At 39.4% G+C, this 58,590-nt stretch overlaps 1 protein-coding gene across 1 annotated transcript; it reads right to left on the bottom strand.

The window, feature by feature from the left end:
- Nucleotides 1-12,891: 12,891 nt before the first annotated feature.
- Nucleotides 12,892-47,841, bottom strand: MTDH (metadherin). Its single transcript, XM_068932973.1, has 13 exons — nucleotides 47,231-47,841; nucleotides 40,881-40,985; nucleotides 36,234-36,315; nucleotides 35,607-35,786; nucleotides 33,944-34,012; nucleotides 29,519-29,770; nucleotides 26,810-26,896; nucleotides 24,728-24,826; nucleotides 23,567-23,694; nucleotides 22,913-23,029; nucleotides 20,397-20,516; nucleotides 16,368-16,524; nucleotides 12,892-14,702 (listed from the first exon to the last, which is right to left on the bottom strand). Exons 1-13 carry the CDS (start codon nucleotides 47,645-47,647, stop codon nucleotides 14,632-14,634), a joined length of 1,884 nt encoding a protein of 627 aa, XP_068789074.1. The 5' UTR covers nucleotides 47,648-47,841; the 3' UTR covers nucleotides 12,892-14,631.
- Between the last annotated feature and the right edge of the window lie 10,749 nt (nucleotides 47,842-58,590).

Consider the following 58,590-nt stretch of genomic DNA (forward strand, 5'->3'; position numbering starts at 1 on the left):
TGGCCCTGCTGTCGTTGATACTGCTGTTACAGGTCAGAATTCTATCTCCAAATGTATAGATCATGTGTTTTTCAGAATCCGTACACATCTGATGAACAAACACCAGCTTCGGACCTCCATCCACTGCAATGTCTTCACTTAGTAACATCCATGTGTATGTACGTAAGGAGAAATTAACTGATTTTCTCCTTTTGCTCAATGTTTTCCATCAATGAATTTAATCTGGATAACCTAGGAAGAAAAAGGAAGGAAAAAATTAAAAGGTAAATGCTAACTATTTCAGTGTAGTTTCCTGTATAATTATTAATTTCTATTCAAAGGCCTGACAAGAAAGATCAGGAAAGACCAGGGTTTATGACACACTCCTGATTTATTACTGACTCTAGAAGTTCAGACAGCTAAAACCAGTGAAGTATAAATCATAGGCAAAATTTAGGGAAATAACCAAGTCCAATCTACTTTCATTTCTGTGCAATACTAAATCCTTTGCAGATATGAGACCTGGTCCCTGCCTTGAAGCATTTGTAGTCTTCAGCTCTACTCGGTAACTGGCAGTGCACAGGCACAAGTGATATGAGCGTATAGTGGCCTCCCCCCCCCACCCCTCCAACCAGGGGTGGGACCCAGCAACTGATCCCAGCTCAGTCCCCTTGCTGTAGGGCCAAAGACTTAACTGCAAATTGAATTAAAACAAAAATATACAAGGCAGTAAAAGTGCTGGTGATCGCAATCCAGACTACAGCATGAGGTTTACTGTGCTCCAACACGCAGTGATCTAGCTTCTTTATGGGCAAATAGACTTTGACAAAGCATTTGACTGCTAGTTAAGCACATCGCTTCCTCTACAAAACCTCATTCAATGGGACAATTTGATCTGCCTTGGCTTCTGAGCAAATCCTTTTGAAGGAGGGTTGGCTGGCAGGACATCAGCATCAGGCTGCAAGATAGCAGTTGCATCATTTCCTTCCAGGCCTGACGAAGACTGCGCTCAGCCCCCGTTGCCATGTGCTTCTTTGCTAACAGTGAGCTGAATAGGCCTTGAACAGCCCCTGTTTAGCAGAAGGAAAAACAGTTACTTGGTACTGTAAAAACCTTTGATGGCCTTACAAGTATGCTGTCAGGTACGTGTCAAGTGAGAAATTCAACAGAAATGAAGTGCCTGCAAATATACAAAACTCAGTGTTTACTGATTTGCTTCCGAGCTTGTGTATTTCCACAGCTACAGACCCATAACCACAATCTTTGTATTTCAAGCCTCTGTGCCATTCACTCGCTCTTAACCAACAAACACTCTCTAGAGATAACTGTGAATCTATCATATCTAGTCTTACACCCAAAAGCAACCAGAATGGTGGAAAATGAGATTAAAATGTACCATTGGTCACTTCTGAACTGGATGAGACCTGAGTTTTGTCAAGACTCCTAGGGATGTGGGAGACAATCTGCATTACAGATCAAAACTTGAACAGAACCATTCTTGCTGCCTTGCTCAGAAAGGGATGTATATAAATTTAAGTGGGCAGACAATATAAAATAGGAAATTACTTCAGTCATGCTGAGAAAACATACAGCCCTTTAATTCTAGTGGCATACGTGATATAGTCAGAGAATTTTCCAAGTGAACATTTGAAATTTAAACATTGTACAGGGTCAAAACCCTTTTATAACCTTGCTCAACCACAGGGAGCTGTAGACAGCAGGATGCACCCGGAAGAGAAATGCAGATTCAGAGTTCCTGCCTGACCTTGCTTGCCACAACTCAGTTGCAAATCACTTGCACTCATTTCATACGGCAGCATGTTTCCCTCAGGACACCCAGACAGCTACGCTAGCCAGTTCCCAACCCTGTCTATGTTAGAGGCTGTTACAAAAATCCGGAATACTCCTGAATTTCTTGCCGCTGCTCAATTCTTCTGCATGTTCCCCGTTTGTCTTCTTGCTTCAGGGGACAACTTCTCCCTCCTGCCAGCTGATGCTTTCATCTGTTGGACATTTCCCTGTGCCCATTAGAACTGGTTGCTAGTACTCCTCCTCGTAACCCTTAAAATGTCTTTCTGAACAAGATTGCTTAAAAAGGACAGCTGCCTTGGAAGCTGCCATGTCCTTCCTACCTTCTGTCCAGACTCGCAGTCCACAAAGATGGTGGCGTATAGTTCAATTGGCCTTGAATAATTCAATTACATTCTTGCCCAGCATTGCCTACAGCAGATCTACAAAAGGGCCGTTCAAGGGTAGGCCCCCAGAACCACATCTTCTGCTCAGTGGGATTAGCCATGTGCTCCAGAGTGAGCAAAGCTTGTTAATCATGTTGTACTTGGCCAGGTTAAGACAAGATGAGAAATGGGTTAAACGGAGTCCAGAAACCAAGGTTTAAGTATTGCCCTTGGGCCCAGTGTGGTGACAACATCGAGAAATTGAACACCCTTTCAGTAGATTAACTGTAAGAGTCCAAGTTCTTGCTTGGTCTAGTTCAAAAACTGTGTTTCAGGATGACTGTGAACCATTCAGATATTCATGGCCACAGAAATAGTTAATGTAAGGAGGTTTTAAAAAAAAACCCCATATTTTCTAAAAACTATAACCTTCCAATAAATGCCTGCAGTATCTCTCTGTCACAGAGAGCAACTAACAAGCAGTAAAATAGGACTGCTGCCACAATTCAAAATGGATTCAAAAGGTCATTCATTCTCCTGCCTAGTATAAAGAAATTCAAGGTGAGAGCAGTATTTTTCTCCAACACGTTATCACTCAGAATACATTTTAGAAGCATATGAGAAAGCCATTACAATGATACAGGTTGGTTCATAAGTGCTTACACAGTGTTAGTCAAATTCACGTTTCAATACTGAACAGTAACAATTACCAGTCTCTTCTTTTTATTAAGCTTTCTTTTGACCTTTGAAAAAATTGTTGGGAGAGATGTCTGGACCTTCTTAGCTCACTTTTAGGGCATTTTGTCATGATTGGCTTTGTAGAAGAGAGCGGTTCTAATCTCTTCAAGCATCAGAAAAAGCTGATACACTCACGTATTCTTTCATGGTGGCAATGACAATTTTTCAAAGGTCAAAATAGAGCTTTCTTAAAAAAAAAAAAAAAGAAGAAACTTTTAACTGCCCATTGTTTGGAGCTGAAACAAGGATCATTTATGTAATCCTGTTTTAAAAGCACAGATTTTAAAATCCATATCATTAACAGATTTTGATTTGTTGCCTTTAGAAATAAGAAAAGCCAAAATTTAAAATGTTCTCCAGGAAAAAGCTCACCTTACTGTCTCCTGCCTTTTCTCCTATTCTGACTTGAATGACTCTTCCTTTTACGGTGAAGATATAGGAATCGCAACAAGGCTGGTGAATTCTGCAGTGAACCATGAACCAGCTCTTTCTTCTCGCCTTCCCACTCATACTAGCTTCACAGATTAATTTTAACTTTTTGGATAAGAACACCACCTCTGTGCTACATTCACTAGAAACCTCAAAAATAGGCTAAGCAATTATCTAGTTATTTGTCTGGCAGCAGCTTTGCCATTTGGGACTGCATGTCTCACTCACGTCTAGATCTAGCCAGCTTTGTAAAAGCCTTTCAAAATGCAGATGTCAGATATTACAATACTTATTTAATCAATGGACTCATAGATAGTATTGTATCCCACATTCCTCTTCACTATTCAAATTCAAACATCCCAAGATTTACGCTTGGCTTTTTAATGTAGTGATGCAATGGAAGGTCATGCTTCATTTTTTTTGGCCTTTATAACATCTAAATTATCTTCAGACAATATTTCATGAGACTATAGTTCCTAGTTCCCTAGATGTTTAACATTAAGGAATATAGATCTCTTCTAATGCAGGTACTTCACTGTACACATGTACACTCAATTTTAGAGAATCACAGGGAACATGATTCTTTCACAGGACTCCTTCAAACTTCAAATCTTACTGAATCAGACCTCAGAAGTGCGTTATTTCAGATTGCTAGGCTTGGATATTTATCCCTAATCTCCACCCCAATCTGTTAAAAACTTGGAGAGTATTTCATCATCCTCTTGCAATATATGTAGAGGAGAGATAACCCATAACTGTCACATCACATCCCACAAACCTCAGAGACCAGGAGCAGTTCATCGGTGAGAGATGACAAGAGCTCATCCAGGGAATCCATCCCTCCATCTCCCAGAAAGGGAGAGTTAGGCCAGGAAGACAGACCTACAGGCGATCCTGTCCTGACGGCTGCTAATTTACTGCTTCTTGCACCCTGTAGCTGTTAGCCCATAGGTTGACCAGCCCAGTAAAAACCTGATCTATCTCCGATAAAAAACAGAATTAAATATTTTCAACAGTAGCCTGCCTTTTCTATAACTTTAAGAGGTTAACAGTATAACATGCTAACACTGTTGCTAGCAATTTTTTGTTCATGTTTAAAAAATAAATATAATCTTATACTTACCTTTCATCAAGATAAAATCATAAAACTACATGTAACAATCAGCAGGAAAGCTGTCGGCTAGCACAGGACCCTTTGGTGAACTTGGTAAAGCGAGCGTTAATTCCCTAAACAAAAGGTGCAGTGAGCTGAACCCTGCTGCAATTGCAGAGCGCCACATGCATAATACTTAGTTCAGAAGGCTACTGCAAACTGGAGAAACTTGAGATGTGGCCTGAATGGACATAGTATTAAAGTGACTGCTACAGATGTGTACATTTTATCCATAATGCTATTGTGTAACTAATTATAAAACATGAAATGCAGCGCGTTAGGATGAGGCAGATTGTGATATATCAGACTGCAGCTGTTGGATAAATAGGTTGTTCTGTAGCCAGCAATGTCTCACTGCTTGCCAGATTGTTTGAACAAAGGAAATCTAGCAACAGTTTTTAATACTGTGTTGAGTTTGTGGTCGGAGAGGTGACAAGTCTTTGGCTGACGGGAGAGGCAGATCTTTGACAAAGCATTTGGGCAGAGCAGTGTATGTTGTCTTTCTGGACTTCAGCAAGGCTTTTGACACCGTCTCCCATCACAACCTCCTAGGTAAGCTCAGGAAGTGTGGGCTAGATGAGTGGACGGCGAGGTGGATTGAGAACTGGCTAGATGGCAGAGCTCAGAGGGCTGTGGTGAACGGCGCAGAGTCAAGTTGGAGGCCTGTGGCTAGTGGTGTCCCCCAGGGGTCAGTCCTGGGCCCAGTCTTGTTCAATATATTCATCAATGACCTGGAGGAAGGGACAGAGTGCACCCTCAGCAAGTTTGCTGATGATACTACACTGGGGGGAGAGGCTAACACACCAGAAGACTGTGCTGCCATTCAGAGGGACCTGGACAGGCTGGAGAGGTGGGCGGAGAGGAACCTCATGAAGTTCAGCAAAGGCAAGTGCAAGGTCCTGCACCTAGGCAGGAATAATCCCATGCACCAGTACAGGCTGGGGGTTGACCTGCTGGAAAGCAGCTCTGCCGAGAAGGACCTGGGAGTGCTGGTGGACAACAAGTTAAACATGAGCCAGCAGTGTGCCCTTGCGGCCAAGAAGGCCAATGTTATCCTGGGGTGCATGAGGAAGAGTGTTGCCAGCAGGTGGAGGGAGGTGATCCTGCCCCTCTCCTCAGCCCTGGGGAGGCCTCCCCTGGAGTGCTGTGTCCAGTTCTGGGCTCTCCAGTACAAGAGAGACATGGCACTCCTGGAGAGAGTCCAGCGGAGGGCTACCAAGATGATTAGAGGGCTGGAGCATCTCTCCTGTGAGGAATGACTGCAAGAGCTGGGCCTGTTCAGCCTGGAGAAGAGAAGATTGAGAGGGGATCTCATCAACGTGTACAAGTATCTGAAGGGGGAGTGTCAAGAGGATGAGGCCAGCCTCTTCTCCGTGGTGCCCAGTGACAGGACAAGAGGCAATGGGCACAAACTGAACCACAGGAAGTTCCATCTGAACCTGAGAAAAAACTTCTTTCCTGTGAGGGTGACAGAGCACTGGAACAGGTTGCCCAGAGAGGTGGTGGAGTCTCCTTTGCTGGAGATATTCAAAACCCGTCTGGATGTGATCCTGGGCAATATGCTCTAGGTGACCCTGCTTGAGCAGGGAGGTTGGACTAGATGATCTCCAGAGGTCCCTTCCAACCTCAACGATTCTGTGATTCTGTGATCTTCTAAGAAAAACTAATACACATCAAATAATACTTACTTCTTCCTAGTTCCATTAGTTAGTTAATTTTTAATTTATAACTTCATTTAAGTATGGCTCAACAGTGTGAATTTAGCCACATTTGATTCCCTTTTTCATTGTGTGATAATGGGTGTCTTTTTTTTTCTCCTTCTTTTAAGGACTTTCTTTTTTTAAATAGAAAAATCTAGATGTTCCTAATCAGGTTTGCTTGCCAAGCATGTTCTGTTAGGCTTTCTTTTACTTATATCCAGAAGAAGCCATCACCATTTCTTTTAATACATCTCTCAATCTAGTGATAAATTATCTTCTACTATCCTATTGAGAACAAACATCAAGTTTTTTTTTTGTTTAAGTATAGTCAGTGTGTATTAATGCAAAGTATCTGCCATCACTCTCTCTCATTACTGCCTGAAACTTATACAGCATACACTTCCCAGCTTGTTTTTTTTACACATTAGCTGGGTTTTAAGCGGTAACTCATCACTTTGTCTTGGTGGCCTTCTTCGGCTTTTCCCCAAGCAAGCTTGGTTAGTTTGCCCAGTAACCCACATGCAACTGGAAACCTGAGCTCTGAACTAGCTTTAAACCTACTAGCAGGATCACAGTCATTACTTTGAATGATCTCTGGAATTATTCCTCTTTTCTGCTCTCTTCCAAGATTGCTGAAGTTGTGAGTAAGCTTCAGATCACGCAGTATAATTCCTCTCATCATTGTCCACTGCAAACAAAGGTTTACCACAGACCTTTATGGCACTTTCCAATCTCACATACATTATTTTTTCTATGAAGGAATAGTGCTCGACTTTCTCTTAGTCTCACATTCTTTCCAAATTAATCCATCTACTACTTGGAACGCAGTCACCAATGGAGATTACTTGCTTGCCGGGCAAGCCAGAAGAGCCTGACATGGTAGTTGTTGGCTTCATACTGTAAAAACGCCCACTGGATTTGCCCCCTTCTGTTCTGAATCTGCAGGGAAAGCCCCCTTGACAGTTGACTTACTGAGTATCTGACAGCAATTCAAACACTGCCAGCCAATATTTGCATTTTTTCTGCAGCCCATGCAGAAGTGAACTGCATGTACTCCAGTGCAATACTTTCACATGTTACAGGACATAGCGTGTCCTTTATGAAATGTAGAGATACAAATCCATCTGTGATGTAACTTCAAGGGTAAACCAAACACTTCTTCCTGGTGCTGATAGCACAGAAAGTTTAAGCAGAAGTTTACTACATCTTATAAATCCTTTGTGTGCATCAGGAAAGGCAGCCAGATTAAAAGCTACATGAGATGGGACCACCAGTAGGGGTGATGGTGAGGGAGGGGGTGAGACTGAAGCTCTCTAATATCAAGTATTTTGTATCATCTCTTCTGAGGAGAGATTGACTGGGGCTGCCAATATTCTTCTAATGATAGAAACCAGAGATACTCTTGGCTTCTCTTTGTCATAGGCTCCTAAAAAAAATTCAAAGTGTCCTCTTAGAATCCCTCATGCCAGAAATAAGATTGATAGTTTAAATAATATGCCTGATCTTTCATCTTTCACTTTGTACAGCAAATGGCGTCATAAATACTAATATAATTCTACTGAAATAGCATTATTTGGCAACTGATCCCCAGCTGCAGTATAAACATCACTTCAAAAGCATGTCTCCCACACACAGTTTTCTGTTTTGTGTCTCAATATAGGTTATCAATACAAAGTATATTACTGTATTGCCACCATAAAACATTTCCTAGGCATGCATCAAATACCTGAACATGTTTGATTATAGTCTCAAGCAGCTTTGGGAAATACCAGTTGAGCCCACACTAGAGAGATCTCCCAGCTCACATCGGTATTCACTAATAATAGTACTCATTTCACTTGGAACAGTGCTGTGCCACTAGTTTGCCAGAAATAAAGGACGTGACTTGTAGCTAGGTACTCGTCCTCCAGTTAACCTGCCAAAGCATAGTCTTCAAAGTGGACTGCTCATGAAATATTTGGAATGATCAAGTCTAAAGAGGTTAGAGTTAAAGCTTCAAAATTTGTCTTGTTCTCAATACAGCAGCAAGACGAAGTAGCGGTGAAACACTATGTGAAGGAAGCACAACATGATGCTCTCGAGAAACGTTAGTATTATATTAACTACCTAGAAAACAAAATCTGTTCCAGTAAGATGTTCTCTGGCAGGACAGAATCATGTATGCCAGCAGCGTACTAGCATAAAATCAGGATTTTTAATGACAGAATTGTTAATACAAAGTGAAACACCTGCAAATTTCATATGTTAATCATTATACTGCATGATAAACATGCTACCTGGAAGTGAACAGGCAAAAAACTGCTTTCTGATATGACACACTACTTCTGACCCCAATTTCCCCATAGCCTAGTATTCAGATGATTTAGCTACTGAAATCCCAAACACATGGTAATCATTATGTATGAAAAACTTGTTCCTTTCAGTCATGGATATTCCAGACTTTGGAAGCCTTCAATTACAGATCCCTGTTAGAGTCTACAAAGTATTGTCTATATTTGAGGTAGTACAAGCGTTAAGTGTTTTAATCATTGCAAAAAACCAGTAGCTAAGTTTGCTATTCTGCATGTCTACTAATAAGTTGCAGTAAAGAAACACACCTAAAACACTAGAAAGAAATCCACTGTTAACAGTTAGATGGCATGATCTGAGTGACTTTGAACAGAACCTCTAAAGGACACAAACATAAAATACCACAGTATTGATTTTCAAGCTCAGTTCTGCCAAGTGCTGAGCATTCTGACACCACTCCAGAAAGCACTTAGATATCTTTCCTCTCATTCATGCAAATAGGCTAACCGAAGCCAAGGTACAAGATCCTTAGCCTTACCCCTTTTACGGCACAGAAGAGACAAGATGAAAATAGAGGGACCTTAAACCCCAGTGTCAGCCTAGAGAAAACAGACGAGTCCACTTCCAAAAAATCCCATGTGAGCAGTGGCATGCAGTATGATGCCGAATGCTGGCTGACAGCCTCCTCTTACCAGCTTTTCAAGCAGAATTTGTAGACCTTGCTCAGTTCTGTTCTCTGCTGCTCCATTACTAGCAGTAGCACAGCTGTCCAGACATACTGCCTACACATTCCCTTTCTGTACATGAATGGCAGCAATCTCAAAGGTAAGCATATATATATATATGCATATATTTTAAATAACTCAGGTAGAGTGTACCAGGTAAGATTTCCTTTTTATATCACATGATCTATATGCAACACTTAAGTGAGGTAACAGCAATAATACAGAATTTTGGACAAGATTTTCACATCTTTTCATAGGTGTACATTGTGCAAGGTCATTAGAATAAAAAACCCACAGTTCAATTTTGTGATGATTGCAAACTATATTCAAAATTGTTAAATCCTTAAGTTGAATCTCAGGAAGTTCTCTCTTGCTTATTAGAAGTCAATTTTTTCCTAATTACCACATTACTTCAGAGCAGACAGATCTTTGAACCTATATGCCTGGAATCTGCAACAAAGAATTCCAGTGAGAAGGGAAAAAATATATATATTTCAAGTCTCTGATGAAAATTTTAGGAAGTTAAGAAATCATCCAGACATAAATGTAATAACAAAAAAGGGAATAGATCTACCTTGGGGTGGGGGCAGGGGTAAGGGAGAGTCATGTTAAAGACATCTGCCAAAGTCTTGTACTTGGAGTGAGACCAACCTTATTCCTACTCTATACAAACCACAGACATGATTTACAAATGATTACAGTCACAGAAGAAGTACCGAGCACCCAACTCAAGTAAGAGAGCATTGCTGAACTATCTTCCTAACCTTAGCTTTATTTAACAGCTACACTGACACTTTCTGCAGGAGACTCCAAGAAAGCAGCACAGGTGTAGACAGGGGTGACTGGCACTGTTGGTGAAGCACATGGGAGAAAGTTGTTCTAAAAGAGAGTACAAGTCACCGTAAAAGTTTAGAAAGGAACAGAAGATTAAATCTCAGATTTTGATTATTCTTCAAGTGGCTGTTTAGAACACGTTCACAGGCAACAAGGAAAAGATTTAGCTAAAGAATTTTCAAAGAACTTGAAATTTCAACTCCAACATTCTAACCAGGCTAAATACTTAGGCAACTAAGACACAAAACTGGAATAAAATAGTTCAGGAGTTGAATGAAACATGAATGCTAGGATAACCTTTTGACTTGCAACATTTCACTTGAAATAGGCACCTTAGGTAGCTTCCTGGTCTTAACGTGCCAGCAGCAAAACTCATTCGGGCCAAGACTACATCCTTTGTTTTAGTGAAAAAACTAGTTCAAATTCAGTATCAGAATAGAAAATACTCGTGGATTATGTTCTTCTGTAATATAAAACATTTAGAAGTGTCTGAACTCTGCTGGCGGTTATCAGAACAGTAATATTGTTTCTAATATCCACAGATTACAAACCCAATGGGGCCATTAAACTGGTTACGTATCTGAGCAGAGTGTAATCAAATGAGAACTAAATTTGGCTCAGATTTGAAATTCCGGCAAAGGCACCTCCCGGAGAAAACCTGCTCTGCAGTAACTTCAGGCATATGACTACAGATATTTTTCAAGTACAATATCTGCGTATGTATGAAGGTGAAAATGGAAAGTTGCCTAGGCTTTCATAATGCTTTCAGAGACTTTCGAGAGCAAAAGCACAGTTTATGCATCTCTCTTTTGGATATACATCTAGCCTCTCAGTCCCTCAACAGCAGATAGACCATCAGTTGATACAGCTCCTATTCTTGTAGCTAACTGGCTAGGGCTTGGAAAGTAGTTAATCTCTGGTTTAACACCACAAGACAACCCTGCAAAAGACAGTTTAAAGTGTGGCTATACAAAACAGTGAGCAAGTCCAAGTTGGAGTATCATATCAAAGGGGAGTTATCGCCTATCCAGAGCTTCATGATTTGGGCTATATCTGCAAGTGATTTAGCTTGCTAGCTATATAAATAAGAATGGCTGAGGAAATACTATGAAACAATACCCTCTCCCATCCGACAAAATGAGAATTCTCCCACACCCCAACTAGCAACAATTTTAATCCTGTAGGGAGCAAGACACATGGCAATGCCATACTATTTTCAGGTTAAGAACTATTGGCCATAGAACCCTTTCTGGTCCTTTTTTTCCCTCCCCTCCCCAAATTCACTCAACCCTTAGGTGATGCCCTTAGTTCTTATCTGTAGCAACCCACTTATAATTCCAACATTAAAATATTTAACATTATATTTTAAACCGAGTTCCACTTTGAAGTCTTTTCCTTCAAACTTTTCCAATACAGTAATGCAGGATTCTTTCAGTATCAGTCTGGAAAACAGAAATTCTGTACTACGGCGGTACACATGGTTCACCAAAAGGAAACTCACAGGTATAAACAGCTGGAAAAGACTTCAGTTGTTAAAAGTTGCAAGACTTGACCAGAGGCCTACTCAACTCATTTAAAGGCAAAACAATTATGATTAATAACATCTGGAAGGCTGCTTAAAATCATGCATTCTCATGTCATCTGCACTCGTCCAAAGCCTTATTTCGCAGGCTAATCCCATGGTTAGGAAACCATTAATAAAGCAGTTTCCAGTGAGATACAATTCAGTTACAAACACAACAATACTAGTTGTATTTCTATAAAGTTTGAAATGTTTTTAATATGTACATTCTTTCTTAGTTAATATTAAAGTAGTGCTTTTCTCTTGCACTCTCCCTTTAGATTTCTAAAAGGAGATCAGATTTACAGTTTTCATCCCCCTCCAAACCAATGCACAGGTTAACTTTTTAACAAGCACATATGAATTCTGTACACCTCTCCCTCCCCATAAAGAAATAAAAATATGCCATGACTATCCAAATACACATCATCACAACAAGTTTAAATTACGCATACAAATCATTTCAGAGTATTTAAAAAACCCAGTATACTGGATTTATGAAACCACTCCATGCACTGAACAAATAGAATTTTTTTTAATTGTAGGTTTCTTTAAATGGTGTTTTCTCTTTCTATGCAAGTACCAAAGTCTGGATTGAGTGTATCATTAAGACTAACCACTGCTTTAGTCATAGAAACATGACAACACATAGATAACCAAATTTCTATTTATAGACAATATGCTATATAGTTACTACCTCTTTAATGAATGTCAAATAAAGCAAATTTAGCTAAGACATTGAAGCTGCACATTAAGAAAAAAAACAGGAATAGGTGCTGCTAAATAGGGAACAACATTTTGAAAGGAAGGCTATGCATTTATATGCTGCTGCCTAGAAGTAACAGTTATTAGCAGGTTTCCTATGTTGTTAGCTAATTTTTACTCAGAATGACAAGCTATTCAAGAGTTAGAGCTTACTAATCAATTACTATCACCGAGTTTATCTTCAAGAGACAGAAAAAAAATGCTTATGCAGTGAAAGCTCTTGAGGGCAGTCTTTCATACTTAAGATCTTCATGTTTTCTACAAGAGGCTCGTAGCACAACAGACAGATTGGAAACAGACATTTTGGACGTACATTGCAAACCTGAATTCAAAGGCTATTCTTTTTACCTTTACAAAGAAAGAGATAAGTAAATAAAATGAATGTATTATTTACAAGCAGAGGACTCTACATGATTTTAATATTCAATTTGTGTTTGCATTTAATACTCCTTGCTCTGTTCTGTTGAACTGTTCTTCAGTTCTAAATTTAGTTTACAGGTTTCAATCTTAGGCGTTAATCCCTCCCAAGTAAATAAATCAATACTGTCAATATGCTCAGTTTATTTTAACAAGTCGATTTAGAGTATCACTGAATTAAACAAAACTTCTGAACATGTAAGCATATTGCTGATATACAGGGGTTAATACCTGTGCAAGTTAGTATCCATTATGAAAGCTCTCCATTAGCAAGGTGCATTTTCAGTACAATTAAACCCAGCTTGTTTCATTAAATATTCTCGCCTTGCAATACTGTTGAACTGCAGTCAAGTACAGTAAGACAGTAAAAGATTTTTGATCTACAGTACCATGTGTTACAGTTGTTAACAATCCCGTTTGTGCCACAAAACCAAAAGCCAACCATTAAAAAAAAATCATGGCTCTTCTTTAAGAGAATTCAACAGGTGATGTTAACTACCATCCTTATCAAACAATTTTTTGTAAAGGCTATTTACAGTGTACATGGCTGAGCATGCACCATATAGATAGAAACGCACCTGCCAGTTTGATACCATGTAAATACAGAGCGCCTGAAAATGACAACACATCTTAAAACACCATTTCAATCAACAGTTTTAAGCGGGAAATGTTCTTTATTTTACAACTGCTATACTTGCATGAATGTTTGCTTCTTTTTTTTTTTTCCCTTTTTCTTTTCTTTTTTTTTTTTTTTTTTTTATAAAAACACTAACTTCTGTCCAGAAGTCTAGACGCCCTCTACATACTACAGGTTAAGGCAGTAAAAAACGTGTTCCTGATAACTGGTCTAGACAATGTCAATTAAAGCTGTCTGAAGCCACTCCAATTCTCCAACAAGTTTTTGAATTCCCATATAATTTGTGAGTGAAAACAGTTCACCTTGCTTTCTTCGGAGTTTCAGTAATAGAGAACAGAATAGAATTGCGTGTAGTAAATTAATACATGTTAAGGGAAGGGAACATTTGATTTAAATTCATTCCATGTGTTTAAAAGTTAAAGGGATACACTTTCAGATAGCAGTCTGAATCAACCAAGACCTGTAAGGAATGAAGCGGGAAAAACTAATTTTATGCACATTACTGCATTCTTAAAAATATACTGTTATTTTCAACAATTCAAGTAAGGTAATAGACATTATCAAAAATAACTTCATGAACCATACTCAAGTTTCAAATCACATTCTCAAACTTTTAACCCAAAGCAGTTTTATTGTGTTAACTTCATATAATAAACCATAAAGGTTCGACTGTACAAATGATTAATGATTTGCACTTGTGATTCCTTTAATAGCTAGCAGACTTGCTAACCAACTTACCGTAAAGATATGGCAGATTACGTATTTAATCAAAGCACTTTGATTTAGGCATGAAACAAATTTGAATGGTAGACATTCTGTGCTTCTAATGCATCACTCAGAAGAGAGGCAAGAAACACTCACTATTGTACAGACAATTATTTTACAGAAAACCCTTCCTTAAAATTAATCATTTATCCGCAGCTGTAGATGAGAGTATAATCTGTTGTAAACAGGGCACTGTGTTGTAAAACCAGTTTTTAATTAACATCTCTCTCCATAAGTTGGAAAAACAGACTCTTCAGAATGTCTTTCAAATGTAGCATGTTCCGTTTTCTATATCATAAAGTTACTTTCCTTTGATTCCTTTTTAAAGATGTTTGTGTTCACAGCAGTTCTGTTTTTAAAAATTGGTTGAAATTTATATAAAATTCTGTACATGTTCACAAATTATTGCATAAACAGCATGATCTTCATGACAGTATTCAGCAACACAAGTCCATTTCAGGAAATTCACGTTTCCCTTCTTGCTTTTTTCTTCTTTTTAACTTGTTTGGGGGATTCCCAGCTTTCTTCAGACTTTGCTAAAAAGGGTAAACAAACAAAATGTAAGTACAGCATTATGACTGAGAAAGTTTACATAGAATTGACATATAAAATACTGAAGAGCACATCCCGTATTACGAAGCTATTCAGAAATATCAACTAGTATGATTTTTTAAAAGGAGAGTATTTTTTACCTTCTTACCCCAAATAGAATAATTTAAAATGTAGCTAAAACAAAAGTTTGTTTGCTAATTTCAAACTCTGCCTTTACACCACAAAGAAAAGAAGTGAGACACAATGAAGGTTAAGTCATTTTCTTACTTAATATAAGACTTATGGTAAGGTTGTTGTTATTTTTGACTAACTGGAAACAATCTACATGTAAACAATGCACATTAATTGTTCACTTTGATCAGATTACACCATTTTTAATCACTAAATGTAAGTGACCCTTGTATGTCAGAAGATTAATTTTTTACAATTGGGAATTAGGTAAATATGTGGTTATGTGGAACCCAGAATTGAATAAAGAAGCACTGTTATTTTATTAAGAAAAGATTACCTTAAAACATGCCAACTACCAAAAATGGTAAGGCAGGTAAAATGTAATACATGTTGAACATAAAAGATGTTCTTTTTCTTGTTGACACATGAATTTGTCAAAAACCTTCACATTTTAGAACCCGAATAAAAGCAGTAAATTCAGAGACACTGACTTGAAAGATTTTCTGCTGTTTCAGTTTTTAACTTCTTCAGAATCAAGAAGCCCAATTAATGTTATTGAGTGAGGTTAATATTATGAAATCATCCGGTTTCTTCTGCTGTTATTAAAAACAAGTTTAGTACTTCAGCGTTTCTCCAGGGACATTTAATGAAATGTCAGTATTAAAAAGTCTAACTGAAGCTAAACAGTGGCGTGGTGGTGGAGGTTGTGCTTGGTTTATTTGTTTTTAAAGCTTTCATACCCTGACATTCCTTATATTGTCTTACTGTAGCATCAGTTGAGTACTATGGTACAAGTATCTTTGCTGACTGCAACAGAGGACATGTTTGAGACCTCTGGGTACATCCTAATTTTAAAAAGCAAGAAATTTTCAGTAGTTCAGCTTGAGTGCATCGGCCAGCACCTTGCTACTACCAAATGAGCCAATTAGCATGGACTTTCCTCCATGACTACCACATTTCACAGAAGCATCGGATAAGAGGAGGGAGGGGAAGATGTTAATGAGCTAAGTTCAGAAGCCAAAAATCAGTAGATAGAAAATTCAATTCCTCATATTTTTCCAAATTCCTGGTTGCTAGACATACATCCTGTCAACTGATATGTTAGCACCCATCTGTTCCACTAAAGACTTGCAAACAGGCCTTTAAAATCACGTTGGCATAACTACTTAGTCACAGCATGGAACTCCACTCCTGATGGCGAAGAGTATGTCCAAGTGTCTGGTAAGGACTGCACAAGCCCAATAGACATTCTCACAGTCATTCAAGCATATGAAGCCAGTTTTCCCCACAGTGAAAGGACATTTGCCAAACTACTTCTACTGAAGTTAAACTGTAGCAAGATATATAAACAAAATACCAAATACTTGACTTTACACCCAAATTACATGGTTAAAGCATATGTAGGCAGAATGCTTAAGGGAGGAAACTATATCCTGAATCACGACGAACAAAGATACTTACTGTACTGAGATACTTACTCTGTGGAGGAGGCACACTGTTTTGCTTAATATTGGGAATAGAAACATCTGTCTCTTGCAGCATCTGTGGCACTTGGGAAGTGATCTTGCCAGAATCACTTTCTGATACAATTACAGATGGCTCAGTAGAAACAGCAAGCGAAGGAGCCTCCTCAGGCTATTTAAAAAAACAGAAAAAAATCCCAAACTTTAATAAAGTCATATAACAGTTAAGCATTCTTATGCAGTGTCACTTCTGGCACTAAACTTAGCAGATGCTATGAAGATTGCACTGAAGAATTAAGCCAATATTAGAATTCTTTAAAAATCTAATCAAAGCTGTAAGACTATGACTGCCATCTAGTGCCAAAACTTTTAGTTGTATAATACCAAAGGTAAACCAAACAAATTAATCTATATTGAAATGCATTATGTGTAGAGAAAGGGAGAACAATCTAAAACCACTTACACTCTATCTAAAAGGATTCTATTATACGTATTCAGAATAGATGTCAGACATCTTTTGACACATTGACACATTGTATGCATTTTTGTTCAAGGCAAAGTCCAAATACGCAACTCTAAAGATTAAACTTATAGTACTCAAAAAGTGTTTGTAGTTATTCCTATCAACTGACCCAGACATGCTCTGTGCTTATATTACAATAACTTTAAGACAGTTGCAAAAGCAGTCAAAAAATTTTCAGTGGAAACTATTGTAGGATAAATTGCTGTGTAAAACATTCTTAGTATTTTCCAATTATCTGTCACATTTTGAAGGTTCCCACTGTAGAGATAAACTGTAACTGCAGCTTACTGTGTAGCACTAAAATTCTAGTGCAGTAAAACAGAAATTAAAATAAAAAAAGGACTGATATTCCAAAGGAAATATCAGACCAAAAATGTACATAAGAGACCCATATAATCCCACAGCAGGTTACCTACTGGCAAAAGGCTTCAAGTAAAGTTACATTAGGAAACAGTGCATCAGTCAAGCAAAAAACCTCAAACTTTAGCATGTTATTACAAACTTGTGGCTGTAGTTGCGTCACAACCACCAGGACCTGGAACTGTCACAACACACAACAAAACAGTGAAGTCTACATCCAGCCCCTAACGTTCCGCAGAAGTATACAGATCCTAGATTTTCGTTATCCGTTGGCACTCTTTCCATCATTGCACTATACAAGCATCTCTCAAAAAAACTTTATCAGAACACACAAAAGAGTGAAACCAGGTATATCTATGTTTTTTTAATCATATCATACTGAGGAGGAAGCTGAACAGCTTTAATAGCACCTATAAAAAAATGAGAGGGTAAGAGTTCTTAAACTTTTTATGAATGACGTTTACTGCGCCATTATACAACTGTATTTTTTAAAAACTATAATTGCAATATGTCTCTTAATACCCCACTGAAAGCATAAAAACAAAAAACAAAACTTCAAGCTTTTCATATCATCTATGTTGAGAAAGTAAATTCCCATGCTGCAGGATTTCCGGCTTAGCCAATTCTAGATTGTCTAATGGTTACTAATCATCAGCTACACAAAAACATTAATTATAGAAAGACCAATGTGACCTCTAAAGCAGAAAGAGGAGTTACCCTGCACAACTAGGAACTCTTTCGTAACTGGTTCAGGTCACTGGCATCATTCAGAGTCACTATGCAACTGCATGTAAAGCAGCTCAATTAAGATTTAAATGGCATACAGCTGTTTCAGGCAGACCAGTGAACATGTTTCAGCTTGAACATTAAAGCATGCAATATTATTAGAATCGAAGCTATATAGCTACATACAGCATTATCTGCACATCTTTCCAAATGAGGTATTTTTATCTGATTTTTGGATGAAGGGAAGTGCATACTGATACTAAATCTTAAGAACTGGGAACTATTCTTAGCTAGGATTTTCTGTGTTACACAATAACAAATTCGTTTAGAAAAAAACCTGAAACAAACAACAAGATCTGTTTGCCAATACAAAGTTATATGCATGAGTCTACAGAGTTTATTAATAAAACAGCAACTTGTGAATTTTTTTTTTTTTTTTTTTTTTTTTTTTTACTAATGAAGGATTTCCAACAGTATCTCTCAACGTAAAATTTGTGCCTGCTGATAAATGCCAGAGATCTCCCCAGCATGTTCTGCCAAATATACAGGGGGTGAAGGGCTCAATATTCACCTGTTTCTGTTCTTTATTAGGATATTCTAGATAACAACTTATCTGTACTTTAATGCCAGTTTTCTCTTTCCTCATATTTGATTCTCCTGTTTTGCAGCATTTGTCCAAAACTGTATTACCTACTTTAGACGCTTGTAAGTCATCAATTTCAGGCACTAGTAACTGACTGCTGTTTCTAAAACTTGTTGGAACAGCCAGGTCAAACAACATCAGAAGACATCTTTGCCTGTGTAAAATTGTAGTAAAGCAGACTGATGGCAAGGAGACTTGATAATGACGGACAGACCACCTGCATTGTTAGATGCAACAGCTCACAAATCACCCTTTTCGCTTATCAAGCCCAACTAATTTCTAGGGAATGTCATTAGCAATAGTTTTTCCCTCCCACCCTCCTCCCCGACAAGTTTAACACTGATCTGATCTTGTTTCACAAACATGTCACTATAACACAGCTTTACAAAAGTTCAACCTATATGGGCAGATCAATTTTAAGACTCAGAGCAACAGGAGCACTCCACTCCAAAGAGTTAACACATTCCATAGGTCTATGTAAGAGTTGATGCCATCAAATCATCTATAAAGTTGGGTCTGGTTTTAAAAACTGTGAACAAAGTCTACCAAGACTGAGCTGATATTCTGGCTGTGCTAATACTTTGTGGGGGGAAAAAAAAAAGAGATCCATCTGCAGAAAAAATTATTGTACGTGTAGTAGTAAAGTACTTCTCAGCTCTTAATAAATTCAGGAGAAAAAGGTGACCTTTTGCGATACACCAGTACACATCTTTTTAGATGTGTAAAAAGAGAGAACGTCGATAGCACAATTAAAATCTGGGTATTTTATTCCCTCCAAACAATTTCAGCAAAACTTTTCACTGGTCAGGCAGCATAGGTAGCTGATGCCCAACTTGTTTAAACTGAATAACCATAATTAAAGCTATATTTTCATGCAAGATGTTTAGAAAAAGCTAAAATATGTCTGAATATACTTTTCCAGGCATATGTTCTCCTTTAAAAAGGAAGAGAAGCTTTATGAAAAAGTTTCCATACATTTTCTTTGGTGATCTGCAGCATCTGGTAAAAGATTCCATTTTAAGACCTCTGCATTTGAACCTTAAGACTTGTTATTTCAATTACTCAGGCTTTATTACGTAAAAACGTAAAATTCAGTATTCTGACAGATGCTCTGTGATGCCAAACTGCTGTCTCACTCGTATTACCTACTCTTTATGGAAGATTAAACCAATACCACTGTAGGAAAAAATATTTAATTTTTCTAATGTGATTCATGAAGAATTATAGTAGCTAACGAACCTTCTGACTGGAGAAAGATGAAAGAGAGCTTGCATTATCTAGAATATCTTTGAACTGCCTGCTGAAGCAAACGGTCAGTGTATGAACTGGTTCAGCAAAAGCTTTTATTTTTCGATCGTTAACATTAAGTTCAGCGTAGCTACTAAAATTCAAACTCAGACCATGTTTAAGGGAGAACACAAAAAGTCGGGTTAACCCTTCATTCTGTTGCAATGAAAAATAAAATATAGTAAGATATTACTCTCAAGAGCTATTAATTCTTAGCTCTCCAGATCTCAAAATTTTAAACTATTATTTATGTATTCAAACCCGAAAATAAGTTGCCAGTCATGAGAAAATTTAGAAAATACTGCTTCTCAGAGAGGATGTGCTTTTTAAAACTCAGTGTAACTGACTTAGTATCTAAAATTCAAGATCCCAATCACCTTCATAAACATGTAGCCTGAAGCAGTAACTTCACTGCAACATTTTCATAGACAGTGTTAGTGCTTCAACAGACCTTTAAGACTTCAAAACTGGAAATTATATAAACCCAGTTCTTCTTTATATCTACCTTAGCTGGTTCACTAGTACTTATGGTCTTCAAAGAAAAAGCTATTTCCTGTTGCGGTTGAGCTTTTGAGGTATCCTCCAGAAATTCTTCTCCAGCTTCCCTATCCAGTTCTTCAGTGTCCTACAAAAGAGGTAAAAAACAGGAGCCTGGATTAGTAAAAAAGTTCTGACTCTTCACCCTCCAGATCAGTTTTCATGCCATAATCTGCCTCAGTAACTGTAAAAAAAGCAATCTAAAAAAAAAAGCTACAAAGTATGGGACTAATACAGTCAGCTAACACCCAGAATTTCCACAGTGTAATACAAAAATACCTGTAGAGGCCAAAGAAACCCAGAAAGCAATACTCTTCCCGCTATTTAACAAAAAAGCTCCCTAAATGTCAGAACGCACCGCACTTTATGCTTACGTGAAATTACAAGCGTGAGAAATTAAACAATTCAGCCTAAAAAAGTCGTAAAAGTATCACGAAGGGATTTGAGCTTTCTCAGTTCTGTGCTTGGTTAATAATAAAATTTTTAATGCAACCTTTAAACTGTCTGTATAGCTTTTAATCATATTAAGCTTTAGTAAGTATTCTGCAACTCAATTCAATCTTCAGTGATGCCTGTAAAACTAACTTTTCTGTATGCAAGCTGAAAAAATTTCCAAAGTGTCTAAGAGTCCCAATCTTTAGTCTTTAAACACTCTTATGATGGGAAAGTTTTTATTTTACACGAGGAAGTACAGAGTAGATGCATTAGTTTAAAGCACCAGAAGGACCCTGTGGTGGCACAGTAAATGAAACACAGATCTCTAGTTTTAGGCCGGAAATTTCTTCTGCTTCTTTTCTCTCATTATTCCCCCGGAATCTTGTGCAAATGCAGTGAAAGTCCAAGTCTACTGATTTCCAAGAGCAAAGACTATATCTTGCCTTTTATCTAGCTCCGACAGTAGTTTCTACTGCCTTGACAGACACTCCACTCAAACAAACACGAGAGCAAACAAAAGTGTAATCAATTTGTAAGATGTTATTTATATGAACCTATTCAATTTTCAGAGTATAAATACACAAGTTTAAAACGAATTTTGAAGTAGGGTTGGCAAGTTAAATGATTAACTTGCTGTAACAACAGGACAACCTATCCGTAATGTATTAGCTGTTTTGTTTGTTCCGGTGAAGCAACACCCCCAATTTTCTCTAAAAATTTAATACAAACAAACGTTCACCTTCCTGTTTAGGCTAACGTGTTGAGTGAAAAAGGTAACTCAAAATCAGAACCAAGGGAGACCCATGGGTAGAATAAATGAACCTGATATATTATTTTGGACAGCAGGTTTTATTTGACACATACAGCTTAAAAGGTAGTTTACAGGCAATAAAAAAATTCATTTCAGATTTCACTTGCTAAGTTGAAGACCCATACAAGACTTCTGAAAACTCTCGTTAACCACAACCTATTAATCATGACTTACATCTACAGCCACTGATGGATATCAGAACATGATAGATTTCAATGAGAAAAAGCAATTGTACTGCAGTCCTAGCATCCTCTCTTCCTCCTCACCTTAAAAGAAATACTGAAAATTCACACTGACTTTACAGTCTCCCAGATCAAAGACACTCTAAATCACAAGGAACAAATCCAAAACAAGCATAACTGAAATAATGCTTTCCTCCTCCCTCCAATTCACCTAGTCAGATTCAACTGAGAAGCTAATGTTTTGTAAAGAATACAAGTTACCAACAGCTGCTAACTACGCACAGAAATACAGATATGTATTCTGAGGGTAAACTATTATAAGCTTTTTTCTATTAGGAAAGTACTTGCTGATCTATTAAACCGTGATTCAATTGCAAGCAAAGTGTAATCTGCTTTCGCTATGTTTACAATAAATCTATTTCTCTTGAAGTGATTCTTCACAAGCTGCTAACCATTTAAGTAACACAGACTCCAACGATCCTCAGTTTGCAAACAACAGCTTGCTCAGATCTCGCTTACACAAAATAGTTTTATCTACTGAGCTATGAGGCCTTGACACTTAAAATTCCACATAAATCAAATTGCAACAGTACTTCAGAAAGCCACTATATCCTAGCGCAATTGTGTTTGAGACAGCCAAAAAGAGAACTTCAGTTTCTCTCCTTCTCCTAGCCAGCTATGCCCACCAAGAAGGCTGTCTTTCAAAAAAAGACATGAGAGGACTTTTTCCCCACGCAAAGGAAAAAGTTGCTGCTAGTGGTATTCCTGTGGTACAAAATCCTGATTTGGTACAGCATAAATAATTTAGGATAAACTCTTTCCTCATATGTCGTTATTTCGATAAATCCAACCATATTGTGTTCACAAGTAAGACAGGGATCACTTAAAATTAAGAAAATACCCATGAGAGTTAAGTGCTTTAAGGATTACTTTAATTCTTGCAGAATAGCAGTAGACTAATCCAATACCACAAAGAAATTAAGTCACTATTAAACAAAAAATAAAGCCATTTTGTGAATTCTGCACAAACTGCTTTATAAGCTTTCCAGGTTTTACCTGTGCAGGAGAGTTAGCCTCTTCACCCTGCTTCTTCTTTTTCTTCTTCTTTTTCTTGGATTTCCCACTTGCCGAACTCTGAAGTGGGTCTGCTTTGTCTCTTTCATTATCTGAAGCCTTCATAGGGGAATATAAGGGATTTAACATTTAGAAGCACAAAGAAACTACAGTCTAAAAGTAATAGCTATAAGGGATTTAATGACATATTGAAGTTTAAGTGAATACAATTATATCTGTTCAGTTCATTTTACAAAGACTATTTCCTTTATACACTATCTGGAAACAGAGGAGTTGGGAATGAAAAAGGTAATGGAGCTGGTATCATGGAAATAGTATTTTTCTCATTCACAATAGAAATATTATTAAAGAGCAATTATGCAGAAAGAACTAAAACCCCTCTTAGTACACAACAACAAGGTAATACGTTATGTTGAGACAGCAAAATTTGACATGGAGCTCAGAGAAGAACGGATTCTATTCCCTCAAGAAGAATATTCAGCATTTCCTTCTCTGTGTACACATGAACATAATTGTGCTGTTTTTATGAATGTAACAGAGATGAGAGGTGCCCTTTATCATCATCATTAAGTCATTTTAAGAAAAGGTAGTAATAAGGATGAAGTTATGGAACTCGGGGGAAAATACTGCCTTTACCTTCTGAACATCTGATGATGTCTCTTCAGGCTGTGGAACAGATGTAGCTTTTTCTTCATCTACCCAATTCCCCCACTCTTCTGCTGGTGCGTTCCAGTCAGAGCTGGGATCAGCTGAAGACAGTCCGTCTGCAAAGATTAATAAGATTTTCAGGAATGCCTACTTATTCTAATGGTGCTCTTAACAGCTGAGGAGGAAAGCTATGCAAATAACCATATCTTGAGATCAATATACAAAATACTCATTTGCCATATTTCTGAAAAATATAAAGATTTTAGCAACAAGTTAAGGACTCTTTGTAAGTAATAGTAAATTTGGGCTATTTTAAAGAGCAATGGGATTACGAACTAGTTACAGCAGCAGCTAGCTTGACTTAATTGCTTTGAGACGTTATAATAGACTATGTAAAGACGGACAAATTTAAGAGCTGTTCTCTATCTTAAGCTTTCCTTCCTAGCTGTGAAGGAACCAAGATGAACTGTGAATAACACTGACTAATCTTCCTTTTGGTATGAGTTCTATGAGTGAAGTATCTGCAAATGTAAAACTTACAGGACGACTTTTGGCTCAGTAACACTGACATTCTTAAATACCTTATTTTTCTCTAAGACTCTGTAAGCCCCTACTCTGTTTTGCCATTAGCATCCACTTATTATGGCATACTTTTTACTAGCTGACATGTCAAATCTGTCATTCATGACAACATCAAAGTTACAGACAGCTCGTTTCAAAACTGAACACCTTGTAACAGATACTACAAACGCAAAATAAAAGACATCACAAATACTTCTTACTCTCAATCTATGCCAAACTGAGGGAGAAGATGCAAACTCGGTTTGCAAATGTGGTAGGATTCATTTTAAACAAATTTAAAAAGCAGTAATAAACCCAATTACATTTACAGGCAAACATTCTGAAACCAAAAATTTTACGATTACTTAGAACACTTTTCCATCTCTCCCTTCTATGTAAAAATATTACCTAAATACCTCTACTTTGGATAGTATATGCAAAAATTTACTGATTTGAATAATGAATTACTGCTTAACATCTTTCTTTAGAGGCTAGCAACTGGCTAACGCAAGTAGCTAAAAGAAGTAACTATACTTTAAGGAGATGTAAATGACAATTTTTGTTTATGAATATTTTAGAGGAACATACTTAACCCAGACCATTCATCATCAACAGGGGGCTGGGCATGACTTAAATCCCACTGAAAATCAGAAGTACCAGTCTGAGAAGCTGACTCACTGTTGGATCCTGGAAGTGAATAAATACAATTGTATTTGTTAGTTAAAAAAATCCTGAAATTTCCTGGGTAACGAAATTCAAAGCAAAATAAGAAAGGAAAATAGAAGGCTCAAAGAACAAAGTATGACTCTAACGACTAAACAAAAGGACAGGAAATCTACAAAGCTCTTCAAAATGAGATATATTCAGAAAACAAGGGAATTAAAGATGCAAAGTTAAGTCAGGGAAGAACAGGAAAAGGGGGAAAAAAGGATAAGAAAAAGGATACATCAGGAGAAGAACAACATAGATAAGGAGGATTACAAAAGAAAGTTAAACAACAGCATTCTATAAGGCTTACAGCAGTCTCCTTAAACTGGAAAGCACAATGACTTTTTATGGGTAGTAAAATTATTTACCCTATACCAGTAGGGATTCTTACAGGGAGTAGCTAAAAAACAACCAAACAAAAATCCAAAACCTAACCACCCAGAGTACTAGGCAGAAACCTGATGAATGACGCTGCATTAAATTATTCATTACTAAGAAAACATCGAATTCTCAAGTAAAACATTTCAGGAACATAAAAACAGCATGACGCATGACAAGCAACAGTAAGGTCAATACCAGCCAGGATAACATGCAGTACTAGACATCTAATATCATTATTTTAAGACCATCTGAAAAATAAGGCATCATGAAACAAAAACAACATTGAAAAAAGGACAAAAATCAGAAGAACTTAAGTGCAAGATCCCAATGTAAGAAATGAATATGTAACTAAGACGAGACTTATTTTTGAAGCAAAGTTCAAATAGGAACATAGTTATTTGGGTCTCCCCACTTTAAAAACACCTTTGCAAAAGGGGAAAAAGGGTCCCTTTGCATCACAACATCGTTGGCTAATGTGCCAAGATGACGAATATTCTCCACTGTCTTTATGCTTGCTTCTCTCTAAATTAAGGTAGCAGTGGTAATATTGGAAATAAATCTCAAACAAGTCATCCCACTTTATTTACTACAATTTTTTAAGTTTTAGCCCAGAGATTGAACTTGAATTTAAATGGCTCCCCTAGGAAATGTAAATTTCCATATTAAAACTCTTTGTATAAGTAAGGCTTCTTTTTTACTTCTTGTTCTTTAAAACAAGCTTTCTGTCAGTCTTCAAGTGAACAGCTGTCAGTTCCTTGGAAAGTCTGATAAATTATACCTTTGCATATACAACTTACTTACTGTACTGGCACAACACGCATGTAGAAAACGAAGTACTAATGCGAGCCGTAGGACACCGAGCTCTAGTTTCAGTTAAGAGACTATGGACTGCAATAACAGCTAGTAAGCATAGCTTTAAGCACAGCTTTAAGCACATAAGCACTTTGCCAACAAAGCAAGAGTAGAAAGCTTGACACGCTCTCTCATAGATTGCTGTAACACTTAGGATGTCAGTAGTTTTAACATGCAAGAATTACTAGGAAGCCAGGTTCATACTCCACATCAATTTCACCCTTCTAAACAAAAAAGCCCAGCGTTCAGCTTTCTCCTCCATCTTACAGAGCAAAGACTCAGGAGTTCAAATCCTGCCTAAGGAACATATTTAGAAAGTAGTGCTTCAATTTCTTGATGAAAAAAAGGTTCAGAATAAATAAGACTTTCCTAGAAAACAAACTTCAGAACTTCTATTTGAGACAAAGCAATTACTGAGCATTCCCTTATGCCCATCATTTAGGCTGAACAGACAAACAGGAAGCATATGAAAAAGGATTGGAAGTATCATCTTCTGATTTAGCTCTTGATTATGAATGTAAAACACTGACTTTATTACATAATTTGAATGTAACTACCAAAAAAAAAAATCCTTTCCAAACTCTTGTAAAACTCGCCTTCAATTTGTTTACAGCTAGCAAGACTATTAAAGAACAATGGAAAAGATGCAAATTAGTAACACTTGGAAAATTCTATTTCCTCCTGGTGAGGGAGAAGCAAGGGGAAAAGTCTTTGGAAAGGTGTACATACCAGAAACTCCAGGAGTTAATCCAAATGAAGAGAAGGAAGCAGAATTCTGTTCAGAGGTATTAATCCTTGCATCCACATTCCAAGCAGCTGTGGGGGGAAGAAAAAAGAAAGAAAGAAAAAGCTAACTTTCCACTGCTGGCAATGTTGAAAATAAAGTTATCTATTTAATGATGAATAGGGTCAGAAAAACAGAAGAAGCTCCAGTCATATTAACAACACTTCACATAATTGATGGCATGGCATTATTTCACTTAAGTGACAAACAGTGCTGATAGAGGTATACGTGTATGAACATTCAATGTGAAACTATTTTTCAGCTTTAAGATATTTCTCCCTCTATAACCATTTCTATATAAACTTCTTGCAAAGGAGAAGTAGACTGTATTTTGAGCCCCACACTGTTACTTTTTTCCCCATTATTATCTATGTTATTAAAAAGCATATTTATTAGCTCTGTGGAGGGCACTTGGCTTGGAGCAAGTTGTAAATATGTCGAAGAACAGAACTCACTTCAGAATAGTTTGTAACAAAGAGGAGAAACTGATTAAAAATTAAGATACACTTGAACATTAAATATAAGGTAGAAAAATAAACAGAACTAATCAGTTACAAAAATTTGTCCAAAGCAACAGCTGATTAGAATGCTGCTCTAAACAAAAAAACTACTGGGGTTACAGTGAACTGCAAACAGAATATATCATCCTGGACGGGACCTCCAGAGCTCTCTAGTACAATCTCCCGCCCAAAGCAAGGTCAGCTCTGAGGTCAGACCAGGTTGCATGGTTTTATCCAGTTGGGCTTTGAAAATCGCCAAGGATGAAGATAACACAAAACCTCTCTGGGCACCTGACAGTCCTCATGGAGAATAAGTTTCTCCTTTCTCCAGCCTGAACCTCTTGTTTCAATTTGTGTCCGTTGTCTCTCGTCCTCCTGCCATACACCACTGTGAAGAGCCTGGCTCTGTCTTCTGGGTAACATATCACAGGTACTAGCAAGTTGCTGTTCAGCCCCTCTGAAGCCTTACCGATTCAAGGCTAAACAAGCCTCGTTCTCTCAGCATCTCCTCAGTGGAAACTGCTCCAGCCTCGATAACTTTGGTGGCCCTTTGCTGAACTTGCTCTAGCGGATCAATGTCCTACCTGTAATAGGGGGCCCTAAACTGGATGCTCCAGATGGAGCCTAATGAGCACTGAGCGGAGGGGGATAATCACTGCCTCCCATCTACTGACTCCTGTCAAAACAGCCCAGACCACTGCTGGTGGCTCATGTTCAGCTCACTGTCCACCAGGACCCTTTCCCACAGGGCTGCTCCCCAGTCAGTCAGTCCCCAGCTGGGGGTTCTTCCTTTTTGGGTGCAAGGCTTCGCACTTTTATCCTTGCTGAACTTCCTGAAGTGCCTGCTGGCCCACTCCCCTGGTCTCTTTAGGCCCCTCTGCATGGCAGCCCTGATCGGGAGTGTATCAACTGGTCCCCTCAGTCTGGGGTAATCTGCATACCTGATGTGAGTGACACTGTCACCACCTCCAGGTCATTGATAAAGATGACAAACAGGACAGGTTCAAGCACAGACACTTCTGATACTCCCCTTCTTAGGATCGTCCACACAGAGTACGAAACATTAACCACTACCTTCTGGGCCTGACCAGCTTTTTACCAATCTAGTTTTTCAGTCATCCAGTTTATAACACCCTAACTTGGATACAAATATATCGTAAGAGGCAGCGTTGAAAGTCATACTACAGTTGAGGTAATCAACAGCCATGGCTCCCACCTCATCCACAAATCCAGACATTTTACCAGAAGGCAATCAGACTGGTCAAGCATGATTTACCCTTGGTAACGTAACAACCTCAAGCTGTTCACAGTCACTAAAAACTACTGCATTAACGCAGAGTAAGTTTAACAGGGACATGAAACAAACCTTTGGTCTACCCAGCAATAGTAAAGCTTCCAATGGAATACCAGGTGCATCCTCAGGCACCACATTTCAAGGTGTGTGGGACAATGGAAGATATCTATATTAAAGCAACACTGCTGACTACCAAAAAAAAAATCCTAGAAGAAACTAGGACCACTTAAACTAAAGATTGGGGCCATAATGCAGTATCTGCTAATAAAAAAAAAAAAAAAAAAGGCAAAGTGTCCTCTCCCTGTTAATTCATGACAGTACAAGTGGTAATAGTCTTAAAAATTATACTAGAGAAGACTAAAGAAAAACAATTCCTAACAGGAAAAACAGTGAAACACTTTAAGAGACTGTCATGAGAGCTGAACCACCATCTACAGAGCCTAAACAAACCTGAGATCTCTGTTATTTTGGACCAAACACAAGATCAGCTGTATCAACAGAACTGATTTATGACTTGTGTTCCAAGATGAAATTTATAAAAAAATAAAGTTGCATTTCAAAATGATTTAATATTTACTATCAGGATTCTAGAAATCCAAATTTTTATATCACTTTCCTTCACAGAAAGATTTTTTTCTTCAGATAAACTCCAAAACCCCAGTTAAATAACTAATCAGAGGTGGAGAAAATAAATCATCCTGTCAGAACTTACAATAAACAGAAAATGCTTGGTTCGCTAGACCGCTCAGATTTTTTTTTTTTTAATATATAAGCATAAAGCTATTCAAGAGATTCTCTACTAAGCATTTTTACAAAACTGTATTTCCTAAATGAAGCCAAATTCTCTCAGAATAGCTTACCAATAGGAGTGAACAAAGAACGCTCTTTCCAGGGCCTGCCCACCAGGGTTACGCCCCAGTCTTTTCCATTTCCATTAGCATCTCCAGTATCCTGGCCCCAGGCCGATGTCTCAGTCTTCCTCTTCCCAGCTGTAGCTGAGGACACAGATGTCCATTTCTCCTCCCCTACACCTATCTGTGAGGAGATTTTTACAGGCTTCTCATTCCAGCTTCCTCCATTTACAGTATGGCTTTCACTCAACCCTGGAGAAACTTAAATAAAAGCATTATGAAAGCATTACGTAAAACAAGAATTGGATGAAGATTTGAAATATTACGTACATGCACATATACTTAACAATTAAAAAGCAAGGACAAATGAACAGCAGCTTTGCTACACTAGTGCAATACAGAAGAGAGCTGCTGCTCTGTCTCAGTTGATTTTCCAGTTCAGATGATAATCACCATCTGTCTACTAACCTGATGAGTGAGGCAACAACCAAACTGCACTCTACTCTATGTCCCCTTCTTTATACGGCTAGCATCTTGGGGCCACCAGTGCCTTTAGATTAACAATAATAATAAAAGCGTGGGGGGGGAGATAGATGGCCAACGTTGCCAGGACTTTTCTCTTACCCGGTAGGGAACGAGCAACTGAACTGTTTGTGGGAAGCCCCATGTGCTGAAAGGGAGAATGTTTTCTGTTTTTTAACTATGGTGGCATTCAGAAGTTCTCCAAGTAGGATTTGAAAGAAATGATCAAAAAGTAGAAAATGCTTCCCAAACACTATAGGGACTTTTCAAAAAGCATAGCTATTATACTCAAGTATAGAGTCCATTAAATTCAAAGGAAAAAATATGGCAAAGCTCTCTTAAACTATAATTTATAAGCAATATATTTTATGTTACACTAAGGCAGAAGACCACAAGTTTTTAATCCACAGTCTGTCCTACCGAGGAATTACCAGTCATAGGAAGTTTAATGTATGCTTTCAGCGGATTCAGTAGTACACCAAGTAATACAGTAGAAGGAGTATTATGACATCTTTTTATGTCCTTACAAAACGTAAAGGCTAAAGATCATCCAGAACACCCAGCCGGATTTACATACCACAAACAATTCTCATCCTAGGGTCTTGTGGGGAAATCTCCTCTCTTTTCAAATACGCAATGTCAACAACAGAGAAACTGCCAATTTAAACTAATTAAGAAATATCTACGTACGGTGGGCATAACACTTAGTCAATCAAGAATTGATGCATAATGCAGTCAACGTCATATGCCAACAAAAGCTATGACAGCTATGACAAAAAAATGACAGTCAGATTAAATATTTCAGTTCTCAAATAAATTCACAGCTCAGGCAACATGAACCTGCTGCATCCAAGATAGCCTCACTGGCAGGGAAATGATTAGGTGTGGTATGCCTAGATGATCTGAGTAGACAAACCCTATTTCCAAACTCAGACACCCATAAAGTCAACATTTCTACACCTAAAAGCACTATCCTTTCTCTACACAACTTCAGCACGTACATTGTTTGTGTCACTCAGTGTCCTCTATGGATACTATGATGCCTTAGGTGAAGGCAACAACAAAAATTGCAAACACACAGAAACCAAGCTGTACACATTGGTGAAAAAATTCTTTGTGACCTTTCAAGAAGACAGCCAAAGTCCTGAAGCAACAGCTTGACTATTCCGTATATCATACTAGTCTCTCATCACTAACATTTACCTCCTCTATAACCAGTGACATTTCACAAGATCACAGGAAACTTAAGGTTGGAAGGAACCTGTAGAAGTCACCTAGTCCCATAACCTGTTCAAAACAGGGCTAACTTCAAAATTATACCACATTACTCAAGTTTTGGAAATCACTAAGGCTGGAGAGTTTACAGTATCTCTGGATAATACGATGAGGAGTTCTCTTCCTCACAGTCAATCAGAATTTCCCTTGCTCAATTTGAGCATTGCCTCCTGTCCTCTCGTTACGCATCTGAGAAGAGTATGGCTCCTTCCTTCTGGGCTACAGTTCAAAAAGTTTGCATGTGGAGCAAATCTCTTGAAAACTACCAGAAAGTGATTGACTTTCTGGATCTGGATGCTCTTAACCCGAGTTAACTGTTGACTTGCTTAATTACACAGACTATTTTAGGTTAAAACACCACCACTAATGTTGGCTCAACATATAGCTATGAATAAGAAAGAACTATCCTGATTTCATTCTGACAAACTAATTCACTTTAAACACTACTGGATCAGTATCTCACATCAAAAAATTGCTAATATTCAACACTCACAGTTGAAAAGCAGCCAAACATTTTAACAATTTTGTGTATGACAAAGATCCTTCTTAAAACGAATATACCTACAGTATGCCTCTCAATTCAGTTGACATGCTCAATATGTCAAGAACTGAATAACCCATGTGCACACAACTTGTAGCAAGCACAGACTTCATTATAACCAAGACTGATATTTTTGGAACTCTTTGCAGTTATTTACATTAAGGTTTTCTTAGGAAAAACAAATAACATTTCTGGAGAAAGGACGACTTTCCCTTGGTCGAGGAGCATCGAGTTAGAGACCTTTTGTCCAAACTTGACATCCACAAATCCATGGGCCCCGATAGGATGCATCCACGAGTGCTGAGGGAGCTGGCAGACGTCATTGCTAGGCCACTCTCCATCATCCCTGAAAGGTCATGGCACTCAGGAGAGATGCCTGAGGACTGGAAAAAAACAAATGTCGCTCCAGTCTTCAAAAAGGGCAAGAAGGAAGACCCAGGGAACTACAGACCTGCCAGCCTCACCTCCATCCCTGGAAAGGGGATGGAACAGCTCATCCTGGAGGTCATCACTGAGCATGTGGAGGACAAGAAGGTGATCAGGAGTAGTCAGCATGGATCTGAATGGCTTCTCTGATGGGATGACTGGCTGGGTAGATGAGGGGAGAGCAGTGGATATTGTCTACCTGGACTTCAGCAAGGTTTTCAACACTGTTTCCCATAACATCCTCATAGGCAAGCTCAGAAGTCACATGAGTGGACGGTGAGGTGGACTGAGAACTGGCTGAATGGCAGAACGCCAAGGGTTGGGATCAGCAGTGCAAAATCAAGTTGGAGGCCTGTATCTAGTGGGTCAATACTGGGCCCAGTATCGTTCAATGTACTTATCAACGACCTGGAGGAAGGGACAGAGTGCACCCTCAGCAAGTTCACTGATGATGCTAAACTGGGAGGAGTGGCTGATCCACCAGAAGGCTGTGCTGCCATTCAGGGAGACCTCAACGGGCTGGAGAGCTGGGCAGAGAGGAACCTCCTGAAGTCCAACAAAGGCAAGCGCAGGGTCCTGCCCCTGGGGAAGAATAACCTCATGCCCCAGTACAGGCTGGGGGTTGACCTGCTGGAAAGCAGCTCTGCAAAGAAGGACCTGGGAGACCTGACGGACAAGTTGACCGTGAGCCATCAAATATGCCCTCATGGCCAAGAAGGCCACATGGTATCCTGGGGTGCATGAGGCAGAGTGTTGCCAGCAGGTCGAGGGAGGTGATCCTGCTCCTCTACTCAGCTCTGGGGAGGCCTCACCCGGAGTACTGTGTCCAGTTCTGGGCTCCCCACTACAAGAGAGACATGGAGCTCCTGGAGTGAGTCCAGTGAAGGGCTACGAAGATGATGAAGGGACCGGAGCAACTCTCCTATGAAGACAGGCTGAGAGAGCTGGGCCTGTTGAGCCAGGAGAAGAGAAGACTGAGGGGAGGATCTGATCAATATATATAAGTATCTGAAGGGAAAGCGTCAAGAGGATGGGGTCCGACTCTTCTCCGTGGTGCCCAGTGATAGGATGAGAGGCAACGGGCTAAAAATGAAACACAGGCAGTTCCATCTGAACATGAGGAAAAACTTTCCTGTGAGGGTGACAGAGCACTGGACCAGGTTGCCCAGAGAGGCTGCGGAGTCTCCTTCGCTGGAGATATTCCAAAGCCATGTGGACACACTCCTGGGTAACGTGCTCTAGGTGACCTTGCTTGAGCAGGGAGGTTGGACTAGATGTTCTCTAGAGGTCCCTTCCAACCTCAACCATTCTGTGATAAAAAGTGAGCAAGTTCATAAGGTTAGCCTGAGGATTCTTAACTGGAGCTTGAGAATAAGCTTCACTGTTGTATAAGTAACAATTTGTTTAACAGGTAATCTGGCTGAAAATTCTGGATACCAAATCATTCTTTTCTGTATTTTATACATATCTGTACACGTAACAGAAACTTTTTGAACTTGTTAAGAAGCAATTGCAATTTAGAAGTATAACATTTGCATAGCCAGAAGAGCCAGCTGCATAATAAAGTTCCAGATCAGTAACTGTACAACATCCTGCGCTGACCATTTGTGTTTTCACTTCTGTATGACACTTCTAGTTAATTAGGATGTCTAGTAACAAACAGCTTTTACCTTGTGGAATTGCTGACTCTCCCTTTGCAGTTTTAGAGCTGCTAACTTGAACATTCAGAAGTGCGTCACCTGGTCAAGATCAAGAGGCGGGAGAACACAAGAGTAAGTTTTTGCAAACAGTAACAGTTATAAAAACCATGTAAAAGAGTATTTGTTACTGACACATTAAGGAGAAAAAAAAAAAGGGGGGGGGAAAAAAAGCAATACCTTTAAGTAAATTAAGACATTCGTAGGAAACTTTAGAATAAAATTAAACATTCTAATTTTATTATTTGTGTTTATTTTATAGACAGACTGAATTCAAAGCTGATTTAGGGCCTATTAATATAGTAAATGTGGATTTCAAAGATTTCTAGCTAGTTTCCCAGAACTGGCAAGCAGAAACCCAAAACAGATGTTATTTTCTGAAAGACTTAGACTTGTCCTTTCCTTGAAATATACAGCTATTTCTAACTTTCACCTTACCATGAAAACCCTAGATACAGCTGAACTCTTTTCAAATTAATCTGGTACTGGATGATCTATAGGAGTGCATGATGTGTTATGGACTCTTGTCTAGAGAGGTTACAGAAATCCTGGATAGCCACAGAATATATAAACAGCTGCAGTCATGCATTTCTTGAAGCTGTTCATAAGTAAAAAGGCAGAGAACAAAAAATGACTGAATTTAGTCCTCAAGGACAAGAACCACACAGTCACTAAAGATGCCAAGTGCCAGTAAAAAAACACCAGTGAGCTACAGCATTCAACTTTCAATATATCGTTACAAGGTAGAAGACAGCAGTTAGGCTCCGTCTTTTTGCCACTTTGCTAGAACAAAGTTTCTTCTACTTAAAGCACCAAGGGGTATCAATAGGTTAAAGTTACATGAAAAATCTAAACTGTTTGGCTGTGTCTTTAGATTCTTTTAGCTTCTTAAACTATTTCTCAATTGCAGCCAAATAGGAGTTGCTGTACCTACACATGGTTTAAACCAACCCAACCAATGACTATTCTGAAACAGTAGCAGCCATAAAAACTCAAGTTTGCAACTCCTTAGTTGCTCCTTAGCTATAATAATTGGTTACTAAATCTGTCAGATGTGCCTGACTATTATGAACAAGTTTAGCACAGGTGCTGATAAATCAGATGCTGAGGCATCTAAATGCATCAAAAATGTATGTGTTAAAGCGGTTAAACCAATGAATGACGTGAAAAAACAGAGAACTCATGCATAACCTTCCTGCAAGCAAGCTCTCAGAAAACAGAGTTAAGGAGCTGGTGCTGCCTGCAGCAGTGCTGAGGGTGCCTTTGAAGTCTCCAGAAACATAAAAGGCAGAATCAGGAGAAGCACAAATGAAGGAGTAGGGGCATATGCCTGTGCAACCCTAGCTACCAATATATCGTGTCTCAATTCAGAGAGCACTAGTGTGAAGGCCAGTGCTTCAACCACTTATTCCAGAGTGTTCTCTTTGGAGCTTTCCCTGAAAGCTTAGCTAAAAAAGAAAATGGGGAAGAAAAAAAAAAGTTTTGCATGATTCAAAGTATCTTTAAATGACTTGAAATAATTTCTCAAGAGTACACCTTCCCTATATATCTAGAGTATATCCAAACAAAGTCACTACTTGATACATTGAAAAGACATTATCTTTCTAGTATTCTTCCACACCTCTCTCTACCATACCTTTATTTTTTCTGAGACCGACTGGAAGCGATGGTGTAGGCATCAGCTGTTCAATGGATACAGTAACTGCATTTTCCACTCCTTGGAGATTCAATTCTCCTGAGCCAGTGTCAGTCAATACCTTGTCTCTCTTACGTTGCTGTCGCTTTTCTCTGTTACTGATTTTAGTTTCCCAGGTTCCTAAAATATCCCCACAAATAAGTTAGAGAGTAGAAAGGGAAGAGTTTATTTCGGACCAAACTGAAGTCTGAATCCATGTTCAACTTATTTAAAAATTACAGACCTGGCAGTCTCAACTTCAACAGTAGTATGAAAACACGAGCAATTCATTGAAGATTAAGTTTTTAGGGATGCAATGCAACAGTACTTGGCTTCACTGAGCAAAACATGAACAACATGAGGGCCCTATTATTCATGACTTATCTCACGTTTTGTAGGTTTAACTGTAAGAGAATAGTTGAAGTGGTATATTTTGTTTCAAAAGTCAGATTTCCAGGTATAACATGCAACTGTGGAGTTAAGATAAAATGAGTTTCCCATTATGAAACATACAGACAAACAACTTTTAAATAGCATTTATTTAAGCCAAAATATGTCTGATTGCATTTTTGTGTGTGTGTTCAGTACCTTCATCAACTTCCTTTCCATCTAGACGTGACATATCCTGAACCGTTTTAGCATCTCCCTTTGACTTCTTTTTTTTCTTTGACTAGAACAAAAATAAAACATTATCTTAATAATTACTTATCGATCACTTACACTGATGTAGAATTTCCAAAAAATAGAAGGAAATTTAAAATAGAAATCCCTGAATAATCCTCTGTACAGATAGTCCCTTTAAAATGAAAGGAATATTAGACAACACGGATTCGTAAATATAAATTAGGACTTCTGAAGTAACATGGAAGAATTACACAGTATGCAAATGGCAGGTGAGGGAAATGAGTACTTATGCTACAGAGCATGGAGGAAGCTATACGGATGGCAACCACAATCAGAGGAATATGAACTGATTCACAGACAGACTCCGCTCAGGCAAAATCTGTTTTGTACAGAGGGAAGTTATACACCGAGAAACAAAGAATGTCAGTGACAGCTTAAAAAAGCAAAAAGAAAAGAAATGCGAAGAGGACTCCAGCATGAAAAATTACTTTGAAACAGGAACAGTCATGAGAATTTACAGTGTAAATTCAGTTTTTTCAGCTTATCCCCAGCTACTGCAACTTGGCTATTCAAGCAGAGATAAACGAATAGGAAGAGATTAATTTACTTCTGCAAGTTGTTTTGGTGCAACAGGTAGTAATATACCTTGTTAAAAAGATGAGGTTCAGAAGATGATGTATAAAAAGTGATCCAAGGAATTGAGATGACTTATATCACAGAATGCCTTGCGGTTTAACCTTCTGATAAGCTAATGTGATGGCAAATTGACTTGATTACCTTCTTAGAAAGAAAATACAGTACTAAAAAACTTAAATCCAGAAAAGAAAGGTGTAAGAATTACCAGACAGAACTGAATGAGAAAAACAGAAGTTTTTAATGAAAGATGGTGATCTACTCAAACGCATTAAGGGGAAGCACTGTATCTTACTATCTCTGTGACAACACTGGATTCCCTTTGGAATACATGCTAATACCAGAGTAAGACTGGTAACAATGGGATGGTTAATAGCCAGCTTTTTACAGGAGTTCAGACTCTATGATTTGCTGGCCTTAGATGTCCAAGAAGAGTATGACATGCTCTAAGATTTAGAATTGGTAACAGCTGAACTGCCACCACAGCTGCAGCAGAAATCCTGTGGGTACCATGGTGGTATGTAGTCTACATGCTTTTGAGTTAGCATAACCAAAACGTATCATACCGCTTCAACACAGGAACTGAAAGAGGTACAGTTTTGTTAGTGCAGCACCAGAACTAAAAAAAGAAAAAAGATTTCACTGTTTAGATGTAGTGCTGCACCAACACACCTGCAGCACTTACAGAACTTACTGGAACAGATTTAGCTCATGGCTCACTGAACTAAGGCTATCACACAACACGGACAGACCCAAACTGACATAGCTCACGTATTTGCTCAGTAAGCTACCTTTACCCAAATACTGACTATGTAACTTCCAAAATGCCCTCAAAAGGCAGCAGCTGGTTTCAAAATCAACCTGAACAGAGTTGGTTTTAAGCATATGAATAAGCACACCAATTTGTAAGACTATCTTCTTAATACAAAATTAAAAAGGACAATAGGTAACATTAAGAAGTTATGATTTGCTTCTTGCAGCAAACCATTACTTAATTAGAGCTTAGTGAATTTGTACCTAGGCCTTCTATTCTCTGCTATATTCATGATGGAAGTTGAGGTCTCAGAATCTTCTGACCATAAAACCGTAACTACTCAAATTTCCTTCTTTGATGTCAAGAGAACTTCAGCAATTACTTTGGACGTCTGTCAGAGAACTCTCAGATGACTGCTCCTCCAAGCTGTAACTCTACGGTTTCTTATATAACTAACTTCTTCAAAAGTACTGATGTCAAATTGGACACTTTTCATTAAAGCAACATAAAGTTTGATAGTTTTGAAAATAATTTTCTTAATAACAAGCACTGTTTTTAAAAAAGATCAGGAATTCAAGTATTTGTTTTCCTAACATGAGTTACTGGAACTTGGTACTTTTAATTTATTCATCACCTGCCAGCCCAACTTACCCCTGCAACGCTTCCCTGGCTATCTCCATAACACAACTGACTGAAGAAACAAAGACCTTTGTTTGTAAGGTGACTAAGTAAACTAGCCCATCACTTTGCAACAGAGCCATTCATTCAAAGCAATCACCTTCTGCAGCATAGAAAGATGCCAGCATTGGCTCTGCTACCAGCCAAAACACACATGAGGAATCATCAGCCCGGCCAGAATTTTAAACTCTATCAGATGCACTGGCCTCCATGCAGGAACAAACAATATAAAAATAAGCCTTTCTCCCTCATCTCTAATAGTCTGCTTATTTCTAGTATTCAAGATAATGCAGTTTTGTGTAGCTGCAAACAGAATTTGCAATGAAGTTTTAAGATCTTGCAATTGCAGCCAGAGAATCACTTCTGAAAAACAGTTCAATATATAAAAAAAACAAAGAAAAATAAACAAAAAACCCCCAAAGCACACCCTGCACTATTCAAGGTACAAAAATGCAAAACGGAAAGAGCCCATTCAAAATGCCAAGAGACATGATGAGACCATATACCATACGAACAGCCACAATCCTGACATTTCCCAAACCTTTTTCCCTTCCAAGTAGATCCATAGGATACATCTTAGAATAAATAAATGTCCTGAAAAACACACGACACTTACAACCCCGAAGCAGCAAGGCAATGCAGAAACACAAAGCGCGCGCTACGTTCATTGAAAATGTATGTTTAAGTGAAAAAAATCATACCTTTCAGATCATAGCTATTTCATATATACACACACACACACCCCTCTCTATACACACACACACTACCTAAATCCCACCCATCCACTTATGTTCTTTGTGTTGCTTGGGAGCAAACACCTACACAGGACCCCTTAGAACCTTAGGAGGCTCAAAATGTTACAAATGCAATGGATGCTATAAGTGGCTTAATCAAATAATTAAAGCCTATAAAGTTACCTGCATAAAGCTTAAAGAAAGTCCTTGGGGTTGTTCTTAATTGAAGCAAACATGCTCTGTCCATGCTTCCCCAAAGTGATGTGAACATATAATCTGTTGAATGAGCATCCATACCCATGCAGTGGTATTGATTTCCTGGAGCTGCAGCTTCAATTTAGCATTTCAAAATTCATATTACCACGTTTGCAATCTTAAGCTAAGGCTAGAGTTTAGCATTTTAACATCTTAGCTACTTGGAAATCTGCTTAAGATACAGTGAAAGCTGAGAAGAAAAAAAATTATACACTATACTCCTTCAGGATCACATTTGACTTTGTGCTTTGTCAAGGACAGAATAAATCTGATATGTATTTCATGGAGAATAGAAAGAAGTGGGCAGCATTAAAGTTTAAGGCAAAGCCATTTCACAGAGAAGTCTTTATTTGCCAATTTAAGCCTCTAAAAACTCCTATAACCCTACAGCCAACTAACAGGATAAAGTCTGTTAGCCAACATACTAACTTGCAAAAATAACTAAAGTTTACTCAAGTAAGTTAATGGAAGTTCAAGTGAATTACAAAAACAACAAGCCATTGGTGTTTCACTGTATAAGCAGAATTGCTTCTCTTTCCAACACTCCTCAGCTTACTTATGGCAAATGAACTTTGTGACAAGAATAAATCAGTTCTACTAATTAACCCTCAAATATACCAAATGGTTTTAATTAAGTTCCTTCATCTGTCAAAAGGAAAAAAAAAAATCTGCATATTCAAAGGCTCTTGACAGGAAAACTTTTTTATCATGGCTAATAAGAAGAAAACAATGCAGCAATCTTTACCAGAACATAACTGGCAGCCCAGTCTTCATTATAGCACAGACCAGGACATTATTGTCTATTTTCATAAATCCATGCCAGTAGGAAAATTTTATGCATAATGTTAGCAAAATAGTCAAGACAAAAATCAGTGTTGGTCACAAACCCATCATAGATATATCTATGTTGACTAGAAGTGACAGCATTTACGATAAGGCTGAAAGAAGTCAGTCCTCACAGTGTAAAAATATCACATTGCCATCAATATGGTTAAATTTTAGATAAAGCTACAGACTCAGTCTTAAAGATTTTTAAAGGTAGCTGTTTAATTTGCATAACAAAAAGCTGACGCAAGACTTCAAAGCCCCTGTTTGTCACCAGAAATTAAGAACTCACTAATGGCTAGATCCGACAAAAGAAATGGGCAAGAACATGGCCTTATTCTTTGAATAGCGGTCCCTCAGCTGTTGTATCATTTACAAGCCCCTTAACAATACTATTATTATGTTGCATCTCCACAGAAGTCAGCAAAGATGAAACACAAACTTACTTTCTGTAGACTTAATGTTTTCACACAGTGAACAGATTTCTGCCTTTAGCAGTGTTTTTTGTTTTGCTTCATGCACATGTTCCATGATAACGCATGAACTCAGAGTTTTGAAAAAATACTACTTGAGCTCTTTCAAGCACCAAATTAGGTTAGTACTCTTCAAAGACAGACAGATGTCTCCTCATGGATGTAAGAAAAAGGATTTCAAATCACAGGTAGGGTTTCCAGATACTGAAATAATACACATTCAACTTTGAAATATTGCCATTTCAAATCCAAAACTGACCTTCTCATTCTTCTTTTCTGCATCCAAAGGCTGCTTTATATTTTCTCTACGAGTAGTCTGTGTTATTTCATCCTCAGATGCATCAAGGAAAGACCGTCCATTAGGCTGTATAAACAATACACGTGAATAATAAAAGACATGCAGAAAGCATATGAAGCAAAGTTCAAATTACATGATTACTGAAACGTAACTATTCATTGACGGAAAAATGCTCGCAAGATGACTAAGTAAATCAGACAAAATCTTGGACAGGCACTCAAAACACTCACTGCAATTCTCTATTAACCAAACACATGAATGAGAAAGGAAAGAAAACAGAATTCTGCTCATCCCTTACCAAGCCTATTAATCACAAGAATTACTTATCAAAACATAAATTTCTGAAAACTATCAGCTGTATGTGCCCTAAGTTAGCTAATTAAATGAACACATTTAACGCTTTGCAGGAGTTTAGCAATGGGCTGAACTTTAAAAATAATTTCTAGCTTGAAAAAGTCTCTGCACTATATTCTCCAAGTACCTGTGCATATCACTTACAGCTCACTTCCTTCACAACTTAAATTTCACAGCAGAACAGAAATTAGAAATTGAACATGAAGTATGAATAAAGGACGTCCTGCTGTTCTTTTCAGATGGACGCACTTGCATATTCTCATTATATTCATCTACTACTTTTCCCTCACTTAAAAATAATGGGAAGAAAATTACCATGTGTTTCTGTGATAAAGTTAAAACTCTAGACAGTCATTAAATTATTCTTTAGCCTCACCTTTGATAGCAAAGGTGTATGCCTTGGCTTATATAACACCTATAAAGTACAAAACTGTAATTACAGTCTTTTAAAGTTATGTTTAATGCCAACTTCAGTCTTAGCTTTTTGTTATTGTGCTTAACTTCAGAACAGATGAAAATACGCTAAATGTTATACTACTGTTAGACGTTAATCTCACTGTGTCAAAAGCAATTGTCAAAGGCAGTAATTGATACTGGATGCAAACAAGTTTCTGGTTAAACCATATTCATAATGATTCAAATATTTAATATTCAGTCTTTAATTCAGGAAGTTAAACAAAGAACTAGTCCACTTTAACTGCTTTAATGTCTGGGACAAATGCACTTTTCTAGGCAAAGAAGATTTTTCATGCTTAAATAAAATTTAAGCTAATACATGTCTTACTTTCAGTTGTTTTGTTTATTAAAAAAATCACTACCTTAATCACTACCCACACCAATTTGATTGGTTTAAAATAAAACAAAGGTCATATTACAACTTAGTGACAGCTACTCCTTTAAAGATTAGATCTGAATCTCAGTTTAACTGGCACAGGGTATTAAGCCCCGCCATGGTATATTATGCTTACAAAGCACCCTTGACATGATTTCACCAGTGCAGAACATAGTATTGCTTAGCGTAAGCACGCCAACTTACTTTGTAACTATTAACAGAAAGTGAAAGATCAAATCACCTAACCCCTCTTGTGCAATTCACATACAGTTTTAAACTACATATTTTACTTCTAAGATACACTACAATTCTCTTGGTATTTTGAGAATGGAGTATATTTTACAGACCTGCATCTCAAAACTCCATATAAATTTCTTCTCTTCAGTAGTAGATTCTACAAAGATATCAAAGATCTAATGTACAATCTTCAAAATTACTTGTTTCCAGAAACATTTCCTGAACCTTTCTATTTTCTCCAGAATCCACATGACTGTATTATTTGTGGGTGATATCTTCTAATTCATTTCAGTACCCATGATACTTAACATTTCGAGCTGGAGATATAATCAAACATTATTTCTAAATTATTTAGCAGGATATTTAGAAAAAACGATTTGATGCATGCGTCTTTTTCGGACGTGGGCCAAAAATGTTTGTAACCAATTGTTTTCTTTAATTCTGTATCCTGCTTTGCTTCATTGGCATTACATATATAGAGTTTGGTTGTTCTGAGGTGATCCTGAACTACTGTACAAACTAGGAATATCATAAAGTTTAAAAATCAATTTCTTTACCCCCCTCAGAAGTCTTGTTCTAGACTAATTCATGTCCATTAAGAACCCTCAGGAAAGATTCATCCACGTGACTGCTTAAATCACTGTCTAATCATCTGATCGTGCTGACAATGACCATTAAACACAATTTTAAAAATTAGTACTTTCATATATTTTTCCTGAATATTTGTAATATATTCCTTTCCAGTAGAAGGTTTCCACATTTAATTTCTGCCCATAGATGAGTCATAAAATTTTAAGCAAAATTCCTGTGACCATTTTTGCATATACCAAAGATGGTAACAGACACAGGAAAGCCGGGGGGGGGGGGGGGGGGGAAGCTCTTCTACAATTTTTTTTTTTGTTTGTTTTTTTAAAGACAACTACAATCAAAAAAGACTGAAGTTAGGACTTCACAGCAATATATTAATGTTCTGCCAACAAATTCCACAATTTTGTTATTATATTCCATCTTTTTTCCCAATCCTTAAAGCTCTAGTGAAGATGGGATGTGGAAGAAATAACTCCGCTAATAATAATACTCATTTCTGAGCATTTCCAACCTGTCTGCTGACTTTCAAGGTCTATTTAAATAGTGTTTTTTCCACTGTCATTGATTTTGGAGGGCTTTAAGAAAATCTAGAAGTAGAATAAAGGTTTTGCTGGGACTAAATGATAAACATTTTTCTTTAACTAAGGTAGAGTGCTGTGGATATTTCAGTTTCACAGCATTCTCCAAGAAGTAGTAATGAAATATCATCCTAGTCTTGAAAGGCTAGACTAGCCAAAGCTCTTAGCTACACATTACAAAGACGGATATACTCGGAATGTTTTGGGCCAATGAAAGAATCTGTTTATTACTACTACTACGTTCTGTAAGATTTTATTGAGTAAAAAATTAGGTACATTTCTTTTTGAGCGCTGGACAAACCTACATCCTACTTCTCTAGCAATTTGACACTTAACATATACACAGGTACTTATGAAAATAGTTAAAAAGTTTGAAACAGTCTTTATATAGTCCATTAAGTGCAATAAAATGTAGTCTGGAAAAAAAAAACACATTCAAGCAGGTGAAGTAGGAAGGTTTACCAAATGAATGCCTTTACTGTTAAGGTATACTTCAAATAATATGAAGTACATTGTCAGTTTGGCAGTTTCTGCATCTACAAATACATGGTATGAATGACTTTCTAAAAGTGGAGGAGAGAAGAGAAAATGGTTACTCTTAAGTTTCTATAGTGCTTTGCAGATTGTTCAAAAGTCTGGCAAGAATAAACTTTCACAGAAAAAGGTGAAACTAAAAAGTAGCAGAGGCAAGCAAGCAAATTGATTCCTTTCCCTTATGAATAAAATCAAAAATGTTGCTTGGGAGGAGTGGGCGGGGTAGGGTGGGGGGAGAGGGCGCGAATCTTAACAGGGGCCAAAGGACTCTCAGATAGCACAGGAGACAAAAAGCTCTTACTTTGCTAGGGTCTAAGAAAAGAGAGAAAGTAGTCTGAAGTGCAGGTATTATACAAGCTAAGTACACAGGTACCTAAACAGAGATACTAAAGAGAGACCAAAAAGATACTATAGAGAGACCAAAAGTAAGGATCCCACGATACTACCTTGCTCCAAGCAGATGGAAAAAAACAGAACTGGCTCTGTAAACTACTGCGTTTACGAACACTGAACTATCTCAGCTTCATTTTACCTCCATCTGCCTATAGGAAGTAAATAAACAGAGCCTGATAGTTGCCAACATATCTAGTTAACATACGGCTACTCAACTAAACTTATTTTATTAAGACTATCAGGTAGGCTGTACACTGAATAAAGCAACTGAATAAAGCCAACTGCAAGAAACAAATCAATAGGCTTCCTCAGAAAGGGTATGGTCAAGAATACTTTTGATCCTCACTGATCAGTTATGCACCACCTGTCATATAATGAGCTCAGTAATTCTATATTAAAATAACCATACAGCTTTTAATTAGACACCTGTAGCATGCATTTTAATCCATACAGACCAGTTGTTTTAAGCTTTCCGAAATGCCCACAATGGAAATATAGACCCTAGCATAGCAAGCACTGTAGTAAATCTACTGTTAATAGGCTTACTCTTTCCCCTTCATAGTCCTCATTATTAGCATCAGAGAACGTACAAGATATACGATGAAAACCACTACACAACCTACAGCAAGAGTTTGCGTTGCGTCTTTCCATTTTCAATGCTATTTTGAATGTTTTTCAGCTGAAACAGTCAGAGAACGTTTGACATGCTAATAGAGGTCTCAATGCAAGTTAGCTGGATTATGAACATGAGGCAAGCCCACTTAACTTTACTGCCGATATACATTTATTTGCTCTATAGTTATTGATTTAGTTTGTACACTTTCTTTTTAGAAAATACTTCTTTTTTTTAATTCTGCATGGGCATAACGAATACACAGTACTATGAAAATAACTTAAAAACCCCTCAGAACGCCAAATGACAGCTTGACAGTTGAAAAACTGTTTTACTCAGCTTTGAGTATAAAAATACTTGCTTTTACATGGCCTTAACTTTCCTTATTCTGTGTCCAAGTAAATCAAGCTTCAAACAGTACAAATATTTAAATTCACCAAATACAATGTCAGTTAGTTAAATATGTTTACATACAATTAATATAAAGTTTCCTTTATAAAGCCCTGTACTTTAGATCACTGTCAAACTAGCAGTGCCTCTTCATTCTATCTTCTGCTGAAACAATTTATCATGTCTTCAGTGATGACTTGCAAGAGTTTATGCTGTTTTTACAGTGGAGTTAAAAAAAAAAAACAAAGAAACTCTAAATTATTTCTGAGATTACGCTTTAAGACAAAGACCAACAGATCTGCTGTATTTTACAGGATCTGCCTTTCAAGATGGCAAAAAATACTGCATCTTCATGTCTTCTTTAAAATGGAGACCTATCTACACTTGAAAAATTCTGAATCACAATGCTTCCTCTTCTTGGTGCTCAACTTTCAGTCTCTTGCAACTTGCAGAATCAACTTCAGTAGTTCACTGGTCACCAAGCACCAGTTCTGGAAGTGTGCGCAGACTTGTTTCTCCTTTTTCTAAAGGAATATTCTAGCTTCATTTTCTCATTAAAAAACTACACATACAAAAATACAAATTTATCTCAGGTCTCAGCATTAAAAAGGAATCAAACAAAGGTAGAATCCACTTTCTATCCTTTTTTTAAGGGTGGTAGATAAACAATTCAGATTTTATAGTACAAGGTACATACATGTAAAACACAGTTATAATAGCCAGGGGACATCTGCTGCACTTTCATTCCTATAATCCATTTGGACATAAATAGGATTACAAACATACCAACAAAAGAAAAGCTATACAAACAATCCCTTCCAGTCCCAAAACTCTGATAAGTGGAAGCTTTAAAGGGGCCAATCAATAATTTCTGTATTCTATTAACTCCCTGGTAAGTACAAACATATCAGCAAGCACATAGGGCTTCCACACCATATACTGAGGATTTAAAAAAAAAAAAAAAAAGACAGGAATGATCGGTTTTTAAGGGGATGCTAAGACACAGTTTTCCTCATTAAAGATCATTCTTATTGTAACTACTAAATCAGACAAATTCCTACCGAGGCCCACTCGCCAAAGACTGTTTGTTACACAGTCTGCTGGAAAGACTCAGCAAAAACCTTTCCTCAAGTTTATATCATCACAGCATTTATGGGTCTCACAATGCCACCTCCACTAGTCTATACCTGCCTGGACTTGAAAAACACCAATGGATAACAGAGTAAGCTTTTGATTAATAACAAAAACTGCTTTTAAATACTTCATGGTTCCATTGAAAAACTTCTAAAAAAAATTTCTCATTCCCCACATTAACCAGTAATTTCTGTGTGTCTGCCACTCTTCTAGGTTTTTAAAGCACCTGAGTAACCCAGACGACATAAACCAGCTCCACAGCAGAGAACCAGTAACCCTCCTCCCCGCAGTACGCACAGGCAAACGTCACTCAAGTAAATTTTGCACCGGTTCGGGGGGGGGGGGGGGAGGAAGGTGTCTGCTGTCTCCAGACCCTGCAGCCGGTCCTGCCCCTTTCTCATCAGTGCCTATCTAACAGGTAGGCGTTTCACCGAGCACGGGACTCCGCAAAAAAGCCCCAGGGAGAACTAGCAGCCTTGGGCCGCTCGCCCAGACGCCCTCCCCCTTTCCCGCAGGGGACTCGCTGCCGCCCTCTTCCCCATCCTGCCCCGCCAACGAGCCTTTCACCGCCCGGTCCCTCCGGCCCCCCACACCCACCCGGGGCCCGGGCCCGGGCCCCTTCCCTCCGGAGCGGCGCAGCCCTCGCAGCCCCCCTCACCCGCGCCGCTTTCTCCACCAGCTTCTTCTTGTTCCGTTTCTTCTGCTCTTCGCCTTTCAGCAGCAGCTGCCCAGTCCCCGGGCCCGCAGCCGCCTTGCTCGGGCCCCCGCCGCCTGTCAGGCCCGGGCCGGCCGCCTCCTCGCCCTTCCGCTCCGCCGCGCTCCGAGCCCGCTTCTTACGGAAGCCGCCGCCGCTGCCGCCGCAGGCCGCGGCCAGGAGCAGCCCCAGCAGCACCAGCCCCAGCGCGGCCGGGGCGGCCAAAACGAGCCAGGTCGGGAGGCCCTGCGGGTCGAGGCCCAGCTCCAGGCCCAGCTCGGTGCGCAGCAGGCCCAGGCCGCCCGACAAGACGTCCCGCACCCGGGCCGCCGCCTCCTCGGCCTGCTGGGCCGCCGCCTCCTGCCAGCTCCCCACAGCCATCGCTGCCCCCTACCCCCAAGGGGCCAGAACCGGGCGCGGCGGCGAGGGAGCGCTCAGGCCGAGCGCATCGCGGCCACGGCCAGAGCCGCGCCGGAGCCGCCGCCGCCACCGCGGGGGACGGAGTCTCTGCGGGGGCGCCGCTGGCTCGGCCCGCAGGCGCCCGGGTCTCCTCCTCTTCCTCCCCTCCCCCCGCCCCTCCGGCCCGCGCGCAACGTCACCGCCCCGCCGCTGCCGCAGCCCGCCGCCGCCTCGCGCGCGGGGCCGAGGGTGACGCCTCAAGGGCGGGCGGGCAGGCGGGCAGGCGCGGGGCGGGGCGGGGCGGGGCGGGGCGGGGCGGGGCGAGCACCGCCCCCTCCGCCCCCTCGGCGGCCGCGCGGAGCCCCGCCCTGGGGGGGGAACAGCCTGGCTCCCTCCGCGCCCGCCGGAGGGGTGGGGGGGCGGCGGCGGGGCGGAGCCGAGGGCTGCGGAGCGGGCGGGGCGGCGAGCAACCTCGACGTGGCAGCGGGAAACGCGGGGAGGGAACAGCGGGGGCGAGCGGGCGATGGTCAGGGCGGCGGCGCCCTGAGGGAGCCCCCCCCCACCCAGGGGCCGCCCCTGCGGCTGGGGCGGGAGGCCCCGCGGCCCCCAACGGCTGGGCGGGAAGGGCCGGGAGGTGGCGGCCACCGCCATGGCTCGGCGGCCGCTTTTCCGCTTTTCGTGCTGCTAGCGTGGCTGGCCCTCGCGGGCTCCTTCCGCTGTGTGAGCTGCCTCCCTCCCCTCCGCTCTGGGAGGGGACACAGCTCGGCAGAAATAAACATCGTTTGAGTGCACGTTTGAGCCTTGCTGCACAACAAAGTGCGCTTCACGGAGCAAGGCAGCGCTGATGGTGGTGCTGCTGGTCGAGGAGGCGGGTGAGGGAAAGCCATGAAGTTGTCCACATGCGCTGTGGCTGCCTGCACGAGCTGTCCAGACCTACACGTAGCGTGGGGCTGTTCCTCAGTTAACAGCCATTAATCAGCTTTATTTTAGTTTGTAATTGCCCCAAAGAAATGGCTCAGCTAAGGTGTGGATATGTTAATTGCTGGTTTGGGTTTCAGCGTGTGTGTACTGCTATCAGCTGATGCCCTCCAAAAGTAGGCCAGGTTGGGCCCTTTGGCCCATCTTCGTCTGTCAGGCCAACTGTAGGTGTTTTTAGGACTTGAAAAGGGCAAAATCCTTCCCCTGTCTCAAGGCTGCAGAAGGACTAGCGCCCTCAGGACTTGTGCAATGCTGAATATTGTGTCACCACCTGAGTGGGAGCACGACTGGTGCAGAGCCATAGACTTCCCACACAATAAGTGCAAAGAGACATGTAAGAATGGGATTCCCAGCAGCACAGTCTCCCGAACAGAAAGCAACCAAACTTGGCTGCTGGTGAATATAACACGTTGCTGCAACTTTCAGGTAGATGCTACTTCCCTTCAGGCTACAGAGGCCTCAATCATCTCTTGCACACAGAACACTTAAAAAATACCAAAATAAAATTCGTATGCTATAGTTTAGTTAGTTCTATATATATTAATGAAGTTTATAATATAAACAGTGCTTTTCTGAGAAACATACTTTCAAAATAGCTTCCACAGACTGGCTTAATGGATAAAATTAAATGATGAACTTTACGTAAAGTATAGCTGTGGGATCACAATGAGAGGCTTTTTATCATTAAGGACTTCAAAAATCGATCCCTTCTTTATGCACTTTAAAAATGTACTTTTAAAAAATTTGACCTCAGGTGCGTGTTTTGGTTTTCAAAAATCTAGTCTCAAAACATTCAGAGTTCCTGCAAAATTTTAGCCTTCAGAACCTAAGAGCTGACTCTCTTGAGGGACTTTGCAGTGACAATAACCTGATTCTTCTGCCGATGGAGTGTTGCTGGAAAACAACGTAGTCTCACGTTCTTTCAGTGTGTTACCTTACATATAAAAAGTTTTCATCTATCATTATCTGCTAGAAAAATACCTATTTTTACTGCATTGAAAAATGCACTGAATACTTGAAATTTAAAATGTGGTAAAGACAGACGTTTTTTAAACAGCATAATTACAGCTTACGCTGTTTTTACGTACTGATGACTTTACTTTGTAAAGTCAGTAGATCTTTCATGCGCAAGTGTTTACACGTAAAAGTTTTTGAGTAAGGAACTCCCACATTGCTCCTAAATTCTATTTTTTTGTGATACCATCCCTAAACAGTCATCCAATTACTACTTTGTTAATCGGCTTCAGTTGGAATGAAGAATGTTGCTCAAAGTAGTGATAGTGAAGATCTTTGGCAGGGCTTTTTACTAGTGAACATTTATATATGTTTGGAAGATTAACTTTTTTATTGAAAGTCATAAGGCTGTGTGTTCTATAATCCTTTTATGCTCTAATATACACTGTACCTATTTATTGGAAGATATTTACTACCATTCCATTGATTGTTGCACTGTTCAGCCACCCTAACATGTTGAAAAAATTCTTAGTCTAATTCTTAGTCTTAGTCTAAACTTAACTAAGTTTCCTTAGTTAAGATGTTACTCTGTATAAATAGAGATGGCAGAACAAGAATCATATAGCTTTAGTTCAAAATATGCTGCCTGAAGAAAATATGCCTCAGAACCCTGAAAGCATTGCTCAGATACAATGGATATTTTTAAAATAAAAGCTGCGGAACGATAGCTATTGTTCATTTTAAAGTTATATAGGCAAAAAAACGCTGCGAGAACCTAATGTAGGCTGAATTCCAAAGTAAAAGTGATCAAATTTAAGAACCACCGCGTTAGTTAAGTGCAGCCACGTGGCACCACCGAGTGGTATCATCCTGAATAGCAGTATAATCATAGGAAACAGATGTAACAAAAGTAGCTGATCCTCACTTGAAAATGGCCTATTTCAGTTTTCTTAGGCTGGCGAAAGAGATTAATCTGGAATTAATAGAAATGCTTTTATTCTGAACTAGCATGCTGCAAACATAAATCGATGTACTATTTATAACGTTGAAATATTTCAAAGAAAGTTTGTATTTTGGTGTCTCATTAAAAATGGCAGGAACACACAAAGTACTCTAACTATGCACATCAAATAAAGCAAATGTTCCATTTCACTCTGTCTCTCGCCCATGCCTAACCTTAACCCTACCCCTAAACATCAGATGAGACTTAGCCCAGGATGCCCTCTGAGCTCTTTTTCATCTGGGTCATGGCTGGAGTCTGACCCACAGCTGAAACACTGGGCTAGCATTAGCATTAGACCTAGGGTTAGGGTTAGGACAGAAAGAAGTGGCACTCCATTCAGAGTGAATCTGAAGTTGGGCTCCTAAAGCAAGAGTGGAGTGCCAGAATGATTCTCTCATAACATCTGGAACAGGGCAGGGGTGTCTTGGGCTAAGTCTCAGCCGATGCCTATGTTACAGTTAGGGTTAAGTTTAAGGTTGGGAGAGAGACAAAGAGTAGATCTTCAGCTGGAGTTGGTGTGGAAAGGGGCTATCAAAGGGAGGAGTGAGGAGCAAAAAGAATGCTTCCCTGAGATCTCTTTCATCTGGGCTATGGCTGGGCATGTTGGGCTAAGGCTTAGTCAATGCCTGGAGTTTTGTATTTACGGTTAAGATTAGGGTTAGGTTAGAGTTAGGAGAGAAAGTAAGTGGAGATGTCCACTGGGAGTGGGGCTTTAAAGGGGCTGCCAAGGGTATAAGTCTCATCCGGTGCATAGGTTTAGGGTTAGGTTTAGGATTAGGACTGCTGGAGAGACAGATCCTAGAGCTCCAATTGGAGTGTGTTTTGAAAGGGACTGCTAAAGAGGAAAGACTGGGTGCAGAAAAAATTATCCTCTGAGAACATGTTCATCTGGGCAAGGTGGGGTGGTCTTGTGCTAAGTCTCAGCTGTTGCGTAGGTTTAGGGTTAGGGTTAGAGTTAGTGTTGGGAAAGAAAAGGCTGGGACCACCATTTGGAGTGGGGCTGGAAAGGGGCTGCTAAGGGAAGAGGTGGGCTGGGAAAAATATCCTCTCCTGGGAACCCGTCTGGGCCATGGCTGGAGTATTTTGGGGTAAATCGCAGCTCATGCCTAGATTTAGAGTTAGTATTAGGATAAGGATTGGGGGAGAGAGTGGAACTGCATTTGAAGTGGGACTGGAAAAGGGCTGTCCAAGAAAAGAGTAGTGTGCAGAAAGTATTCTCCCCTGAGATTGTTTTCATCTGGGCCCAGCCATATCTGGGGTCTTGGGCTATATCTTAGCCAATGTTTTAGGTTTGTATAAGGGTTAGGGCTACGGTTAAAAAAGAAAGTGGGGAGCCTTGTTTGGAGTGGGGCGGTATAGGGGCTTTCAAAAGGAAAAGGACAGTGCAAACAGAATTATCCACTGAGGACATACTAATCTGGGCCATGGCTGGAATATCTTGCACTAAGTCTCTGACAGCCCAGTTTTAGGGTTAGATTTACGTTTAGGGTCAGGAGAGAGTCAAAGCTTAGAGCTCCATTTGGAGACAGGCTCAAAAGGTGCTGCTGAAGGATTGTGGTTGCAGAAGAAATTGTCCCTGGAAAGCACGTTCATCTGGGCAATGCTTGGTGATCTTTAGTTAACTCTCAGGCATTGCATAGGTATAGGGTGAGGATAAGGGTTGGGAGACAGAGAAAGTGGAGAGCTGTATTTTGGGTGGGACTTGAAAAGGGCTGCCAAGGGAAGGTGTTGGCTGCAAAACGAACTGTCTCCTGAGAACGTGATCATCTGGGCTACAGCTGGGGCACTTGGGCTAGTGCTCAGTGACCTCCTTTCCTCAGAACGAGTAGTGAAGGATTTCAGAAAATCTTGAAACAATTCCAGTTTTTCTAATGCAGTGCTTCAGGAAGGATTCCTGAAGATGAATCACCTATGTCCGACTTTGACCTTGGAAGTTCACCATATTTATTTTCCTTATGGACATGTTCATTTTTTTTTTTCTTGTTAAGAAATACTGTGTTCTTCAAAGTGTTTATTAATTTTACATTTTTTTCCATTATCATTCACATTACTGGATATAACCATATCATGCAAATATAGAAATGTTCTGACAAAAATCATAAACGTAATTCTCTTTTCAAAGATAATTTCTTTCTTCTCATTAAATCTTTGACATCAATAGTATTTAGTCATCAAAGCTAAATTGTTGTTATGACTGATAGAGCCCATGCGTATCTTGGGAGGTGACTTTGGCAGACTGTTCACATTCAAAATTCTGTCAGCCCTAAGGACTTAGAAGAATAAATATGCAAAGACTCACTACCCAGCTGGAAAAAAAACCAAAACCCTTTGAACAGAAGGCAAACACAGAATTATAGGCCTATTAACTCATATCTCTGGTTATACAAAATTGTTTTCTGTATTTTTTTAAGTGTACATTAAATATCCCCCGTAGTAGGTCTTCTGCCATTTATCTTTGGGAGTTTTCACAGCTACGTTTTATAGTCAAGACAATTTTCCTAGTAGTATAACATTTTAATCAAGAGGTGGTTGCTGTTCACACAAATGGAGCCAAGTTAGCTCAAAACTATGTGGTTCATTTATTAACAGTACAGTTATAGCATCAAAATAGGCAGGCTCTTTTGTGGATTTAGCCTTTTGCACTGCAGCGTACGTTTCTGCTAGTACCTGAGCTAGCTAGTAACAAGCAGCATGGACATCAGTGTAGACTTATTCCAGCTCTTTCAGTTGTTCCTCTACGTTCTGCCCTAAATAATGCTATGGTCTTGGATTAGTTTCTGCCGTTTTCACGTAGAGATTGGTGGGAATATTCCAGCAATACCAAATGTCATCAGAAGACTCCTATTCAAAGAAACAGAAATCACTGGGGGAAATGTCTCCATTTCAGTGAGCTTTTGATGACCCGCACCCAGAGTTCCCGCTGGAAGGCTACTCCTGTTCTGCCAACAGCTTGTGTGGCAGGGTGCTGTGAAGCCTGAGCACCCTTAGCTATGACAGCTACCGCAGGGAAGACCTCTTCTGTTTCTCAGTCCGTTTTCTAGTACGTGGAAAGCCTTGTAGTCCCATGAGAGAAAAAAAACAGTCAGTCATGAAACTATGAATTGCAAATATAACATGTGAGTTAAATCTGCACTGTCATTGCTAAATCTGTCATTTCCTAACTTTTGAGTACTTGATTTGGCATTCTTAGGTTTGGGTGTTATTCTTAATGTAAGCATTTACTTACTAACTAGATTTTTTAGAAAATCAAATAGGAGAAAAAAGTTATCTATGCAATTTTAAAATCTACTTCGGATTGAAATCATTCCTATGCAGAGGCGTTCCAAAAACCCTAGGCCTCATGTAAAACTCACTGAAGCCAGGCTCCCTGAATCACAGCAAAGGTTATGTCTATATTGCTAAATAAGGGAGTCCCAGGGATCCCTTCAGTTCCTGGCCCTGAAGTGGTGCAAACTGACCCCCACCCATGCTGCTAAGGGCTCCCCTATACCTAATGGGCTGAGTCCATACTTAGTAGGATTCTGGATTTCATGGGCACCGTGGGATGTCCCTATGACCGTAAGCCGTAACTGCTATTTTTTGTGGGGGATTTTGGGTTCAAACTGCCAGAAACATTGTGAAGGTTATGCTGCAGCCTAACACAGCGAGGTTTTTATAGAATGAAATTGAGGGGTGTGTGGTATGTTTTCTGTGCATTTTAAGTGTCTGTGCAGATGTTTGAGGGTGCAAAGGCTATGCAAATAGTGTTGGAAAACTGTAGGTCAGAGGGAACCAAACCTTGTCCTTATTATCCTTTTGGCAACAGTGCTTGCACTGAGCTGTCCTGAGCACTCTACGCTCTGCCTGGATTTTGTTTGGAAAGCTTGAGTTTGAGTGGTCCAAAACAAACCCCGGATGCAAGCTAAAGGTTAAGGACTGTGAATGCTCGGAGTAAAGCATTCAAATTTACTCTTTGTCCTCTTTTATCTATCTGTGTAGGCCTACCTAAAATGTCTAACATGGGCATTGAAAGGAAGTGTTCACTTTTGAAAATTTCCTCCTAGACATTAGCCAAGCTCACCCTATAAGTCTAAAGTAGAGCATGAAAGAGAGCACCTGTATTCCTATGAAGTTCTATACATTAACCGCCAAACCAAGGCTTTTAATCAGTAACGTAGTTGTTACTTAATCATTCCATGTATGTTTTTGATCTGCATCAGAGTACTACTATGCAAAACGTTCACATTTAGATTTATAAAGTTAGGTTGGAAGGGACCTCTGGAGGTCATCTCCTTCCACCCTCTGCTGAAAACAGGGCAAACCACAAAGTCTGATCAGGTTACTCAGGGTCTTGTCATCAGTTTTTGAAAATGTCCAGGGATGGAGATTTTTCAAGTTCTCATGACAACCTCTTTCTGCCCTTGGCCCCCCTTAATGAGAAAAATATCAACCTTACAGCCAAATGAATTTTCTCTTGTTGCAGCTTGCAACCAATTGCCTTTTGTCTTTTTATTGTGCACATCGGTTTTCTCCTTAACTTTCCTTTAGTTAGCTAAAGACGGCAGTTAAATCCCTCTCAGCTTTTTCTTTGCCAGGCTAACCAAAACCAACTCCCTTCAGCCTCTCCTTGTATATCATATGCTCCAGCCTTCTAAATATTACATTATTCTGAGAAAATAGGAGTTACAGATCCTGAAAATTAGTATTATAAATAAGAAGAAAGCTGGGAAGTAAGTAGATACTTCGGTTTGAGCACTAAACCGAACCAGTGAGAAGAACATTGGGAAAAATTCCATTCAGAAAAGGCAGAAACACAGTTTTGGCCAATCATATATGTGAAACACTAATTTATTTTTGCTTCATTTCCAGTTACCTCTTTTACTTATTTTTTTCTTATTTTAACATGGGGTGTTTTTTAAAATGATAATGCTCTTTGAAACAAAACTTTGTATTTTAAAGTTTTCGACATTTCTGAACAAAAATATGTTATTGCAAAGAAGCTGAAATGTTTCAACATATATGAATTTTCTGCCAATCTTCTAGCTAAAACTGTTAGCCAGCAATTCGACTTAAATTCACAAATACTTTCAATCCTCCTTTATCTCCCTTTTTACCAAATTCATCATTAATTGATCTTCTGTTTGTCCAACTTTAAGAAGCATTTTATAGCTTTCAAAAGGTGAACAGGTGTAAGCAGTTAATTAAAAAAAGGAAACCTAGAAAGTCACAGATGGTTAATTCCACAAGTCTGTCAAAGCATATCCATGTGCATCAATCAGCTGGCAGGATACAGATCCTGCAGACCGCACAGCAAGTTTCTGAACAGCATTGTAGCTTTCTACCTGCAGTTGTGCAGTCTTTGTGCTGTCAGTATATCTTAGTGGCCTATGGTCTTTGACGTGAAGAAAATTTTGCATGTCTTCCTGTCTTCTTTTTTTCATTTTGTTTTTAAAGTCTCTTTGAAACTAAACAAAATATTCAGTCTCTTAATCTAAAGACTAGCTTTTATGATACTTATTTTTAATTACATGCCATTTATGGAGACTGTTCGATAATTGTCACTCCATTTTTACCATATCTAAAATAGATATTCTGTTTCCTGTATTATAACCATACACTCAAATCGCACACACTCGTGACGTGTGCGATATTCTTTGGGGAATTCTAGTCAACAGTAATAAGAAAATACTCTCAGGATATCAGCGGTGCATGTGCATGAAGAAAGAAATAACAGATGCTTAACAATATTTACAAGACCCCTATTTACAATGGACCCCTATTAAAATCCAAGATGATGCAACTATGCAGATGCCAAAGCGTCTCTAACAGTTACATATCATTTCTAATGCTGATATCTGGATAATCTTTTAAAGTATTTCTACTTTAAAAGTATTCATGGTGACAATTTTTTCCCCAATGTTGTTCTGGTTAAATCCTTCTGAAATACTGCATTTCTTGCAGTAGTACTCACACAGTAATGAAAAGAGGAGATTTTTCAAAAGACCAGTAGATGGTTCATTTATTCAACCAGGCACAAATGATGTACTATCTGTTCCACAATGGAGGCTAGCTGTTTTTCCCCATTTGTTGGTCCTATTCCTTTTACTACCTTTTCTGCAACCTCATTTATCTGCCCTCTAACCTACCTTCCTTCTATCCCTTCCTGTTCCCCCGGATCCTTCCACATTTTTCATTTCAATGTTATCCCCTCCAGTCTTACCTTTTCCTAATTCTGTGTTCCTAAAACTCATTCTCTGATTTTTTTCATTAAACATATCCCAGTACAATAGATAAGATAACTGAACAAGAAACAAGGACTAAAATGTATACTTAAAAAATGTTAACTAGCCTTTACTCCAGTTATTCTATGTATATGTTACATCTGACTTTTATCGTGTCTATGTTACAGTTCAAACTCATCAGGGCAAAACAATACCTTTTTCCATATCCGATTATCATTTGTTTATGGCGTCCAATACACTAGAGTCCTGTTTGTGATCTGCCTTTGGGCACTTCTGCAATATTGCTTTTAGTTACTGTTGTAATGATCCAAATACTGAAATGCTGAAACCAGCGTGTTGGACAAGTGTAATTCACAGAAATACAGAATCGCAGAATGGTCGAGGTTGAAATGGACCTCTAGAGATCATCTGGTTTAACCCCCCTGCTCAAGCAGGGTCACTTAGAGCACATTGTCCAGGACTGTGTCCAGTTGAGTTTTGAATATCTCAAGGATAGGGATTCCACAACCTCTACGTGAGGGTTCAACCACCCTCACAGTGAAGAAGTGTTTTCTTATGTTCAGATGGAATTCACTGTGTTTAAGTTTGTGCCCATTGCTTCTTGTCACTGGGCGCTACTGAAAAGAATCTGGTCCTGTCCTCCTAATACTTTCTCATCAGGTATTTATGCACACGGATCAGATCCCCCCTGAGCCTTCTCCTCTCCAGGCTGAACAGTCCCAGCTCTCGCAGCCTCTCCCCATATGAGAGGTGCTCCAGTCCCTTAATCACCTTTGCTGGACTCGCTCCAGTAAATCCGTATATTTCTTGTACTGGGGGTCCCAGGACTGAAATCAGCACTCCAGATGTGTCTCACCAGAGCTGAGTAGAGGGGAAGGATCACCTCCCCTGAACTGCTGGCAGCATGCTGCCTAATGCAGCCCAGACTACTGTTGGCCTTCTTTGTTGCAAGGGCATATTGCAGGCCCATGTTCAGCTTGTCCCCCAGGACACCCAGGTCCTTCTCTGCAAAGCTGCTCTCCAGCTGGTTGGTCTCCAGCTTGTACTGGTGCATGGGGTTATTCCTCTCCAGGGACAGGACTTGACACTTCCCTTTGTTGACCTTTATAAGGTTTCTGTCTGCCCGTTCCTCAAGCCTGAGGTTCCTCTGAATAGCAGCACAGTCTGGTGTGCACTAGTCCTCTCAGCCAGAAGCCACTAAAAAGAATAGGGAGACTTCACACTGCTGTCTACTTTCTGAGGAGCATGCAGATAATGCTTTTGCTTTTACTCAGTATTAGCAATACTGACTGTTTTGGAAACATGCTTTCTTCCCTTTAGCTCATCTTTAGACATATGCATTCATGGTAAGCATACACGTCTGGAACTACATTCATGCAGGTTTGGAACTGCAAAAGGGAACAAAAAGTGGGCTGGGATTTAACTGCTTAAATGTTCCTTAGATAGCCCGACTTCTTAGCCTGCTTATTATTTCTCTTGTACAGTGAATCCCCATCGTGGACTAGGAACCCACTGAGATTTGTAGTGTACAAACAGAACAAAAAGATAGTCCCTGTCCCTGAGACCTTACATTCGTCATGATAGATCTTGTTATAAGGAGGCTACCTCCTATTCCCTCTACTTGGTTTGAAAATATTTATTGACTGTGTAATCCTTGGTCGCAGCCACAGTACGCAGAAACTGGAATCCTGTGCAGCCAGTCCTTTCACCCAGGTATTCAGTTTCCTCTTTCAGCAGTATTTACCATATGCCTGCCCCTTTTGTGCCTC

Source organism: Struthio camelus, chromosome 2 (genome assembly GCF_040807025.1).
Source record: "Struthio camelus isolate bStrCam1 chromosome 2, bStrCam1.hap1, whole genome shotgun sequence".
Taxonomy (NCBI): domain Eukaryota; kingdom Metazoa; phylum Chordata; class Aves; order Struthioniformes; family Struthionidae; genus Struthio; species Struthio camelus.

Coding starts and splice junctions, on each gene's coding strand:
- MTDH (XM_068932973.1), bottom strand. CDS start 47,647: ATGGCTGTGGGGAGCTGGCAGGAGGCGGCGGCCCAGCAGGCCGAGGAG. Junction 40,986..47,230: donor TGGTGGAGAAAGCGGCGCGG/GTGAGGGGGGCT, acceptor TTGTTTATACAG/CCTAATGGACGGTCTTTCCT. Junction 26,897..29,518: donor TTCTTTGTTCACTCCTATTG/GTAAGCTATTCT, acceptor TTCCCCCCACAG/CTGCTTGGAATGTGGATGCA.